The sequence below is a fragment of the Adiantum capillus-veneris genome, chromosome 18 (assembly GCF_014529385.1).
Source record: "Adiantum capillus-veneris isolate H3 chromosome 18, ASM1452938v2, whole genome shotgun sequence".
NCBI classification, from domain to species: Eukaryota; Viridiplantae; Streptophyta; class Polypodiopsida; order Polypodiales; family Pteridaceae; genus Adiantum; species Adiantum capillus-veneris.
In genome coordinates this window covers 109,257,302-109,329,390 of record NC_140948.1, presented here as the reverse complement: position 1 = coordinate 109,329,390, position 72,089 = coordinate 109,257,302, and the positions used below count along the sequence as shown (strand labels likewise).

Sequence of the window (72,089 nt, the reverse complement as noted above, 5' to 3'; positions counted from 1 at the left end):
ATTCTCCTTGGTGTCTCTTAGAATCATAATCCGATGTTGTTTCCTTGCAGTCCACTTTGGAGATGAATTTGTTTGCCCAACAAAAAGGTGGATCTAGCAATGAGGTGACTCAAAGGACACCACCCAGTGGCATTATTTCCCAAGCTTCAATGAAGAGATGATCCGGGTCATCCACAACAACGAGTATACAAACTATGCATCAGTGGAGATGTACAAGTGTAGAGCACTAAGCTCTATTTTGGCCGAGTTTCCTATAGCCCTAAATTCCCACAAATGTAATCTTGTCAATAGAGAGGCAGCAATCCATAGTTTTGGTGCGAAAGGGACTGGAAGCCTTTTATGATATTGCAGCCTTTGCCTCGGGCAAGGAACATATTGTATCACACATTGAGGAAAAACCAGCTTTAAGGAGCCTATGTCAAGATGCTTTCAATGAGCTTGTAAAAAGGTTATCTTAGCCACGTGCATTGCACGTCTCGATGTATCTTTACAACTAATAAAATTATTAGCTTGAGTAATATTTGTCTTGATCCATGTGCGTCACATGCAATTTATGTACTAGCATAATGTTTTTGTTCTTGATCCCCACGAGCCGTATGAACCCCGTCATTGTCAACTTGGCGGAATATTGAGTCACGTCGTGGCCCACTGCTCCATGGAACCGCTTGATATTCTGCCAAGTGCACGACGACGGGGTTTTGGTGCCCCTCTTGATCCCCATGGGCCGTATGAACCTCTTCGCCGTGCACTTGGATGAATATCGGGATGTTTCATGGCCCTGTGTGTCACAGAGTGACTTTTAGCAGCTAGTCCAGGTCAAACTGCTAAAAGTCTCTCTATGGTACAAGGGGCCACGAAATAGCTCGATTTTTTGCCATATGCACGGTGACAGGGTTCATACGGCTCGTGGGGCTTGGGATGGGCACCACATGAGTTATATTTTGCTACCTACTAGATAACACGGATCCCCAAACGTAGAAACATTTTTCTTTATCACCTTGCAAATTTAATGTGCGTCACGAGAAATTTGAGTACTAACATGATTTTTTCTTGTCCATCCCGATCCCCATGGGCCTATGAACCCCATCGCCATGCACATGGAGGAATATCAAGCCGTTATGTGGCCCATTGTGCCCCGAGGCCACAGAATGGCTTGATATTCCGCCATGTGCATGGCAACAAGGTTCATACGGTTTGTGGGCCTTGGTATGGGCATGTTAGCCCATATTTCTACTTTCTAGCTCACAAGGACCCCGTGAGCGGATTGATTAGAGAAATTGACCTAAGTAACCACATCAAATCCATAACCAACACAAGCTTAAAACTGCAAGCAATAGATTGCAATTGCCAACAAACATGGATATGATCATTTCATTTTCAAAATAGCTACATGATAAAGCTGGCAAAGCTCGGGGGGCTCACTATGTGTAAAACTACCATATCACATGCGTTCAAGACATGTTTGTAAAACCCCTTATCTGTGAATTTTGTTAGGAATATATTGTACCCTTTCCTTTTAAAATCTGTAAGTTTTTTCCAAATTTGAAAAAATAATACCCTTCTGTATATATATTTATGTAAGTTTCAAGAACTTTAAATACACTTTTGTTGAACTCACGTGATAGGTTACATTTTTATTAGGTGACCTCCCCGGGTGGCAAAGATGCCGCTTGAGAAGTTACAATGGCTTTCCTATCTAGCTTTTACAAAAGCAATCATAACCATGTAGGCAAAGTGCTAAGCTCATATCTGAGGGATTAATTGTCACATGCTTAGCATGGGCCATTGCCAAAACGGTGTCTTGAAAGTGGGATACAGTGATAGCCTCCATTGCTTGCTGCAATGTACGTAGTGTCGCTGCTTCCATCCTTTAATACACTGTCTGAGTACTCATCCATAATCTCTTTCACGAGCTGGGAAAATGGGGCCCTAGGGATGATAAGTTGTGTACTCTTCTACTATTTGTAAATATCACGCAATGCACATGTGCCAGGTCTCCAATGATGCTTCTTCTTCAGAGGTGGTGGTGGTGGTGGTGGTGGTGGAGGCTAGGCAGTGCAAGAACAAGGGGCATTATCGTTGTGGTACTTATTGCGCCTCTCATCACATTGGTTGGCCTCCTCTATACTCTATGGAGGATTCTTTCTCTTCTTCTTTGTCTTCCCTCTTGGTGCATGAGTACTTTCACCCGCTGCTTTAGCTGGGGGTTGTTTTTCCTTCTTTGGACCCTTCTGGGGTTGGCTTCTTGGGGCTCTTTTGCGTGGCCTTCTTGGCCCTCCCCTCCTCCGCTCTTTTGTTTTATTATTCTCTCTCCCTTGCAAGGCAGCTTGCCTCTTCCATCCTTGCCCTCCGTTGTTCTTCTCACTATACTCCTCACATTACCCAAGGACTTCTCATTGATTTCTTGAATCGTGCTATTACAAACCTTCTCTATTGTGAATTTGTGTTAGGTCTCTTGTCCCAACGTCTCTCATACTTTGTACTGACCTTGTGCTCAAGACCTCATCAATCTTGTCGTGTGGTATCATCGCTCTTGGAGTATCTTGTAGGTCCTCTTTTCTTCTGCAATTAGATACTTCACTTTCTCTTAGTAAAACTCTTGCATTCTTGCCCTCTGCATATTTTGTTGATCGCAATCAAAGTTTGCTTGCTCTTCGCGCTCGCTCTTAGCCCGCAAGGGCTCTGTCTCTTTGTTCAGATGTTGTATCTGCTTGATGTTTGGTATGGTTGACCTATGGGCATGTGGGAGTGGACCAAGAGTATCAAAGAACTACTGAAGTCTAATGTTTTCCAAGTTTTCCAGGGCATTGTTGGTTTTTTATTGTTGTTTTCCTAATTGTTTGTTTCCTACTTGTTGGTTTCTTGATTGTTGTTTTCCTTATTGTTGGTTTCCTAGTTGTTGGTTTACATCGATGGGAGGTGAGACTAGGGAGGAGGATGTGTGTGTGTGTGTGTGTGTGTGTGTGTGTGTGTGTGTGTGTGTGTGTGTGTGTGTGTGTGTGTGTGTGTGTGTGTGTGTGTGTGTGTGTGTGTGTGTGTGTGTGTGTGTGTGTGAGAGAGAGAGAGAGAGAACTCATAAACTTATAAAAGACTTAATGTCACTTTGATATTTATAGGGCCCAATTTTTTATGAAATTACAATTTATCATTAAAATGCTCAAAAAAGTGGGAATTACAATTGTTACTACGAAGCCACGCGCACCCTACTCTTTGCGAATTTCTCCTCCATGTCAATGTTCTCATGCATGCATTCAACCCATGCTATACTTGCATTTGTCAAACACTCACCACTTTCACAATATGGCTCTTAAAAGAGAGTTGCCCCATGCCCTTTGCTTCTTCCTATCGATTAGTGCACGATAGAACCAATTAAACATCTTGTGAAACACGTTACCGTGGATCTTGCCACCACCATGTTGAGAGCTCTTAAAATAGGCAACCTTTGCATGATAGTGTGACCTTTCCATCCCTTGATTGCTCTAGAGCGCAAGGGATCCATACTCATCAAGAAAGTATGGACCGTGGGTGAACAAGTAATGTTTTTTGCCAATGGCGGTCTCCTGTCATCTCATCAAAATAAAATTAAACACCCCCCCCCCCCCTTCTTAACACTAGAATGGTAACAGGACACTTTTATGTCCTTGGACACTTTTATGTCCTTGGACACTTTTGTGTCCTGTTAAGTGACCATTTTGCTTGAATTATTTGAAGAGTATGAAAATGAATTTCTAGGTGCTATATATCCACAAAGTTGCCTTATGAGCTGAAAAAAACTTAGCTTTTTTTTTTTAGTATCGATCTCACCATTAACCTTACTCTTGCACAACATTTTTGAACCTAAACTGTGTGAAAAAACGGGTCCTGTTTTTGGCTTTTTTTCAATTTTTGGCAACTATACCACTCTAAACTTCATGTTTGTGAGGTTTAGATGGCTAGAGGTTAGGCCTTCATAGTTCTCAACATGTTTTGATGCTTGTAGGGAGAGCTAAGTGTTAAAATTGAAAGTTATGACCAATTTACAAGAATTGCATAATCCTTTTTTTGGCCAAAATTAGCACTTTTATGATTTTTTTGGTGGCTTTCTTGATATCCAAATTCAATTTTGATTGTGTAAGTGTAATGTATAGCATAAAGATAATCTTCCTTGAGTTTTGGGGGACCTAATATGCTATATAGCATAGTATATGATGATGGTTGAGTTTTTTGATTGCTAAAGAATACGATACATTTTAGAGTAGCAAGTATAACTTTCTCAATATTGCTAGTTTCTTAGGCCAATTGTGTGTATTTTGTAGGTAGTGGCCATATCTAATCATAGACTACAAACTTGGCTAGATATTGAGTAGTTTCTATGGGTTTCTAGAGGTCATAATGTTAAACCCAGTTTTTTCATGTTTACTGTATTTAGCACTTTATCATTGCCCCCAAGGTTCCAATTGTAAGAGATCCATTATCCTTTTGACATGCTCCATGGCTCCTTTTGAATCCAGAGGCCCAAAGGGAACTAAGAAAACATGTATATAGTATATGTATTGAGCGTGACTATAGAAACTTTGATGATAGGTCCGCAGAATGGCAAAAATGCAACTTTTTGTACCTATTTTTTTTGCCCAAAAAAAATTAGTGAGGTAAAAGCAACCATATTTTTTGGTCACCAACCCATTGAAGTTAACGGGGCATTTTATCTCATGTCCTACAAAAATATCCACTCTTATTTATATGCAATCAACCGTAAGAAATTGCTGTTTTGGGCAAAATGCACTGGTCAGTCAACTTTGGAGGCTTGTAGTGACCAAGGGATGAGAAAAATTACAAGTTTCTCATTTTTTTCATATGTAGTAGTTATTGAACTATAAGCTCATGAAAGGATTTTTCAAAATGAGTGGATCTACTATGGTTTTGGAATTTTTTCCCAAAACCCTGAAAGGACACTTTTATGTCCTGTTAGGTTACCATTCTAGTGTTAAGCTCCCATTCACACTCTCTCAACTCTAGCTTGGCTTGCTCTAGAAGGCTCGTCTCGCGAGACTCCTCATGGGAGCACACACACACACAGTCACACAATACGTGCATGCTTAGTCTAATAAATCGCACATGACATGCAATGGCAATAAGCAACTTATAGTGGCAACTATATTTGAAAATCATGTTTAAAAGGTGACCATCCTCGTCAAAATCTTGTCCAATTGCCATGGTACACCTCTAGCAGTGGTCGATCTCCATCTCTAGCCGAGGACTTTATCGTAGCATCTCCAAACACATTATACCCTGTCAAAACAACTCCTCAAGGCCGATCAAGTGCAAATATCATCATCAAATAGCAGATAAAGTCATAACAGCATTTATTTCTAGTGCAACACGCTCATGTAAACATGCTCCCCAAGGCTCAAAAAAAACTCCACCAGTGGCATCATGTGGGAAAAACTAGCATGCTAGTGTGAACCCAAAATTTCCGGTTAGACCGGTGCCTTATCCATTGGGCTTTTCTTTCTCCTTCCACTTAAATTGTACCCTTTTTCTATTAGTTTCTCTCTTCCCTTTATCTTGCCATAACCCCCTTGGATAAGAAACAATGTCACTCTCTGGCATAGGTGGTACCCAATGTGGTATAGGCAAAGTGGTAACTCCAGAAGAAGGTGACTCATTAGCTTGGAAAGGTGTTGGGGTGAGGGATGGTGAAATAGGAACCATAGGAGCACATGCCATAGAATGTAAACAAGCCTCTCTTTGGTATCGCTCAGCTTCTAAGGGTATCCTCAATGAGATGGCTAGGGTAGTAGCTTCAAAAGCCTCCCCCACAAGCTTAGCTCGTGCAAATGCATCCTCAAGTGTCTTTGGATCTGACAACCTCACATGGAATTGAATATCCCTCAAAATTCTCTTAATAAAACATTGTGGTAAACCCTTTCATCAAAACAATAGGGATCAAATTCTTCTTCTTGCAAGCTTGAAACGATCAACATAATTAGCGCTGATTCACCCTCCCCTTGGAAGAAGTTTAACAGGTTCCCAAAGGCTAAATTAGAAGGCAAAATAGGAAAAAAATAGCAACAAAATCTCGACACATTCCATCCCATGTTTGCATCAAATGTGGAGAATGTTGCAGCATACTATGGTACCACTGCTTAGCTACATCAGTCAAAAAGGCAAGAAAGAACCGCATGAGGTCTTCAGGCTTGTCATCATAACCCTCAATCCAGCAAGCTTGCACAAATTGCAATAAATGATAATCATATGCATTGCCTCCAACTCCATCATAGGGTGTCAACTCGACAATCCATTGATCTATAGGTCTCTCCCTAGCTTGGGGAACAATAGGAGGGTGATCAAGCTGTTCTTTCTTAAGAAAATTTTCAATGGTAACAATATCATCATCAAAAACATCAAGAGAACTAAAACTAGAAACATCGAGAACATTCTCAATAAGAACATCATCTTAATAGACATGAGCGTCAACCAATGGCTTGACTTCTGGCATAAATGCCACCCTTTCTGAAGGCTTCATCACATCAGCAACATGGACAAAAGAAGTTGTAAACCCTCGATACGGCACCTCGTGAGAACAAGGGTGGGAGGGTGGGAAAGAACAAGAGGTTGATCAACATTCTCCTCCTCAAGATGATATTGGTTACAAGTGGCATCATCCACTAAATTGGCTAAAAGCCATCCCAAATGTACTTGGCAAGAGTCGCACTCTCCCTATACACTTTGCTTAAAACAATATCCTCAAGGGAAATTCCCTCATCTTCATCCAGTTCATCGCTCAAATGGGCTAAAAACTCATGATTCTATAAAAACCTATAGGCTCACCAATATCATCATCAATGCTCAAGGTTTGGGAAGCAATAGATGTGAAAATAACTGGAATCCTCCCGCCTGGATATGCAAGCATCCAAATGAATGCGAGGAAAGAAACCAACCTAAAAGTCAGGTACACCCAAAAAGGAAAAACTAGCTCCATCTCTGAGAATCGCAGGTACTTTGCTCAAGCAAAAACGCTAGAAGCTGGGTCCCATCGGGTGTGCCACTAATGGATATTTTTCTAAGCCCAGTCCATGGAACACACCGAGACAAGAAAAACCAAGCAAGGATAATACTCAAACCCCCAACCCAATCCCACCAACAAGGAACTATGGGCTGCTAAATTCTACTACCCAGGAATGTGCAAAGCAGTCTCAATGTGAGATCGTATCAATGGTTATCCACAAAGATGATTACTTCACCATGCATTAAAAGAGAGAGAAAAATTTAACATCATCGTTATTTCAAAAGAGAGAGAGAAAGATGAGACAAGCACGATATTTTGTGTGAATTATCATGCAATTTGAATATTGAAAATATTGTTTTTACAGCAAGCTTAACAAAACTTATCTTTTGTCTTCAAACTATATGTTGCACCTTTGCAGGCTCCAAGATTCAAATGTCATTCTCTCTCTCACAATAATGTCTTCTCTCTCTCTCTCTCTCTCTCTCTCTCTCTCTCTCTCTCTCTCTCTCTCTCTCTCTCTCTCTCTCTCTCTCTCTCTCTCTCTCTCTCTCTCTCTCTCTCTCTCTATCAAATGTGGTCTATCACAAGACCTCTCTCTCTATTGCCTTACTCATGTACACGAACATTCCATCCTTCTATCTCTTCTTAGAACAGGACGCTCCATTTATCTCTCTCTCTCTCCCTCTCTCTCTCTCTCTCTCTCTCTCTCTCTCTCTCTCTCTCTCTCTCTCTCTCTCTCTCTCTCTCTCTCTCTCTCTCTCTCTCGTAATATAGAGAGAAAACCCATCTCCCTTGTTTTCTATGGTAAGAGAGGAATACTCTCTCTCCCCTTTTTTATTCCCTTCAGTGAAACCAGGGCACCCTCATTTCTCTCCCTATTCGACTCACATCTGGAGAGATTCTATCTCTCTCTCTTAATTTCTCGTCCCGGCTATGGGATCTTCGCCTTGTGGGTTTTAATAAATCCAATGGCTTTTTAAAAAAATATCTCTTTCTCTGGCACCCTGGTTTTGTGCAAAGGCTTTCCCTCTCTCTCTTGCTTCAATTAGCCACAAAGAGCTATGCTCTCTTTCTCACGCAGCCCTGCTCGTTCATAGCAGGGCTGCTCAATCTTTCTTTCTCTTGCCATATTGGAAGCCCGCCCTCACCATCTCACCCCATCTCTTTGGTGACGCCCTCCTAGCCTGGCAGCCCCGCCGACTCTCAACCCTCGATCTCTACTCGGCTTGGTCTGCACTAGCTGTGCACCCTCCTGCAACCATCTCCAATCTCCTCCATCTCCCTCAGGGGCTACCAACAAATGCTGGTTTTCCCCCTTGGCTCTCTTCGTTTCTTCCAGTGGCGGTCCCCAATCGACATGATTCCGTCATCCCTCATCACAAATAAAATTAAACACCCCCTTTATTTAACTTCTTAATCTCCCATTCACACTCTCTCAACTGCGGCTTGGCTTGCTCTAGAAGGCTCGGCTCGCGAGACTCCTCACGGGAGTGCACACACACACACACACACACACACACACACACACACACACACACACACACACACACACACACTCACCCCGGGGGGTTCACAATGTGTAAAACTACCATATCATGTGCGTTCAAGACATGTTTGTAAAACTCCTTATCTGTGAATTTTGTTAAGAGTATGATGTACCCTTTTCTTTTAAAATCTGTAAGGTTTTTTAAGGTTTGAAAAAATAATTCCCTTCTGTATATATAATTATGTAAGTTTCAAGAACTTTAAATACCCTTCTGTTGAACTCACGTGATAGGTTACATTTTTATTAGGTGACCTCCCTGGGACACTCACACAGTACGCGCATGCGTAGTATGATAAGTTGCACATGACATGCAATGGCAATAAGTGACTTATAGTGGCAACTATCTTTTGAAAATCATGTTTAAAAGGTGACATTATACCATCCTCTTCAAAATCTTGTCCCGACGCCATGGTACACCTCTAGCAGTGGTCGATCTCCATCTCTAGCCGAGGACTTTATCGTAGCATCTTTAAACACATTATATCCTGCCAAAACAACTCCTCAAGGCCAATCAAGTGCAAATATAATCATCAAATAGCAGATAAAGTCATAAAAGCATTCATTTTTAGTGTAGAATTCTCATGTAAAACATGCTCCCCGAGGCTCAAAATAAACTCCAGCAGCACCACATGAGTTCTATTTGCTACTTGCCAAATTACACGGATCCCATGAGCGTAGAAACTTTTGTTCTAAGCTACTTGCAAATTCAATGTGCATCACAAGCAATTTGCGTACAAACATGATGTTTTCTTGCCCATCCCAAGCCCAATGGGCTGTATGAACCCCGTCGTCCTGCACATGGCAGAAATCGAGCCATTTCGTGGCCCAGTGTGTCATGGAGCGACGTTTAGCAGCTTGACCAGGTCGAACTGCTAAAAGTCACTCCGTGGCACACGAGGCCACGAAATGGCTCGATTTTTTTCCATGTGCATGGTGACGAGGTTCATACAACTTGTGGGGCTCCGGATGGGCACCACGTGACTTGTATTTGCTACCTGACAGATAACAGGAATCCCGCAAACGTAGAAACATTTTTTTTAGCACCTTGCGGATTCGATGTGTATCACAAGAAATTTGCGTACTAACATGATGTTTTATTGCCCATCCAGAACCCCATGAGATGTATGAACCCCATCGCCATGCACATGGCAGATCATCAAGCCATTTCGTGGCCCAATGTGCCTTGAGGCAACGGAACAGTTTGATATTCCACCATGTCCATGGCGATGGGGTTCATATGGTCCATGGGCCTTGGGATGGGCCATGTTAGGCCATATTCTACTTTCTAGCTCACAGGGACCCTGTGAGAGGATTGATTAGAGAAATTGACCTAAATAACCACATTGAAATCTATAACCAACACGAGCTTAAAATTTCAATCTTATAGATCAGAGGGCGCGGTTTGTAGATGAGGTTGAGGCGATGAATCTAAAAGAGATTCCAGAGCTTGAGACGGAAAAAGAGATTAAGTTGAGTGATAGCTGTTTTCATATACATGTGGTAGTGATGTGTGTAAACACATTAGGATCGTCGGGGCATTTTTCCCTCTATAGGAGGTTTTTTCCCTCGTGCATTGTATATACATACGCCCATCACTCTAGGGCTATCTATCTTTCCATTGCACACTAAGTAATATACTCTCAATTGTGTGCCTTGAGCTTCCTTCATCTTCTCCAAGGTGTGTGCGTATCTCTGCAACCCTAATTCCAACAATTGGTATTAGAGCAAGTTGCGTCCTCTCGGGCTTAGTCGCCAGCAGCTCCAACACACACCTGCTCACTTTCTCCAATTTTTGTGAGCTTTGGAGAGCGTTTGCAACTCAACCAAAATTTTGGGATTTCTGATTCGGGCTCATTTCGGCCTCCGTTTCCACTACAACCTGGTCTGTGCATGCAATTTTATCATTTTTTGCAGAATTTCTGTCAGTGCTAAATACTCCATAAGAGGTCCCATATAGTCTATTGTGGGTTGTGCTATATAGCACGTGCTGGTCTCACTCAGTTTCTCCTCATTTCAGGTAGTTTTCGCATCAGGTGCAGGTATTTTCCATGGTTGACGACAACACAGATGTGTTGAATATGTTTGCTGCTAAGGACAGATTGGATGGGGACAATTACCCTATGTGGTCTTATATGATGCAACACGTTCTTGTGCCAAAGGGCGTCTGGAATATTGTGCAGGGCATTGATGTACGTCCTGGTTCTGAGGATGTAGGCGATGTTGAGGATGTTGCAGGTCTTGCTGCAAGGATTGCTGTTATTAGAGTTGTTTTGCATGTGGTAGAACAAGCTCTTTGGGATGTAAAGGATTCGCAGGCTCATGCATTGATTGTGTTGTCTGTGAAGCGCACCATTGTTCCTCACATCCGTTCAGCAAAATCTGCAAAAAGGCTTGGGATATTTTGGCTGGCCTTTATGCAAGTCGCAATAAGGCTGAAATTGCTTTGCTGCGTAAAGAGTTGGGTCGAAGATTATGCATGAGGAAGATGATATGGAAACTTTCTTTGCTGGTGTCAAGGATATCAATGAGAAACTTACTTCTACAGGTGAAGTCATTTCAGACAATTCCCTTGTGCATACTGTCCTTGATGCCTTACCAGATTCTTACCAGACTTTTGTTAGCACTCGGAGACTTATGACCCAAGGAAATCCTGAAGTTATCAAGTTTGATGCATTATGCACATTGTTGTTGCAAGAGTCACTTTCCAGAAAAAACAGGACTAAGTAGCGTGCAGTTGAACAGGCTTTTAATGCTTCTCAAAGAAAGGGTGGTAACACCAATGCAGCCACTTCTTATGGTTCTGCTGTGAGTGACAAAAATTGTGTTCCTAATGCTTCTACTAGCATTAGGAACACATGATTTTATGCCTTGATTTTATGGCACATGAGTTTATGCATCAAGCCGCTCTCACCAAGCAAGGTTGAGTTGTTCCAAGCCTTGAGGGGTGTAAGAGCATCCACACTACCATAGAACTCAGAACTTGGCTAGTATCACCAAGGTTGGGTTGTTCCAAGCCTTCGGGGGTGTAAGAGCATTCGCACTACCATAGAACTCAGCACTTGGCTAGTATCTCTTTTGAGAAGGACATTTACTCGGTGCATATAATATTGTTTTGGTATGCATTTAGTTCAACTGAATATGTTTTTTTCGTCATGTGTGACATGCCATCGCATCTATACGTACTATGAAATCACTACATGTTTTGAAAGGACTACTTTTTAACTGTCTCTTTGATTGATAGATGAATGGGTACAAAAACTTTATCTCCACTTTTTTATATAACCAAAGTCTATTCTCCTGCAGCATTTGGTATGCGTTTAATTAGATTGACTATGGTTTTGTCATGTGCACATGCCATGCCATCACATCTATAGAATCCCCGAGAAGTATTTAAAGCTTGTGTAAGTGCCTCTTATTTTGATATTGACACTATGCGATCACTACATGTTTTGAGACAACTATTTTTTATTTATCTCTTTGGTTGATAGATAAATGGATTCAAGAAACTAATCCCTATTTTTATATCCAAGTAAATTCTCTTATCTTGCAAGCTTTATTTGTAAAAACTTGCTCAATTTTGTGTTCACTCGAGAATCTTTGCTTGGAGGGCATGATTTCTCCTCTACAATCAACCCTAGAGAGACACTCTCCAATGTACCCGAGTGACTCTGAAACCCACCGACCCTTAGCCACGCTTCCGTTTGGGTGCACTCTTTGATGCGCATATCTCTTTAGCATCTTCATGAAACGCTCTAAGAAGAACATCCATTTGTAATGCACGGTCCTTGATATTTCCACCTCTTTAACTACGTGCACAAGGAGATACACATGAATGGTAACCATGGTGATGGGGAAGTGTGTTTTGAACATAGGGTTCTAGTTCATGGAGGGTATGGAGGCAATGTCGATCTCCTTTTGGGAAATCCAATGAACCAATATTGAAAACTTGTAAATTGTGGCATACATGCTTGAGGACAAAGAACTCTCAACATCTATAAGCAAGCAAACTATAAAGCAAGTTCAATGTCTTACATTCAATGCACATGCAACCTACTATGGTATTCACGGATTAATTTAGGAAAAACATGATACATCTTATGCCAATCATGTGACTCAATGAGCTTCCTTTCTTTGTGAACGCCATCTTGAGTGAGTGAATTATACATGTGGATGTTTGCATGGATCATATAATCGCTTTTACCTTGTGTCCTTGAATGGTAGTCAAAATCCAAGGGACTTTTGGCAACTTTGTTGACCCGTTGGCGGTTGTTTGCAGGAAGTAACGCTCCACAGTCATGAATATGAGCCTCAGATCTAACAAGTGGTTGACTTTTAATTTTTTTCAATAGGAAACTCATTGAGAACATGTTCATCTTTGGGGTTAGGTATTGTCATACCTCTCCTTTTACTCCAACCACTCTCTAGCAGACATCCTTATCGGTGGATCCTTTCCCAAGATACCCTCCCATAGCTCATGGTTCTCTCAAAGATGTGTTCAATGACTTTCTTAAACTTAGTTCCTCAATGCCAACAATAAGCATGTGCAAAGCTTTTGGCCACATGCAACACATGCTTTCTAGCCACTAGTTTTAAGTCTTGCACACAAACTAAACTAGCATGAAAAGATTTCATTCTTTGAATAGTGTTGATGGTGTGTTGGATGCTTGCGTGAGCATTCTCTATAGCAAGGATAGTCGTGCATCATCCACATTAGAATACCTCTCATAAAGGCATTGCATCGACATGCATGTTGGCTCATATCCATTACTTCTATGCATGTCCACAGGTGTTGTAGCCCTTCAACAAAAAGACGAAGATGCATCCATATTCTTCACTTTATACCAACCTGATAAAATCAAGATTAATAACAAATATTCCTTCTTAATTTATAGCCATGATGGAATATTGTAGCTGACAATGACACATGGCCAACACTATAGGGTGCGGAACAATGTCCAAATAGGCTAACACCGTCCATAGCCAAATGGATCCGCAAATTCTTTGGATTTTGTGCAACATCCAACCACATGTTATCAATGTGCTTCCACCGTATCCGCAATCACTGTTTGAAGGTTGATTCTCCTTGTAACATGATGTTAAAGTGGCCATTGACTTGCATCGAAAGAAGTGCTTGATGTGAGGCACAAGAGAAAAATATTTGAGCACCTTTTGCAACACCTTATTTCCTTGGAGATCTTTTTGATATCTATCTGCTTCACACTTTAGACAAATCTCTATGTCTCCATACTCCCCTTTAACAGAATGCAATCATTAGAAGAAGCATGAATGGAACTATAATTCATTCTCAACTATTGTAGGACCTTTCTTGCATCATCATCTCTCGAGGCTTAGCATTGTCCTATTTACTAGCAATATGTTCTCCTTAAGAAATCTATATGCAAAAAAACAACACCGCAGAGTTTCAAAAAAAATTTTGCATAATGAATTTAACACAACTTAGAGAGTTGCCTAAAAAGTTTTGTGACTCTAATGTCACTCTATCCAAACTTTGTTTGCATATTGACAAGGATAAACAGCGTCTTCAATTTAAACACTCTAGCTCCCTCATACAATGGTGCGTCAGACTCACATTTTATATCATCCTAGGCAAGCCTATTTGAGTCCATGATTGTGTCAATCATATCAATAATCTCTAGCTCAAAGATCACTTGGTCAGGGTACTGATAGTTGTTGTCACCTCCGATTGAGACATAGCTGTTGTAATCTCTCATTGGACGAATTGCCTATGAATGTGTTTTGTGGGTTGCAAAATTGCTATCAACAAATATCCACCATCAAAGTATTAAGAAATTGAAAGTAAGCAATTTTCAATATGCAAACAAACAATATTTGAATAAGGCATATTTTATTGATGTTGTCCACACATACCAATGTATTGTAATTGGTAATAGCTCGATCTATGATTAATGGATTCAATTCACCATATTTGCAGACATGTTGCATTTCAACAGATCGAGTTTGATGCACAATCCGTTTGCATTGGTTTCAAGGACATGACACCCTGGCCAAGAGATAAACATCTCAAACAGACAACCCACGTTGTCATCGCTACTCAGAATTTGTGCACATAAATTTAGATTTACTATTTGAAATTGCATTCAACCCAAAACACAAATTCCAAGCCCTAAACATAATTTTAAATTCAAACATAAAACTAAAATAGAAACGCAAATGCAAAACACAAACTCTAAAGCTACAACACAAATTCTAAATTTACAATGCAAATTTAAACTCAAATCCTAGTCCTAAAACGGCACAATCAACCTACAATGCAAACTTAAGCTCAAATCGTAGACATAAAATGCAAACGCGAGTCTACAACACAAACCTAAACTCAAAAGGCAAACATGAAATGGACAGTCAAAGCGCACTTTAAACCTACAATGCAAATTTAAACTCAAAACATTAACCTACATCACAAATTTAAACTCAAAACTTAAATCTACATCGTAAATCATAAACATGAAATGCAATGCAAACCTAAATTGTAAATCTAAAATATAAAGTGGACACTTAAAGGAACAAACTTGAAATGCAAAATGCAAACCAAAGCCCAAACATAAACCTAAAACCTAAACCTCAAACCTTAATCGCAAGCACAAACCTAAACTACAAGCAAAAATCTAAAACATAAGCATACACCGCAATATTTGCAACAAAACACATCGGAGTAGATGCTTTGAAGGAGAAAGAGAAGTTCTCTTTGGGTTGTGATTGGCATGTAAGTTTCATTGATTTACCTTGTTCTTAACATTTTTTGATCAGTTTGACCTAGTGTTTCTTTGACCATTCCTTGTCCTATTTTTGGCATGTAGATTATAAATATGGAATGCTTTGGTCACAATGAATGGCATTTTCAAGTACAGAGGATTGACGAACAAAATTCTACATTCGATAGCAACACATTTGTCAGGTTCAAACAAGAGCACTTCAAGCTCATAGAACAAGATCCCTTGTATTGACCAGCTTGATTGTTTTGGTGTGATCTCTTTTTTGTCCAAATCCACTACGTTTTTGGTGCCATGTTCACAAGTCATATATACTAAGTATCCTTTATTTACTTGGTGAGCCAAAAGTCATTTTTTTTGGCTCTTTGAGCCCACAAGTGGCCACATGGCGTAAAGAAAAAAGCAACATTCTTTTGGGTGTGCTTGACGAGGACAATTGAGACGCCGGAATAAGCGGTAGAGGAGAACCACCAGGACTGAAGGAGGAGCAAGGCGTGAGCACGCTGGACCACAGGCAGAACAAATGTGTGCAAAACAAGGAAAGCAGTGAAGGCAAGAGAGGAGAGCCTCCAACTGGGTTGAAGCAGGAGAAGGGCACTAGATTTAGGGGGAGAGTGTCGCTACTCCAAGAGGAAGAAAGAGAGGTCGCCAAGCCTCGTCACTATATGGCACGACTTTGGGTCAGAGGGGATCTAGGGCCCAAATTTGGGGGCACGAGGCGGCTTTAATCTCCGCCGTCGGATCACACAGTGAACTAGGGGTTAACTAGGGGTGAACTAGGGGTCGGTGAACTGGGGGTGAACTAAGGGTGAACTAACGGTGAACTAGGGACGCATAAACTAGAGTATGATCATGTGCCATGCCAACATGGACAGCGATGCGTGCTAGCGTGGTGGTAGGGCATTCGTGTGGCAACCGAGACGTCCCAGGTTCGATCCACATCTCGCGAGGCGGGTGAACTAGGGGGGTGAACTAGGAGTGAACTCGGGGCGCCATTTTTGCCCCGAGTTCACCCCCTAGTTCACCCCCAGTTCGCCGCGTGATCCGACAGCCGAGATCAAAGCCGCCTCGCCCCTCCCAAATTTGGGTCCTAGATCCCCCCTGGCCAGAGCTGTGCCATACAGTGACGAGGTCGTCAAGGGTTAGGGAGGAGAAGATGTTGGTAGTGCGGAAAAAATAAGTCAAGGATTGGTTATTTGTAAAAAAGTTCTAGTATTGTCACATACCCACAATCGTTATAATAGCTCTATCTTACACTATGTAAGCCAATTGAGGACCGTGTGTAAATCACCTATGTGCATAAAAGCTTGTCCATGAGTAAGGAAATCCGGGCTAAGATCGTGCACGCCATCTCACATGGAGCAATAACATTTTTCTAGATGAGGTAACGAGCATAGATGAACCGGGCATCGAGCATGGATAGAGCCCCCTTCACATTTGACTTTCCCGCCGAGGCTTTCACAATCCTTTTAGCTTAACTTTCAAGCAAGTCAACCTCAAGTCGGTTGCAAAATCTATAGAGCAAGGAGTGTTGGATTCAAGAGACTTGATTACCACTAAGAAGAAGCGTCCACTTAGAAGAGGCATTGGGTTTTCTAAGAAGCATGGCAATAATGAACACAAAGATTGAAGCAAGAGCGATAAAGGTGCAACCGCAACTCCAACTCGACAACACTGCAAGGTTCGTTACCTACATCCAATTGCCCATGCCTGTGTTTGCTTGGTGCAACACATAAATGCTACGGGGTAGGGCACGGCTTTCATTTCTTATAATTTTTGGAGACAACACAATGCCAACTCTCCACCATACTTCTATATGGGATTTCTACATGGCATGCATTGTATATTTAGCATTTTCACTTTATGTCTAACTACAAGATGAAATGTTTTAACTATTCACACTACTTTTGTGTAGCTCGACACAAATTTTGTGCTCCGGTCTAGACAATTGGACGACACCCATACACGATTATTAGGTCAACAATACAATTTCATTTTTTTTAGTCTACTGATGCTTTTTGTAGTTTTTGAGTTTGTCAATGCTTCCTTAAGTTTAGTTTAGCTACCTATTTTTCTCACTAGTACATGTTCAATCTCAATTAAATATCAAATAGAGAGACAACTCTTTTCTATAGCTGAGCAATAGAGAGAACCAATCATCATATGTACGATTCCTTTTTAAAAGTTAGCCAATGCACTTTGTACTTGTCAATCTACGTATGTCATGTTATGTGCTATAGATGTTCTATAGCAACGCCCACCAAGCAAAGACTAGTTTGATTTCTACTATATATAGTGTCATCTAATCAGATTTTATATTTAAGGGTGTAGAGTAGTTGTTCTCGAGCGTAGGAGACGAAGCGGCCATCCCTGAACAGTGAGTAATTATCACGCTGAAATCAATTTCGCACAGCACTTCATGGTCACTAGACTCAGCATCCAACATTCGGCAACCATCATCCACCTTTCAACCAGTATAAACTAGGTGAAGGTGAAGGCTGGCATGCTACAACATTTAAAATGAAAGGGAAATCAAGTAAAGTGCGTATGTAAGGCTGTGAAACATCAACAAGATTTCAATTGTTTACATGGAAAGAAAGGTCCAATCAAAGAAGGAAAAATTAGAATTTTGGAATGTCCACCCTTGAATCAGAATCGCCTTCATATTGTACATTCTTGGCACAGCATACAACTGTTTCCAGCAAACTCCTCAAATTTTGTACCTCATCAGTACTACCGCAATAGCTGATTTCTGAAACATCATCATTTAATGGCCTTTCGAAAAATAGCCAGTTTTATACAGACTTATTGATGGCTTTCCGCAGGAAAAATGCAATGTAATGGCTTGCCAAAACTTGGAAGAAATTAATGCCAAGAGCACCCGAATGGGAACTCGAGTTAAATTTTGACACTCAAGAGGTCTACTAACAGAAAACCTCTTCGCAGCTGCTGCTTCCTGAACCTCTGAAATTGCTACATGTTTTACCCAAAATATCTGACGACCGATGAGACGTACTATAATCTCTCTATATTAGCTCCTAACATTCTAAGCTTCTCATCAAATCTTTCATAGCCTCGGTCCACATGGCTTGCCCCCTCTATAATGGAAACACCCTCTGCTGCCATGCCTGCCAAAATCAAGGCTGAACCAGCTCTAAGATCGTTTGCCTTTACTCGCGTACCTGACAGATCACTGCAATAAACAAGAGCTTTAACAATTCTTATGTTGAGCAACAGTTGGGTAACTGAGAACAATTTTTTTGAAAGCACAGCGAATGTAAAACTTTTGACCAGGGCAGACAAGTAAAGCAATACTCACCTTTGCTGTCAAATGCCAGTGTCACAAAAACACGATATATAGAGGAACACACTACTTGGTTATTTGCCTTCCTCTCTTGATAGATAAAACAGAGCATCTCTATGAGCACTGACATGAACCTAAAACCCTCCCCTTCAAATATACTGTTTATCTTCATTTGAAAAAATACGACATAAGAACAATGTGTTGAAAGGCGCATGAAAGCCTGTGTGTCCCAGCCACTGACTTGATACTAACACATACGCTTGGATCTTAAAATTTGATCAGAACAAAGATCCGCAGAAGTTACCTGGTCCCTTGGATAACTGCTGTATTCCTTGATATGTTTATTTGAGCCCCAAGCTTTTTCAACTCTTCCACTAGTTCACAATCAAACACAAAGAAGATCACTTATTGCAAATGAATAAGCCCATGATAATTTTACGTTTAAAGAACAGGACAAAAGGGGAATGAAGAGGAAGGACAGGGGGGAGGGCCATCGGGGAAATGAAGAGAAAGGAGAGGGGGGAGGGCACTTACCATGGCCCATTCGCTCTTCGAACATGGTCTCCTTTATTACACTCTGTCCAGTGCAGGTTGCCAATAGGGACATAATTTGGGGTTGCAAATCTGTGGGAAAGGAAGGATAGGGACCTGTTGCCATCTCCAGATTGATTAAAGCTGGAAAGGCTGGGGAGGATCTAATCTACAAGGCAGGAGGATTTCCGAAATTCAGTTGACATGAAGAAGGTTGGAACAATACAATTTTAACAAATTAAAGTGTACTATGGAAGTTAACCTGCACAGTGTTTGCATTTAACTGATTAAATTTGCAGCCCACACTAGCCAGTTTCATCATAACTGCTGTCAGATGGCTTGATATGATAGGAGAAAGTGTTAATGATGAGCGTGTTATAGCTGCTGCAATTAGGAAAGTCCCTGCTTCTATGCGGTCAGGTATAATTGTATAATTTGCACCATGAAGTTTATCAACACCTTCAATAACAAGTGTGCTCGTGCCAGCACCCTCGATTTTAGCTCCACAGGCTATAAGAAAGTTTGCAAGATCCTTAACCTCTGGCTCCTACACACAACAGTACCAGTTAGTCTCTTCAGCCTTCAGCTTCTCTGAGCATGCACGACATTTTCAAATCTAATTACAAAAAATACACAACTGCAGTCAATTCCTGGCTGAAAGGCGAACGAGCACAAGAGGTTAAAAATAGCACAAAAATAAGGCAGTTGATAGGGCATGCACACCGCTGAAGATGGAAGACTCCGACAAGGTTTGGCACTCCATTCAAAGTCTTGTTCAAGATGAAGACCACAGTATGGTTGCTTTTCACAAAGGAATTCAAAGAGCTGTGGGGAAGATGGTGTGTTGCCTTGGGAAACCTAAACCTTCCATCAGGTTGAAGAACGGGTTTCTTGGAAGTTTGAAAACTAGCATACATTTGAGGTAGAGCTGAAACAACCAAAGCCCTTTGATGAGGCACCTGATATGGCAAGAATAAAGAGTGGAAGATGCAACTGTCAAAATAGGCAGCAGAAGATGCAATTACTCTTCGAGTTTCAGATTCCTCTCCAATGGTGGCTCGGGTATCTCCCAGGAGCAGAGTAGGGTAAGGGCTGTTTTGTGGCTGAATAACAACACGGACAAGACTCCAATCCAGTGGACACCTCTACTGCAATCTGGCCCAACTCTGATACACTAGAGAACACTTTCAATGCCACATACATATACAAGGCGACTATGGAGGAGAGATTACTGAGGTAGAAAGAGACCGGACATGATGACATCTGAGAATCAGAGAGAGAGAGATGAAATAATATATTAACGTCTTCAAAAGGCCAAAATAACCTATGAGACCAATGTGTTACAAAGTGGTCAATCTGATACCATGTCTGTGTTTTGGCATCTCAAGTGAACTGCTCAAAGTGATCCCATTATTTATTTTGGCTTTTAAGTACCAGATCACCCCTCTGAAATTTTCTCACCTTGATTCTATTGTCACGCCAATGTTTCCTCCGTTGTTGGACAACTTCTTGTTCCAACAATTGTTGATAATACAATGGGGGCAAGGTGTATGGTCACCTTAGCAAATTGCCCTACCTAGACTTTGACAAATAAGTAAAATAAATACCCTTATATCAGTCTAAACTGGGACCAAAGAAGCCGGATATAAAGATAGCTTGGTCGTGACCCGATGAAGTGGACTCGGTGTTTTCCAATGGGACGGTAAGACTCAAAGACTTGTCAAGTTTACTGTTGCCTGGAGTCTACAATGGGGCCAAAATCAAAATCAAGCTGTACTATTCCAGAACAGAGGAGCTTCCAGTTGACCCAGTATCAGATGATGAAGAAGAACCACTCGACTTGTTCTTTGTCAAGCTAGTACCAGAACCAGTGGCAACACCAACACCAGATCAGCAACTCAAGAGATACTTAACTTGGATTCCAAAAGTTCAACCAGTCCAGATCCAGATACATGCACCGCCCATGTGGGAAAAATGAATGAGGAAATCGTAAAAAGGATCTTGTCAGTAACTATGAATCGGACCAACGAATGCATGTACGCCACGTCACAGTCTGTGCACAGAAATCCAAGGCGAAAGGAGAGTGGAGCATTCATGGCGCGAATACGTATAACTATGCGAAAGGTTCACCCATCCACACTTTACGCGCATACTTCTACAAAAAACCCTTTGAGCTCACAACCGACTGCTCCATCTCTGCATACACCAACACCTTCGACAGCCACCATTCCTAAGACGCCTCAATACTATGTAACGATTATGACTATGTTACAGTATTACATCTACTCCTAGTTGCAGATACGCAAAGTGCCATGCCAAGGAGAACCCCTATGCTTGGATGGTCACGACCCTTCGCTCAAGAGACATGCCTCTTTGCCAAAAGCCACACTCCTTTGAGAACTGGTCACCCCCCTTCCCTCTATGGTTGTGACTCTTCGTCCAATGGTTGCAGCTCTTCGCCGAAAGGATGTCTTTAAGTCTAAAGTCGGGTCTCTTCACCATGAGACGTGTCTTTTCATTTGTGTCTCTTCGTCTCCTATATAAGGAGCCTATTGTACTCGGTTTTCAAGCATTCATTCAATCAATCAAACACACATTCAATCTCTTGAGTCTCAAATTGATCTTAAATAAGAAGTTTTAAGTCTTAATTATAGAATTAGCACCACTAATCCTCATAGTGGTATCAAAGCAAAAAAAAATTCCAAGACCCGAAGGTTGTTGTGCTCGCACCCTTTCCATGCATCGCTAGACTTGCCAGAAGGGCTGAAATGCTGAAATTCTGCGCTGCTGAATGCTGGGCTGATGCGTTCAAGTCCCTTGCTGCTGGCTGACACCCAATCGTTGCACCTCTTCGTTGCCACACAATCGCTAGCACCCTTTCCCACAAGGGTCACGTGCATCTGGCCTTCAGATGCATCGCTTTTTTCCCCAAGCAACAACTCGTCAAAGTCTTCACGCTGGCTGAAATTTTTGCACTGGAAACTGTAACTAAGTCAGACTTTGTAAATAATTAATTTATTTACGAGAAAAGAATTATCTAATTAGTTGTGTGCACACCAGAATAGACCTAGCAGTTCCAAGGCCTCAGGTGAGCCTAAATGCGGGCTAGAACACCTCAGAGGGACCTTAGCAGAAATTACCCTGAAGCCCTAGTGATTGGGAAATCGGGTCTTCAGAAAGGGGTAAGCAGTAGCCTCAGATTTTAGGCTCAGGAAAAATACGCGCGTCAGTACAAGCACATGAATGAGATGGGGTCCTTAGAACAGTGACCCTAAGGCTAATAAAGCTAATAAAGCCTTAGGGTAAGTTTCGTTAAATTAAATTTAACGGTCCGTGCCCGGGCGGGCGGCCGGACAAGTGTGAACAGGTAAAGGCGGTGCAGTGCCGGTGCGGCATTGCGCCGACAGACCTTTGGTGTTCTCATAAAAGAATCATTGGTAGCAGTTGTTAGTTAGTTGCACATTTTTAATTAATGAGCTAGAAGTTTTTAAAGTCAAAAGTTGAATGGTTTTTAAGTTTTTAAAGTAAGTGTGCCACTTGGCACACTTATCAATGCAAACTAACTCTCTCTCACTCTCACTCTCACCCTCTCTCTCTTCCTAGCGCCCCCTCTCCCTGATGGCTATTTAGGAGCCCCCCCTCCCCCATTTTCAGGGCTGGCAGTGCACCTACCCCCCCTAATGTGAGCGTGCTCTACGCGGTGGAGCCCTCCATTGAAGCTTGAGAGCAGCCCCTTGCGACATATGTGGTAGCCTTGTGCTCCCATTGTCAAGAACAAGGGATCTCACAGTCATAGACACCTTCTGGTGAAGTTTCATCGCGAGAAGCTGCCGTAAACGCTCTCTTAGCAGAGTGCGGCTGCTGTAATTCTCTGTTTTCAACCCCTAATCACCTCGATTAGGGCTGTTTTCAGCAAATCAGCCATAGAAATTCTCTTCTCTTTCCTTATCCTAAGTCTACACCAAGTTTGGCGCGATTCCATCGCGAAGAAGACCTCTGTTTCGGCGTAGGGGTATGCACAGGTAAGAATTTCAGGTTATGTACAGAAAATTACAGCAAGCATGTGCGTGTGCATTTTGCTTGTTTTCTCTTTTGTGTTCGATGCATGAATGAATGAGCATGAAGGCAATACATAACGGAAGATGGACTCTCCTCTGTGAGAGCTTCCGAAGAGCTGTTTTGGAAGATAGACTCTCTTTTCGAGAGCTTCCAACCAGTCTCGCAGAAGATGGGAAATCCCCTAAGCAGAAAGAAAGTGGAAACACTTTCTCAGTCAGTAGTCAGAACACAACCGAAGAAAGAATAGAGGACGGGCGTATGCCCCGTTCCTGTGCTTGTAAAGATTCTCCCTTAGTAATAAAGATATTCTCTTTATGGGGGGGGGACCAGCCAATCTTCTGGTCCCCAATGAAGTGTCAAGTTTTCTCGCTCCCTCTAATTCTCTTGAGTATTTGAAGTGCAATTAAACGTCAGTTTACGCTTCCGTATTTTTGTGACAGTGGTATCAGAGCAAGGTCCTCTCTCTCTTCCTGAAGGGATTGACGACTCTTGGCAGACTGCAGAAATGGGAGGACGCGAGATAGAGTTATCTCTCCTTCAACAGCAGGTGGAAGAGTTGCAGAAAGCTCTCTCCCATCCAGAAGTCCAAAAGATTCTCCATACTCTTGAAAAAGGGAAGGAGAAAATGCCGATGGGGTCGGGAGAAATCCCGCAGAACCCAAAGGCGCCACAACCAAGAAAAGATCCTTTGATTGGAACTTCCCGCATGCACGAGAGGCAGAAGAAATCTCCAGAACGTCATGTGCGGTTTAATCCAAAAGTTCAAGAGCAAGATCCCCCTGATTCCCCTCAGTTCTCTTTCATGAAGGATCTGGAAGACATAGTTTCTCCGAAAGACATGCTTCTCGACGATCCGTCGCAGCAAGAAGTACATTCAAGGGAAAGGACTCCTGTCCCCAAGGAGTCTAAGCATCGAAAGAAGGAGCACCATAAGAAGAAGCACCACAGGCAAAAAACATTCAAGTCGGGAGATAAAGATGTGAAATTCGACACCTACAATGGACGGCGTGATAATGACAAAGCTTTGGCTTTCATCCGCCAATTTGAAGTTACATTTGCTGAAGGGAATTTTAAAGAAAGATCCAAGCTTCGCCATGTTAGTTTGTACCTGAAAGGCACCGCCAGCAATTGGTGGTTAACCCTTATCCTGGAAGATCGCAAACCCCAAGATTGGACCGCTTTCAAGAAGGAGTTCTACGCACAGTTCCTTCCTCGAGACTATGAGGAAGAGGTAAAGAAAGAATGGGATCGACTTTCACAGTCAGAGAACGAAACTGTTCCACGCTATGTGGATAGGTTTTGGGACGTTCTCTTGAAAGTCACTCCTTTCAAGAAGATTGATGATTCGGAGAAGATGCGCAAGTTTGAAGCAGGTTTGCATGAAGCCTTGCAAAAGGCTATGAAGCTTTACCCTCGAGGTAACTTGCAGATACTTATGGAATCAGCCCGCATAGCTGATGGAATACATGACAAGGGTACTCCAAGGAAGATGGAGCAAAGCACTTACCATGCCAAGCAGAAGGCTCTCCATGAGCAACCTACCTCTTCTACTTCTTCTCAAAAGAAGAAAAGAACCGCCTCCGAAGCAGAAGCAAAGCCAAATCAGCCCAAGAAAGGGAGATATCTCTCTCCTGCTGAGTTGCGAACCTACATTAGTGAAGGAAGATGCTTCAAGTGCGGACAAGTTGGTCATATGAAGGGTGACTGTCCAACCAAACCTCCACAACCACCCTCCTCAAATGCAGTCCCAGATGTACAGGGAAATACAACCAAGGATGGAAAAGAAAGAGCTCTTCTCAAAGCATGGGGTAGTATCAACAACTAGCGGGCTCTTATTTTGTTTGACCCTGGTAGTACAGACAACTTCATCTCTACCCAGCTAGCTGACGACCTGAACTTGCAGCCCAATCGTTTTGGAGTCTCTATTCAAGCGCAATCAGCTTTCAAAGGGCAGAACTCAAACTCTACTCCAATCATAGGGAAGTTGAATCTAAAGGTCGACGACTACAAGGATCAAGAGTCTTTCTTACTAGCTTCACTTGAAGGATGCGATGTTATCTTGGGAATGCCTTGGCACTACAAGATGCATCCCATTCCTGACTATGTTCAGAAAACCTTATCTTTTGCTCATAAAGGAAAGGAGTATCTTGTACTTGCAGATGCAGGTGATTGGCGTATTCCTATCGCCAACCACATTGCCATCAAGAAAGAAATGAAAAAGTGTGTTTCAGCGTACTTAATTTTTGCAAGAGAGAGAGATGTGTCTGTTTCACAACTTTCTTCCTCTTTAGAGCAAAAAAGACTTAAGTTAATAGAAAGATATAAAGATTGTTTTGCAGATGAACTTCCAAATGAACTCCCACCTTTGCGACCTGAGGATCATACCATTGATTTGATTCCAGGAAGTTCTCCTCCAAATCAGCCCCCTTATCGAGTTAGTCTAATGCAGCAAGAGGAAATTCTCAAGCAGGTTAACGAACTTTTGGAGAAGGGCTTAATAAGGCCTAGTACTTCTCCATATTGTTCACCTGTCTTGCTAGTACAGAAAAAGGATGGCACATTCCGCATGTGCATAGACTATAGATCTCTAAACAAGATCACAATCAAGAATCGATTTCCAATCCCTCGGATTGACGACATTCTTGACAAGTTACAAGGAGCAAGTGTCTTTAGTCGTATCGACTTGAAGAGCCGTTATCGTCAAATCCGCATAGCTCCTCAGGATGTGCATAAGACTTCATTTAGAACAACCTTCGGGTTGTATGAATTCTTAGTGATGCCTTTTGGACTCACTAATGCACCAGCTACATTCAACAGAATGATGGATAGAATCTTCCACTCATATAGAAGTTTTACAGGCGTTTTCTTTGATGACGTCTTAATCTTCTCAGAGACGGAAGACGAACACTATAAGCATCTCGCCTTAGTGTTTGAAGAATTACGCAAACACAAATTATTTGTGAATGCTAAGAAGAGTGAGTTCTTTTTAAAAGAAATCCACTATTTGGGCCATATAGTATCTCACAACCAGGTGAGAATGGACCCTGAAAAGATTCAAGCAATTGTAGAATGGTCTACGCCAACTACAGTACATGATGTACGAAGTTTCCTTGGCCTCTGTTCTTATTATCGGCGTTTCATTCGAGCTTTTGCCGCGATAGCAGGTCCCCTCCATGACCTGACAAAGAAGCGGATTCCATTCCATTGGGGGTCTGGACAAAAACAAGCTTTCGAAAAGCTTAAGTATCTACTCAGTCACGGACCTGTTCTTACCGTCCCTGATCTTCGCAAACCTTTCGAGGTATACTGCGATGCATCTGGAGATTGTGTAGGAGCAGTTTTGAACCAAGAGGGTCACGCGATAGCCTATGAAAGTCGGCGCCTTAAAGATGCAGAGTTGCATGCCTCCATATACGAAAAAGAGCTAATGGTAGTAATTCATGCTCTTTCCATTTGGAAACACTATCTATTAGGAGCTGATTTTATTATCAAGACAGATCATCAAAGTCTTCCCTACTTTCTCACACAGAGAAAGTTATCAGAAAAGCAGATGAGATGGGCCAACTTTCTTTCAATGTTTCATTTTCAGATTTTACACACTTCTGGAACAAAGAATGCAGTTGCAGATGCTCTCTCCAGGCGTCCAAAGATCAATGCACTAACAACAATTTATCATGAGGAACTAGAATCTCTCAGCGAGATGTATCCTCAAGATCCAGACTTCGCCACAATTTGGGCAGATCTTCAAGCTGGTCACTCAAAGCCACCTTATTCTATCAGGGATAATACACTCTATCGTCAACAAGCAATATGCATAGCTCAGCCTTTACGACAAAAGGTGATGGATGAAGCACATAATTCTCCTTATGCCGGGCATCGGGGAATTGCTTCCACCACTAGTGCCCTCGAAAGGTATTTCTTTTGGCCAACACTCCGTGCGGACATTGAAAAACATGTACGTGAGTGTTTAGTATGCCAAAAAGTGAAATATGACAGACATAAAGTTTATGGCAAACTTCAGCCGCTCCCTGTGCCTAACACGCCATGGGAAAGTATTGCCATGGATTTTATTACGGATCTTCCTAGATCAAAGAATGGAAATGATGCAATCTGGACTATAGTAGACAGGTTCAGTAAGCAAGCACATTTTCTTCCAGTAAAAAAGACGATCCTGATCACATGGCTAGAATATTTCTAGCTCAGATTTTTAAACACCATGGATTGCCAAAGACTATTGTCAGCGATAGAGATCCCCGCATGACTAGTCTATTTTGGCAGGCATTGTTTGAAAACTTGGGAACTAAGCTTGATTTTTCATCAGCTTATCATCCTCAAACAGATGGTCAAAGCGAAATCGCTAATGCCACTGTTTTAGATCTCCTCAAGTGCTATGTTTCGGAACGACAATCCGAATGGGAACAGTACTTACCAATAGTTGAGTTTGCGTATAATAATACCATACATTCCTCAACTGGTAAAGCCCCCTTCGAAATTATTTACGGGAAGCCACTCTTACTTCCTATTATGATGACCAAAGAAAACATCTTCGCCGCAGATGAATTTGTGCGCAATATTGATATCGCCCATCAACAAGTAAAGCAAGCAATTCTTCGTACTCAAGAGCAACAGAAGAGAAAAGCAGACAAGCACAGAAGGAATCTCAATCTTGAAAAAGGACAATATGTCCTGCTTCGGTTTGAGAAAGCTAGATTGAAAAAGCGGATCGGCAAAGGGAAAGTTGTCAAACTTTCCCATAGATTCTACGGCCCTTTCAAAATTACAGATAAAGTCAATGATGTGACTTTCAGATTGGATTTGCCTTCTCACTGGCGCATCCACAATGCTTTTCATGTCAGTCTCCTCCAACCATATGTTGGACCTCCTCCAGTGGCGCCAGTACAAGAAGATCCTCCAGAAGTCGAAGAGACTGAGGAAATCCTTCAACCTGAACAGATAATACACCACTCGGAGAGACAACTAAAGTCGGGGAGTCTACATCGAAAGTATTTAGTCAAGTTCAAGAATTACACTCCTTTAGATGCAAAGTGGATGACTGAGTCCGATCTCAAGGACTACCCTGACATCTTGCACAGTTATGTTGACGCTCTACAGTTGAGGTCAACTGTTTAGAACCAAGAGGGATGTAACTAAGTCAGACTTTGTAAATAATTAATTTATTTACAAGAAAAGAATTATCTAATTAGTTGTGTGCACACCAGAATAGACCTACCAGTTCCAAGGCCTCAGGTGAGCCTAAATGCGGGCTAGAACACCTCAGAGGGACCTTAGCAGAAATTACCCTGAAGCCCTAGTGATTGGGAAATCGGGTCTTCAGAAAGGGGTAAGCAGTAGCCTCAGATTTTAGGCTCAAGAAAAATACGCGCGTCAGTACAAGCACATGAATGAGATGGGGTCCTTAGAACAGTGACCCTAAGGCTAATAAAGCTAATAAAGCCTTAAGGTAAGTTTCGTTAAATTAAATTTAACGGTCCGTGCCCGGGCGGGCAGCCAGACAAGTGTAAACAGGTAAAGGCGGTGCAGTGCCGGTGCGGCATTGGGCCGACAGACCTTTGGTGTTCTCATAAAAGAATCATTGGTAGCAGTTGTTAGTTAGTTGCACATTTTTAATTAATGAGCTAGAAGTTTTTAAAGTCAAAAGTTGAATGGTTTTTAAGTTTTTAAAGTAAGTGTGCCAAGTGGCACACTTACCAATGCAAACTAACTCTCTCTCACTCTCACTCTCACCCTCTCTCTCTTCCTAGCGCCCCCTCTCCCTGATGGCTATTTAGGAGCCCCCCCTCCCCCATTTTCAGGGCTGGCAGTGCACCTACCCCCCCTAATGTGAGCGTGCTCTACGCGGTGGAGCCCTCCATTGAAGCTTGAGAGCAGCCCCTTGCGACATATGTGGTAGCCTTGTGCTCCCATTGTCAAGAACAAGGGATCTCACAGTCATAGACACCTTCTGGTGAAGTTTCATCGCGAGAAGCTGCCGTAGACGCTCTCTTAGCAGAGTGCGGCTGCTGTAATTCTCTGTTTTCAGCCCCTAATCACCTCGATTAGGGCTGTTTTCAGCAAATCAGCCATAGAAATTCTCTTCTCTTTCCTTATCCTAAGTCTACACCAAGTTTGGCGCGATTCCATCGCGAAGAAGACCTCTGTTTCGGCGTAGGGGTGTGCACAGGTAAGAATTTCAGGTTATGTACAGAAAATTACAGCAAGCATGTGCGTGTGCATTTTGCTTGTTTTCTCTTTTGTGTTCGATGCATGAATGAATGAGCATGAAGGCAATACATAACGGAAGATGGACTCTCCTCTGTGAGAGCTTCCGAAGAGCTGTTTTGGAAGATAGACTCTCTTTTCGAGAGCTTCCAACCAGTCTCGCAGAAGATGGGAAATCCCCTAAGCAAAAAGAAAGTGGAAACACTTTCTCAGTCAGTAGTCAGAACAGAACCGAAGAAAGAATAGAGGACGGGCGTATGCCCCGTTCCTGTGCTTGTAAAGATTCTCCCTTAGTAATAAAGATATTCTCTTTATGGGGGGGGACCAGCCCATCTTCTGGTCCCCAATGAAGTGTCAAGTTTTCTCGCTCCCTCTAATTCTCTTGAGTATTTGAAGTGCAATTAAACGTCAGTTTACGCTTCCGTATTTTTGTGACAGAAACTTTGTATGCCGGAGTGGTTTTTTTTTTACGCTGATGGAAGCTCACTTGCATTTAAATTATTAAAGTGGCTACAAACCTTAGCCGGCCTTCCCACAAATTAACCCCAAATTTAAAGCCAATGTGAATAATTTTTAACCCCCATGTGACAGTAACCCTTCAAGTAAACTTATAAAAAAAGTGCCAAAAACGCCAACGATACACCATTTTATTCGAAGGTTCTCCTACGGCTTCTCCTCCCAATGCTGACCTGGCGTGCACACTCTGCGCGCATTTATAACTCGCCGACGAGAGCAGTTGAATAACCTGTCAGAAAAATAAAGTGAAAAATTTCCCGGAAAAAATCTTGCCCCCGACAATTTCACTCCACATGCATTGATTGTGATTCCGGATTCTCCTGCTCAAAGCCGGACATAATAATTACTCCTGATTCCCCCAACTCCAAAGCACAAACTTATTCCGAAAGGACTTTCCGTTCTCAGAGCACCCATCCCAGAATCTGTTCTCGAACCAGAAACCTGCACCTATTCGAGTTCCCTTTGAGGTGTAACCATGCCGAATTCTCAGGACGGAGGTGGTCAATCTGACGATGCCCTTACTCTTATCAAGGAGCAAATGGCCACACTTTCCACAAGCCTCGCCTCACTTCACAATCGTTTGGATCATACGCAGACACAAAACAATTCTCGGAGTCGCCCTACGACTTCTCGAACAACTAATGCTGCTTCTCCACCACCTTCTTCCAAAGCTTCAATGGATGAACAAAACGAACCAGATCCAACAGATGAGGTAGACGAACTTCAATTGCTTTATAAAAATTTTAATGTTGCACAGAAGACTGGATGTTAAACTGCCTGAGCCGTATAATGGCCACCGCGACAAGCGCGTGCTAAACCAATGGCTGTTCAAAATGGAGGTTCACTTATCAAACACAAATTTGGTCAAGAGTAAAAATGTTGCACTTGCTAGTTCTCTATTCAAAGACACAGCATTTCTTTAGTAGCAACGACGGGTTGCCGATGTTAAACACACACCTTCTTGGGATAAATTCTGGCATGCTATTCGCAAAGCATTCGAACCTGCCAATGCGGATTTTCATGTCCGGTCCTGTCTTCGCCACCTGAGCCAGATAGGTTCCTTGGCCGCGTACATCACAGAGTTCCAAAGGGAACTCTCGAGATAGAGACACTTAGTCCCTCTGATAAACTTCACAGTTTTATCGACGGACTCGAACCCAACCTGAAGGACGATGTGCACGAATACAACCCTACCATCTTGGATGTTGCAGTTGCCTATGTGAAGCGTCTTGGCGATAATCGGCGCCCTACTCGGAATTTTCTCCGTAGTGACAGATCTTCAAACAGCGCTCGCTTTTCACAACGCGATCGCACAGAAATCTTTAGCCAAAGTCAACAGCATCAATCTCAGTTCAAAAAGCAAGCCACAGCACCTTATTCAACTTCAAGGTTCTATTCTCAAGATCGAGAATCTCCTAGCAGATCTCCTTCAAATGCTCCACTTGATCGTGGTAAAGGACATGATCTTTCTCAAGATCGGCGTTCTAATACTCAGCAAGGCTCTTCGTCAAATGCATCTTCGACTTCAAAGAAGGATGACTTATGTCCAATTTGCGGTGGTGACCATAGATGGTATCAATGTCCAAAGAGGCCAACACTGTAGAGTACAGCGGAAGTGAATGTTGAACTTTGCTCAAGGGTTCTTTTAACTTACGGAAGGGAGAGCCTTCCGTTCCTTTAGTGAGAGAGTACAAATGATCACAAACAAAGTGGAAAGACACTGTGAATGAAGGTGTTGAGACTGAGAGAAGAGAAAGAAGAATGACACCAAAATGTTGTCAAACCCTCCTCCAAGGGCCCCTCTCTCGATGGCGAGAGAAGTCTTTGCTATTGATTGCACAAATCTCTACAATGGCCTAAATGCAATGGTCTTGCCAACGATGTCGACAACGATGATGACGACGACGAGACGGGCTGAAAACTGAAAACGCTAGGGCTGAATTCTGCGAATCTGTTATCTGCTGAATTCTGACTCTTATGTCGGTGACGACGACGATGCGACGATGACGCGCTAAAAACGCAAATGCTGAAATCTGCGAATAGCAGGCTGAATCTGCAAACGCTGGCTGATCTGACCGTGCGGCGAGGATCTGCTGCGGGAAGGTGAGGTCTGCGAGGTTTGGGAGATGCGGTGCGGGGTCGGACTGCTGAAAACTGAAAACGCTGATGCAAAAATGGCCTGTCGCCAAGGAACTGCAAACGCTAGGGCTGATCTGCCGTTCCAAAAACGCTAGGGCTGATGAGGCATCTGCTCCGAAAACGCTATGGAATATACTGTCGCCAGGCTGACCTGCAACTTGCAAAACGCTGGGCTTGTTCTGCAGTTGATGCAAAACGCTGGCTGGTCTTTGGTGGCTGAAAACGCTAGGTTCCCTTGTTGTTCTTGCTGAGAAGGTGCACTGCCAGATGCTATCTGTTGTCTCTTCTGCCAGAAAGTGTAAGCGCTAGTTTTTTTATATATATCAGTAGCCAAATTGCCCTACCCAGTTTCCCAACAAAGTCACTTAATAATAATAAGTGAAAAATGGCTAAAATAGGGAAAATGGGTTCTATGCACTGTAAAATGCTTCTGATGGGTATTGACTATGATCTGATGATCATGCTATGTGCAACCAGAGGAAATGCAACTACTCCAAGTGTCTGGACATGCACGGTCTACGAACAGACTCACAAAGGTGCCAGAACACTTCCTAAGCTGAACTGAACCCTTGTCATGAAGTAGCTTGTCCATATGCACATAGGGTGTTAGGTGCAGCGGAATGAATGTTTGCACTTTGCTCAAGATGAGTGCTCTGAACTGTGCTCAAGGTTCCTTTTAGTTCTTATGGAAGGGAGAGCCTTCCGTTCTTAATGGAAAGTGCTATGATCACAAACAAAGTGAATGGACACTGTGCGTGCAAGTGTATGAGACTGACAGATAGAGAGAGAAGAGAGATACGACACCAGAGACGTTGTAAAACCCTCCTCCAAAGACCCCACTCTCGTCGACGAGAGTGGTCTACTTATGATTGCACAAAGTCGTACAATGCAGATGCAATGGACTGATGCAACTTGGACTATGCCGATGACGACGACGGTGATGACGACGACGACTTGGGGCTGAAATCTGAGATCTTCTAACTGCTGAATTTCGGGACTGTTTCGGTGGCTGAAAATGACTGTTTTGGCTGCGTTTTCTTGGGCTAAAGATGGGGGAACTTCTGCAACCAATCTGGGATGTATCTGCTACCTTGCTAAAGGCTGAAACCTGCGTTTTTAACTGCTGAAAATTCTGTGTTTTTAGGGTTGATATCGCTGGCTGAAAACGCTGAAAGCTTGCAGATGTTTGCTAGCGTTTTTGGCTGAAATCGCTACTACTCTGCTGACGTTGAAAAACGCTAATGATCTGCAAGAGCTTGCTGGCGTTTTTGGCTGAAAACGCTGAGAATAGCAGAGGCTGCTAGCGTTAGTAAAACGCTGCAATGGCTGAGGTAATGCTGGCGATAATCTGCAACAATGCTACACAACTGCGGTGATGGCGATGGTCTGCAAATGAGGAAACGCCGAGCATCTGGGAAATTGCCCGGCGAGGATGGGGATCCAAAAACGCTGGAGGTGCTGGGGGGTACTGCTGAGAAGTTGCCTGTTGAGCGGGAAGCTCCTGCTGCCTCTTCTGCCATTTAGTGCTAACTTGGGTTTGCTTATATATTAACTTAGCAAAATTGTCGTACCTACTTTTGTTGGGGAGTCACTTAAAAATAATAAGTGAAAATACCAAAAATAGGGAAAATAGGCTAAATGAACTGGAAAATTCCCCTAACTGAATCTGACGGATTCTGAAGGGAATACTGATGATCATGCTGTGTGCAACCGGAGGATATGCATCTACACCGAAGTGACTAGGCATACACGGTCTACGAATAGACTCACAAAAGTGCCAAATCACTTCTAATCTAGACTGACTGAACTGACTGAACCCTGATCATGCTGTAGCTTGTCCACGAACACATAGGGTTGGATGTGTCACGTGATATCCCGTCCTTTTCAAAGTGAGGTACTGGTACCGAACTGTATGGCGTCGAGGGAGATCGCCAATAGCATCCGGAATCCTGGAAGGGACTCTTCGCCGGCCCACTCTGATGTGTGGGTCGTGCGGTACTTGAACTTCATAAAGGTTTGCAATGCCTTCTTCTTTGGGCCGCGCCGAAAGCGACACAAAGTCTTCTGTGGCTCCTTCGATGCTTCAACTTCGTCGAGTATCCTACTTCTTTCGTCTTCAAGAATCTCCATGGCTGAAAATTCCTGGCATGCGATCGAATCTTTTCTGTTTGATCGAAATCAATCAACGGTGGCAAATCACAATGGAAATGTCCATGTTTGGTGCTCATACTATCATGTGTTCGTTCGGAAACTGTGTCATGCCAAGGAAGAGACATGGAATGTGACTTCCTTACATACATACTTTTCAGCTTTTCATGAAAAATTCGCATACCTTCGTGCTCATCCATGAGAGAAACGTGCTCAACATACAATATGTCATGCCTAGGGAAAGGGATCACATAACGATGTTGACTAAAATATGGGAAACGATCACGAATGAAACACTCGAACAATGCGTGCGTATCAATCATGCGAACACATAATACTTCCTGTGAGGGTTCTTTGGACCTAGGTTCGAGAGCCAAGATCGATTCTTCCTGAATGATCGAATCGTCCTGTGGGGGTTCTTTGGACCTCGACTCGAAAGCCAAGATCGGTTCTTCGTGATTGATCGAATCTACAACGAGGTTAGCTTCTCTAGAAAAAGCATCCACTAACACATCATCCTTGTGAACAATCACATCATCTTCATGCAACTCATCATGCTTGTGAGAAATCACATCTTGATCATGCAAATCATCATGCTTGTCATTGGCATCTAAATCATCATGCTTAGCAATATCATTCAAATCATCATGCTTATCTTTGTCATCCAAATGCTTGTCATTCAAATTATCATCATGCTTCACACAATCATGCAAATCCTGTGTGTCATGCTTGGGAGAAGAAGAGACTGAGAGAGTCTCCTTTCCCCAAATCTCTTGCATCTGTGCCTGAACTTGAGAAAAGAGTCGCCAGAACTCTTTGTTGTGTCAATCGCTCTGTTCTTTGAGGGCTTTGTTCTTAAGATCAAATTCTGCTTGTCTTGCTTTGTTCTCTCGATTAAATTCTGCTTCTCTTTCTTGGTCCAACTCTTCCATAGGAGTTAGCGCAATCCTTGTCATAGATGGAAAAGGGGAAGGATCGAAAAAACATCTTGGTGGGGAAAATTCTTCTTCGCCTCTCTCATGCTCATCACCTCCAAGCGAAGTATCCATTCCGCTTCGAGTGATGACCATTCTGCAATCATGGGTTCTTGTGGGTTCTTGTGGTCTTTGGTTCTTAAGTTCACGAGGAACTTGGGCTCTTGCGGGTCTTGGTTCTTGGGATTCTTGAGTTCTTGAGGGCTTCTTTCGCTTGCAAACCGCGTTTGAGAAGGATCTTCTCTTCACCCGAGTTCTACTCCTTTCTGCGGGCGCACCCCTTGGCGGCCTTGCGCTCACACCAAGGTTGCTTTTTCCCACCTCACGTGATTGGCCAGCCGCTAAGTGCACGGTCCGCTCTCAATGAGTGAAAAGAGACACAAGGGGAGGCTGGACAAGCCCTTCTTTCTTGGGATTCCTGTCACTCTTCAACAAAACACGATTAGGAATCGACACGCCCAAGCAAACTTGGGTTCGTGCGACCTCAACAAGCAAAAAAAATTCTTGTGGTTCTTGTGGTTCTTTCCTTGAGTGATACAGAACACTGCCAAAGCTCTGGTACCAATGTTATGTGCAGTGGAATGATTGTTTGCGCTTCGCTCAAGATGAGTGCTCCGAACTGTGCTCAAGGTTTCTTTTAGTTCTTATGGAAGGAAGAGCCTTCCGTTCTTAATGAAAAGTGCTATGATCACAAACAAAGTGAATGGACACTGTGCGTGCAAGTGTGTGAGACTGAGAGATAGAGAGAGAGGAGAGATACGACACCAGAGACGTTGTAAAACCCTCCTCCGAAGGCCCCACTCTCGTCGGCGAGAGTGGTCTCCTTATGATTGCACAAAGTCGTACAATGTGGATGCAATGGACTGATGCAACTTGGACTATGCCGATGACGACGACGGTGATGACGACGACAACTTAGGGCTGAAATCTGAGATCTTCTAACTGCTGAATTTCGGGACTGTTTCGGTGGCTGAAAATGACTGTTTTGGCTGCGTTTTCTTGGGCTAAACATGGGGGAGCTTCTGCAACCAATCTGGGATGTATCTGCTACCTTGCTAAAGGCTGAAACCTGCGTTTTTAACTGCTGAAAATTCTGTGTTTTTAGGGTTGATATCGCTGGCTGAAAACGCTGAAAGCTTGCAGATGTTTGCTGGCGCTTTTGGCTGAAATCGCTACTGCTCTGCTGAGGTTGAAAAACGCTAATGATCTGCAAGAGCTTGCTGGCGTTTTTGGCTGAAAACGCTGAGAATAGCAGAGGCTGCTAGCGTTAGTAAAATGCTGCAATGGCTGAGGTAATGCTGGCGATAATCTGCAACAATGCTACACAACTGCGGTGATGGCGATGGTCTACAAATGAGGAAACGCCAAGGATCTGGGAAATTGCCCGGCGAGGATAGGGATCCAAAAACGTTGGGGGTGTTTGGGGATACTGCTGAGAAGTTGCCTGTTGAGCGGGAAGCTCCTGCTGCCTCTTCTGCCATTTAGTGCTAACTTGGGTTTGCTTATATATTAACTTAGCAAAATTGCCCTACCTACTTTTGTTGGGGAGTCACTTAAAAATAATAAGTGAAAATACCAAAAATAGGGAAAATAGGCTAAATGCATTGGAAAATTCCCCTGACTGAATCTGATGGATTCTGAAGGGAATACTGATGATCATGCTGTGTGCAACCGGAGGATATGCATCTACACCAAGTGATTGGGCACGCACGGTCTACGAATAGACTCACAAAAGTGCCAGATCACTTCTAATCTAGACTGATTGGACTGACTGAACCCTGATCATGTTGTAGCTTGTCCACAGACACAGGGTTGGATGTCACGTGACATAGGGTTAAATGTGCACATGACATCCCTCCTTTTTAAAGTGAGGTACTGGTACCGAACTGGATGGCATCGAGGGAAATCGCCAACAGTCTCTGGAATCCTGTGAAGGACTCGTCGCCGGCCCACTCTGATGTGTGGGTCGTGCGATACTTGAACTTCATAAAGGTCTGCAACGCTTGCTTCTTTGGGCCGCGTCAAAAGCGACACAAAGTCATCTGAGGCTACTTTAATGGTCCAATTGCGTCTATAGTCGTGGATCTACCTTCTTCAAGAATCTCTGAGGATAAAAATTCATAAAACCACTTCCAACACAAAAACATGAACATACCCATTTCATCTAAAGTGACTAGAAAATTTCTAGTCTTCTTTAAAGACTGTGCATGCAATGTAGATGAACAAAGAGACGGAGTGTCAAACCTTTCATCAAACACACGCAAACAATGGAATCGGAACTTGTCTTTTTAATCTAAATCTATCAACTGTGGCAAATCACAATGGACATGCCGATGCTTGATGCTCAATCCTTCTTGTGCTCCTTCTGATACTGTGTCATGCCAAGGAAGAGACATGGAATGTGAATTCCTTGAATGCAAACATTTCATCTTTTCATGATACATCCGTGCTCGTTCATGAGTGAATCGTGTTCATCGTACCATATGTCATGCCTATGAAAAGGGATCACATAAGGATGGTGACTAAAATACAGGAAACCATCACAAATGAAACACTGATACAATACGTGCTGACTAATCATGCGCACACATAATACTTCCAATAGGGGTTCTTGGGACCTCGACTCGAGAGCCAAGGTCGGTTCTTCGTGATTGATCGAATCTTTCAATGAGGTTAGCTTCACTAGACAAAGTATCAACTAAACCATCATCCTTGTTGAATAATCACATCTTGATCATGCAAATCATCATGCTTATCATTATCATGCAAATCATGTGTGTCGCGCTTTGGAGAAGAAAAGTCTAAGAGAGTCCCCTTCTCCTGATTCTTTTTAATCTGCGCCTGCACATTAGAAAATAGTAGGACCAACTCTTGCATGCGTTGGTCTCTCTGGTCTCTCTTCGCGCTCGTGATCTAATTCGGCTTTTCTTCCTTTGTGCTCGCGATTCAAATCTGCTTTTCTTTCTTCGGCCGCCAAGCGTGCTTGCTCGCGCTCACGCTCTATGGCTGCCATTCTTTCTTTGTGTTCACGATCAAATTCTGTCTTTCTTTCTTCGGCCGCCAAGCGTGCTTGCTCGCGCTCACACTCTATGGCTGTCATTCTTTCTTTGTGTTCGCGCTCCAAGGCAACACGTTGCGCTTCTTGTTGTAACTACATATCCATCATCGTCTTGACCAAAGCCTCCATAGGATTTGGTGCAATCCTTGGCATAGATAGGGAGGAGGGTCGGAAAAACCTCCAGGTGGGGAAAATTCTTCTTCGCCACTTCCATGCTCATCGCCTTCATGCTAAGTATCCATTCCGCTTCGGGTGATGACCATACACTGAAGTCTTGGGTTCTTAAGTTCACGAGAAACTTGGGTTCTTGTGGTTCTTGGGTTCTTTGGTTCTTGAGTATCTTGAGTTCTTGAGGGTCTTGAGTTCTTGAGGTTCTTGAGGTTCTTCTTTAGCTTGCAAGAAGGATCTTCTCTTACCCGAGCTCTACTTTTCCCGCGGGCGCACCCCTTTGCGGCCTTGCACTCACACCAAGGTTGCTTTTTCCCACATCACGTCGATTGGCCGGCCGCTAAGAGCACGGTCCGCTCTCAATGAGTGAAATGAGAAACAAGGGGAGGCTGGACAAGCCCTTCTTTCTTGGGTTTCCTGTCACTCTTCAAAAACACGATCAGGAATCAACACGTCCCAGTGGACTTGGGTTACGTGCGACTGCAACAAGCAAAAGAAATTCTTGTGGTTCTTTCCTTGAGTGATACAGAACATTGTCAAAGCTCTAATACCAATGTAGAGTGCAGCGGAAGTGAATGTTGAACTTTGCTCAAGATGAGTGCTCCGAACTGTGCTCAAGGGTTCCTTTTACTTACGGAAGGGAGAGCCTTTCGTTCCTTTAGTGAGAGAGTGCAAATGATCACAAGCAAAGTGGAAAGACACTGTGAATGAAGGTGTTGAGACTGAGAGATAAGAGAGAAGAATACGACACCAAAATGTTGTCAAACCCTCCTCCAAGGGCCCCTCTCTCGATGGCGAGAGAAGTCTTTGCTATTGATTGCACAAATCTCTACAATGGCCTAAATGCAATGGTCTTGCCGACGATGTCGACAACGATGATGACGACGAGACGGGCTGAAAACTGAAAACGCTAGGGCTGAATTCTGCGAATCTGTTATCTGCTGAATTCTGACTCTGTGTCGGTGACGACAACGATGCGACGATGACTCGCTGAAAACGCAGATGCTAAAATCTGCGAATAGCGGGCTGAATCTGCAAACGCTGGCTGATCTGACCGTGCGGCGAGGATCTCCTGCAGGAAGGTGAGGTCTGCGAGGTTTGGGGATGCGGTGTGGAATCCGACTGCTGAAAACTGAAAACGCTGATGCCAAAATGGGTCTTGTCGCCAAGGAACTGCAAACGCTAGGGCTGATCTGCCGTTCCAAAAACGCTAGGGCTGATGAGGCATCTGCTGCAAAAACGTTATGGAATCTACTGTCGCCAGGCTGACCTGCAACTTGCAAAACGCTGGGCTTGTTCTACAATTGATGAAAAACGTTGGCTGGTCTTTGGTGGCTGAAAACGTTAGGTTCCCTTGCCGGTCTTGCTGAGAAGGTGCACTGCCAAATGCAATCTGCTGCCTCTTTTTCCAGAAAGTGTAAGCGCTAGTTTTTTTATATATATCAGTAGCCAAATTGCCCTACCCAGTTTCCCAACAAAGTCACTTAATAATAATAAGTGAAAAACGGCTAAAATAGGGAAAATGGGTTCTATGCATTGTAAAATGCTTATGATGGGTACTGACTATAATCTGATGATCATGCTGTGTGCAACCAAAGGAAATGCAACTACTCTAAGTGTCTAGACATACACGATCTGCGAACAGACTCACAAAGGTGCCAGAACACTTCCTAAGCTGAATTGAACCCTTGTCATGAAGTAGCTTGTCCACATGCACACAGGGTTAGATCTGCACGTGACAAAATCCATCTAATTTGAAAAGAAATTCCAACGTGAAACATTATCGAATGCTGAACAACCAGCTTCTGCTCAAGATAAAGGAAAATTTGTGGTCAATACAATTCATGTCTCAAAAGATACGACTATTCTTATAAAGCATCCTCAGTGTAATTCTTCAATTTCGGAGGCTCTCTCAAAGCAAGTTCTTAGCCTTCTTGGAACTCTTAGAATCCGAGCAATAAAAGGGTGGGGGTGTCTAGGCTCGATTCAAAGTCATTTAGGCCCCTCACTACACTTTATAAGTCAATGGGTACTAGGAATTAACTCAGAAGAGGCAAATTGGACACATAACAGCTCCGGATGCATTTTCCCAGTCCAGCATAAAGAGGGGGTGCCCAAAATGAGAGAGGAGGTTGATTTTTACTCCATAAGTGAACATGAGTGTGTATGAGTAGTGGGTGCAGGTGATCACAGCTTTATGGAAAGCTTGCCTTCTCCCTTGTCTTATGTGGCGCAATGATTCCACTCTCGCGCACCTCTCTCCCCCTTTGAATACAGAATCGTAATGCCCCGCTCAAGGGCTTTCCATCTGTATGTACAATTGTGTGGGTTCATGCACGTATGCCGAGGCAAGAGCCTCTTGTCCAGGTACTGGATTAGTTGATTGCTAATCCCTCGCAGATACAGGTGAATTCGGAGAGATTTCTATCGTCCAATTCATAGGGCAAGTAGCCCTACACGTGCGGGAGTACGAGGGCTTTCTACGGATGTGACCGGCACACGAAACGGAGCCCAAAACAGTAAAATACAGCCTGCTGTGTATTTTTGCAGGTTTAGGGTTTTGACCCTAATTGATCCCTAATACCCCCAAGAGCTTCAGGGAAGTGATGGGATCACTGTACATGTGATCTGGTGCATTTTTGGGGCAGAAAACAGAGGATTCAGCATGCTGCACTTTCTCGCCAGGTTTGGGAAAGTGCACGAATGTGTCAGGAAAGTCACCTTTTGCATGGGAATTTTGTATGTGAAGCCTCCTATTGCGGTTATGTTGCCGAAGTCGGGCTAGAGTAGGCATTTTCAGCCCGGTAAAGGCCGGCAGGCTCGAAATACAGGTTTTCTCCCAAGTTTTATAAGAATAAAGAAATACCAAAAGGGGCGCCAATATTTGGGGCCAACAGGGTGTTGTCTGCTTGGTAGCACTCTAGTTGCCAGGCCACGGTGTGTAGAAATAGGTACCAATAAATGCTCCCACACAACCCCACCAGACACACGCACACACACACACACACACAAACAAGCATACAGCGATACAAAGATTTGTGTTGAGTTTCTGTCATAACTCTAGAGATGCAGGACAAACTGGGCCATAATGAAGGCGAGCACAAAAAGAAGCATTAAATAGAAAAATTAGCAATAATAAGGTAGATGATAGAGCATACAGAACAAAAAAGATAGAAAGAATTAACGAAGTATCGATTGATTGTTACTTGGATGAAAACTTTACAATGTGGAGTCTGCATATCCCCTATACGACTAAAGAATTTGCCTACATGAATCTAGATAAGCCTCGATTGAGCTTCTAGCTCTTCTATACAAAAAAAATGAAAAAGGAGCACTATTGAAGAGGAAGATAGGAGGTACAAATTCAATCAGTTGGATTCTAACAATGATAATGATCTAGAGACCTCCACCTCCTACTTGAAGAAGAAGAGCATTGTGAGCAAGATAATGAGGAAGAGCACTATTGAAGAGAAAGACAAGAGGTATGAAGACAATGAGTTGGATTCTAGCAATGATAATGATCTAGAGATAAGACCTTTCTGAGAAAAAAATCTCTTCTTTACAACGAACGAAATAACTTCTCGCTTTTCTCAGTAAATTGAAGAGCTGATGCAACCAAAGTTCAACCCAATGTCAGGCATGACTCATAGCATATTGTGGATGGAAGTAACTAGTTATGAGAGAGCTGAGTAGCTACATACGTGAAAAGTATCATAGAGAGGCTATTTCAAAGCATTCTACCTAACAAGCTTTTGCATTTTGGAGCTGATTTATACAGACTTATGTGGAGCTTCATCCCTAAGCAAAGCTCTCTACATTATGCTATTGGTGGATAATTTAGTCGACTCCCTTAAGTGTATATTCTCTAGCATAAGGGCTAGACTTTCAAGGTCTTCAAAAAATGGCATGTATTAGTAGAAAAGGAATGTAACAAAAAGTTAAAGTCTATTCGGAAAGTAACAAAAAGTTGAAGTCTGTTCGTTCGGACAAGGGTGCCTCACTTCCAATGCTCTTGTGAAGCATTGTACTGACAATGGCATCAAGCACAAGCTTTTAAGTACCAAATTATCTTCACAGAATAAAGTCATGAAGTGAAAGAATAGGATTGTTGTTAATATTGCCCAAACTCTCAAATGCAATAGAATTCAAAGATTGGACAAGGTCGAGCAATCATTCAATCATAATGCTTTTTGTAACCTTGCGTTTGAATGAGACTTTTTGTAATCACAAATCGAGACAGATATGGAGAGAGAGAGAGAGAGAGAGAGAGAGAGAGAGAGAGAGAGAGAGAGAGAGAGAGAGAAAGGTTGATCTTTGCTTCTCCTATATCTATATGGAGAAGCAGAGATATGCTATAGAGGATGACAGTATATGTATATAGACAGTATATATGATAGAAAGAATCAAAGAGGGGGTAATAAGATGGAGAGAAGGACTCAGGAGAAGACACATCAATGGGGTCCAACAAACCCTCTCAAGGGCCCCGCACCACTTCACCAAAGTAATATACTTCCATTGCATAAATAAAATGTACAAAAGATAATATACGCCCGAATATCCCCCGCCCCCCCGTGCATATACGTCGATGCATGAACTATCTTGCTTGCAAGGAAATGAACTGTCACAAGACGGACACCACGTGCCAACGGAAAAGAACAGAGTGAACAGACTTTAGCACTTCAATAACAACTGAAACTAAAAGAGAGAGAGAGAGCACACGCGACACGGAGTGGCGGAATCCCACCCCAGAGAATATTGGCCCCAAACCCTGGTGCCCCTTTCGGTTTTTCTTTATATTACTTGAACTCAATACAATGCCAGTACTCGTGCTCTGCACCTTCTCACTAAAGTGTGCTAGAGACTAAGCCCTTTGCACTTATTTAAAGGCCCTTGGCCTTGAAAAGCAATCAAACACAAAAGCAGTTGGTCTCAAAAGCTGGCACCAAAAGCTGTCCAAGTGAATCACGGAAATCCGTACAGGCTGCCACGTCTGCAAGTCGGCGTAAAATCCAAAAATCCGTACATTCTGCCACGTCATCAGTCAGCTCAAAATTCGGAAATCCGTATTGTTGCCACATCATCAGCTTCTATGTTGTCTTTTGTGTGTGTGTGAGGGTCCAGCTTTATTTTAATTCCTTTATGTCACTTGGGCGCCATCGGACGGGGTCTCATAAGTTGGTAGGACTTGTTTTTCTGCTGGTGCTTGTTCTCCTCAGGGTTTAGGCCCCTCGGCCGTGATCTGAAGGTTGGCTTTGTTCTTCAGTGACTTGACACGTCAACAGTTTGCGACATCCCCCCCTTCTTGAAAGAAAGTAATCATCCACGATTACAGCATATCTACAAAACAACTCAAGTTCACTCAAAAATTTCCGAGGGACAATCAGTTTGCTCTTTTTTTGTTAAGGAGTTGGTTTCTCCTTTCAGCTCTTTTGATCAAGGAGTTGGCTTCTCCTTTTGACTCGTTTGATCAAGGAGTTGGATTCTCCTTTCATCCAGATCGGAACTCTTGATATTCCGGCGTAGTAAAATTAGCCATCACACCCAGACTACACAGATCTTCCACGGGTGTCTTGATGCACTAAAATTACATACCCAGGCAATCTCATCCAGTTAGGAATGTTCAGTGGTTGGCACATCACAATGCAACACAAATGCTCCCATATGCGTGTTACAGACACAACAAACAGCGCCGCTGAGCACTCCCCCGAGACAAACGGTCTGTTGTATGAGGCTACTCAACGACTACCTGGTCACTCCCCCCCCCAAATAACCTAAAAAGGTCCAGGCCATGAGCTCAAAGAACTGTACAACCAAACGATTCCCAGAACGCAGTCTGTGTCGCTTGGAGGTTCAAGCATACAAACAAACGCTCCCCAAACATCCGCCTACGTCGCATCATTTTTGTCGTGCCAAGGCATGCCCAAGAGAACGTCACAGTTGCCCAACTTCATAATGTGCAAACCAGCTTTTCCATGATAACCTTGGATAGTCACTAGAAGAGCACCAATGAGCGGTACCACTTTCTGAGTTTGCCCCGTGGCTAGCTCAGCTTCAATTTCTCCACCCTCTGCATCATAATCAAAACGCATCTCCTTCAAGAATTCTAGATGGATGATGTCACAAGACGGGCACCACGTGCCAATAGAAAAGAACAGACTTTTAGCACTTCAATAACAACTAAACTGAAAGAGAGAGAGCATACGCGACACGGAGTGACGAAATTCCACCCCAGAGAGTATTGGCCCCAAACCTTGGCGCCCCTTTCGGTATTTCTTTATATTGCATCAAGACAGTACAAGCCGGTACTCTAGACTCTGCACCTTCTCCAGGAAGCGTGCCAAAGAATGAGCCCTAACCTCATATTTAAAGGCCCTTGGCCTAAAAAGCAATTACAGTGAAAAGCCTTCAAAACTCAAAAGCTTCTGGTCCAAAAGCAAAGCCAAAAAGCTGCCAGCGTAAATCACGGAAATCCGTACAGCCTGCCACGTCATCGGCCAGCGCAAAACGCGGAAATCTCCCTGTTGCCCTTAGGGTTAGGGTCAAGGTTTCTACAGTTTTAGGGTTTTTGGCAACAGAAGTAGGGTTTGCAGGTTTTAGGGTTAGGGTTTACAAAATTAGAGTTTACAAGTTTTAGGGTTAAGGTTTCCAAAATTAGGGTTTCAGTAGTTAGGGTTTTTGGCAAAAATTAGGGTTAGGGTTTTTGCTCTCGAGCAGCCACGTCATCACTTTGTGACAATTTAGGCCCCTCGGCCACATCTGTAAGTTGGCTCCATTCTTTAGGCTTTGACACGTCAGCAGTTTGTTACATCTCTCCTTCTTGAAAGAGAGTAATCATCCGCGATTACAGCATATCTACAAAACAACTGAAGTTAGCTCAAAAATTTCCGAGCGTCATTCCGAGGGACATTCCAAGGGACAATCAGTTTGCTCTTTTTATTAAGGAGTTAGCTTCTTCTTTCTGCTTTTTTTGATCAAGGAGTTAGCTTCTCCTTTCGGCTCTTTTGATCAAGGAGTTAGCTTCTCCTTTCGTCCAGATCGGAACTCTTGATATTCCGGCGTAGTAAAATTAGCCATCACACCCAGACCGTACTAATCTTCCACGGGTGTCTTGATGCACTAAAAAATTACATACCCAGGCAATCTCATCCAATTAGGAATATTCAATGGTTGGCACATCACAATGCAACACAAATGCTCACATATGCATGTTACAAGACATAGAAACATAAAGTCGCAACACTCCCCCCGCAAATAACCATCCAGGTCCGGGCCATGAGTTGTTCAACGGCTCCCTCATCACTCCTCCCGCAAATAACCTAAAAAGGTCCGGGCCATGAGATATAGAGGCCTTTTACAACCAAACGTCCCCCAGAACGCAACCTGCGTCGTTTGGAGGTGCTGAGAGTAACCAATGCTCAGACTTCTTAATACTCCTCTCACATAACCATCCACGTCTGGGCCATGAGTAACAACAACAATACTCCCCCCGTAAATAACCACAAGGGTCCGGGCCATGAGTAAAAACAACACTTTTCAATCATTCAATACTCCCCCCGCAAATAACCACAAGGGTCCGGGCCATGAGTATGAACAAGCATTCTCAAACATCATTTTTCACTACTCCACCCGGAGTAAAATCACCAATCAATGAAACCAATATTAAACCAAAGTCAAACAATTCAAATCAGCACCAAAACAGGTCCAAAACAGATACCATCCATTTCAAACAAATTTAAAACAAGTTCTCAAACAGAAGTCAAACTCAAAAAGCAATCTCGACATCAGTCGAGCTCGAAAAGTCGACTGACTTTCCATCTCGAAAGCTGCACCAAAAATTAGGGTTAGTTTCCTTCCATAAGGTCGTAGCCGAGCACAGCATGGTCGGTCGACTCTTCGACAGACAATGTTTCTTTGGTGGCGATGATAGTCCCAAGATAGCAATCGCATTGGACCTCCAAGGTCATTTGATCGTGAAGAGACATCTACTGGGAGATGTCGAGAAACTTTAAGTTATAATCTACTAGGGCTTCCATGGCAAGCATTTCAGGATATCCCACTTTGCCAGAAGTTTTACTCCGAAGGAAGATGTCAGAAACCATATAGTTTCGGGCAAAAATTTTCTTGAAAGCTTGCTAAGTCCTTGGAAGTGTGCGGCTTGGTAGCTATAGACATCAACATCTGCATGGCACTGCTTCTGAGAAATATAGTGACTCGAAACAAATCTCGGATCCTTCTTTGCAAGTGATCTTAATGGCTTATGCCCTATAAGACATGAGCGGTGAAGATGGGAGCGCGCCCGATGCGCGATGAAGTAAGGGTGGGGGTGGCTAATAAGTCCGGGTTGGAGGGCGAAGATACCTCGAATAAAATTCCAATAGCTCTGTCTGTTCTTTTGTAGGACCGGTATGCTTTCAGAAAAGCACACCCCTGATGCTCTGACATCACTGTCACAAGACGGGCACCACGTGCCAATAGAAAAGAACAGACTTTTAGCACTTCAATAACAACTAAACTGAAAGAGAGAGAGCACACGCGACACGGAGTGGCGGAATTCCACCCCAGAGAGTATTGGCCCCAAACCTTGGCGCCCCTTTCGGTATTTCTTTATACTGAATCAAGACAGTACAAGCCGGTACTCCAAACTCTGCACCTTCTCCAGGAAGCATGCCAGAGAATGAGCCCTAACCTCATATTTAAAGGCCCTTGGCCTAAGAAGCAATTACAGTGAAAAGCCTTCAAAACTCAAAAGCTTCTGGTCCAAAACCAAAGCCAAAAAGCTACCAACGTAAATCACGGAAATCCGTACAGCCTGCCACGTCATCAGCCAGCGCAAAACGCAAAAATCTCCCTATTGCCCTTAGGGTTAGGGTTAGGGTTAGGGTTAGGGTTTCTGCAGTTTTAGGATTTCTGGCAGTAGAATTAGGGTTTGCAAGTTTTAGGGTTAGGGTTTCCAAAATTAGGGTTTCAGCAGTTAGGGTTTTTGGCAAAAATTAGGGTTAGAGTTTCTGCTCTCGGACAGCCACGCCATCACTTTGTGACAGTTTAGGCCCCTCCGCCACATCTGTAAGTTGGCTCCATTCTTTAGGCTGACACGTCAACAGTTTGTTACAGATGAAGTTCTCCATAGGTCTGGGGTCAAAAAAGATCAAGGCTTTCAAGCCGTTGACTTTTCCTAAGCTTTGCATAATTCATTAAACCCCCGAGGTGTATACCATAAATATCGGGTACTAGTCCAATAGCAAGTCTAGCCCTCTTAGCCGGAGGTGGTCTCGGGAGCAAAAGGTTGCTCTGAGGACATCAACTTGATCTGGACATGTATTGAACGTATGCCCTGTTCGTTGTTGTCGGGAGTTCTGGTTAGTGGTCGGAGTTGCTTCCGTGGTAAACTCCAACTTTCCTTTCATCATTTTGTAGCCGACCACGGCATGGTCCATAAGCTCTTGCATGGTTGAAACTTGCTTGGACAAACAATATTCCTGCAATGGTGATGGTAATCCAATGGTATAGCGCTAGCACTGGTCCTCCAAGGGAATGAACTTAAAGGACATCTGAAGGTAGACGTCGAGAAACCTTTGGTTATAGTCCTCCATGGTCTCTGTGGCAAGCATTTTCAAGTTGCCCCATTCTGACCTAATCTGGACTTCGAACATAGAAACCATGTAACTACGTGCAAAAATTGTCTTGAAAGCTTGCCAGGTCATTCGAGCATGCGGTTGTCACGATTGAGCTCCACCATTGCATAGCATTATCTTTAAGAGATCTCGCTGCTCGAGAAATCTTGGATTCTTTTGTATAGTTCCCCAAAGCATAGATGTTGTCAAATTGTTGTAGGAACTGCAATGTTTTCTTCCGATCTTTCACCCCGGAAAAAGTGAAAAATTTAACTATCATGCCACCATCCTTGAAATCTTTGGGTTGGTTAGGCGCATATCCCGGGTACAGATAATAAGGGTATCCATATGGGCTCCAACCATTGTAGCCTGGTGGCGGTGGAGGTGGGGGAGGTGGGGGCAACGGCGGTGGCAAAGGCGGTTGCACTGGATCAGGGTCAGATAGCTGCACCATATTCCTGGAGACTCCCCTAATTGGCACAGACGGCTGGGAAGGTTGCCGGTTGGAAGCCCTCGTACTTTTTGGTGCGGAAGGGGGAGGTACCACCTGAGGCATCAAAGGGGTAACATGTAATTCAAAAATTGTTGAAAACTTTGCAGCATCGAAAGGTTTTGCTGAGGATGCCGTGAAAGAATGTCGTGAAGCTCGTCAAGAAGAAAGTGCAAATATTATGTTGAATCCATGAGCGCCATGTCTTGGGTTTTTTATGGCTCTATGCCCTGTAAGACAGAACGATGAAGACAGGAGCGCGCCCGATGCACGATGAAGTAAGGGTGGGAGTGACTCATAGTAAGGGTGGGAGTGACTAATAAGTCCAAGGTAGGGCCCGAAGACACTTCAAATAAAATTCCAGTAGTCTTTGATTTGCTATGTCTGCTCTCTTGTAGGACCGGTATGCTTTCAGAAAAGCACACGCCAGATGCTCTCATACCACTATCAGATGCTATGATACGGGCACCAAGTTCCAACGAGAAAAGAGCAGACTGAGCAGACTTTAGGACTTCAATAACAACTGAAACTAAAAGAGACAGAGCACACGTGACACAGAGTGGCGGAATTCCACCCCAAAGAATATCAGCCCCAAACCATGGCGCCCCTTTCGGTATTCTTTATATTACTTGAACTCAATACAATGCCGGTAGTCGCACTTTGCACCTTCTCGTTGAAGCGTGCCAGAGACTGAGCCCTCTACACTTATTTAAAGGCCCTTGGCCTTGAAAAGCAGTCAATTTCAAAAGCAATTGGTCCCAAAAGCTGGCGCTAAAAACTGCCTAGCGTAAATCACAAAAATCCGTACAGGCTGCAATGTCAACAGTCAACGCAAAATTCAAAAATTCGTACAGCTACCACATCTTCAGCTTCTACGTTGTCTTTTGTGTGTGTGTGAGGGTCCAGCTTTATTTTAATTCCTTTGTCACTTGGGCCCCATCAGACGGGGTCCCATAAGTTGGTAGGACTTCTTCTGTTGTTGCTTGTTCTTCTTAAAGTTTAGGCCCCTCGGCCGTGATATGAAGGTTGGCTCTATTCTTCAGTGACTTGACACGTCAGCAGTTTGTGACATTAACCACCATGGCGACTCTTGAAGAAGAAGCACCTTTGAGGCTGATTTGATGTAGCAATGTGAATCAACTCGATTGGGCTGCCTACGGCCACCACAATGGAAATATGGGGCTGATTTGCACACACAATGTGCAACAATTGACAAACTGAACGTTCGTTGCAAAAAACGCAGACCTGGCTGATTGTTTTCTCGTCCATGCATCCCTGCACCCCTCCCAAGTTGCAAATCCTTGCATGCCAAGCATCATGTCCTACATGTCTCCCAAATAACCAGGCATCTAACTCCAAAAGCCTCATGCCCTCCAAGGTGCATGCATGAAACATTCTGTACATGCCTCCCATATAGCCAGCATGTTAGCTCCAAAACCCTCATGTCCTCCAAGATGACTGCATGAAACATTTTGTCCTTAACATCTCAGAGAAAGTAGGGGCTCTCAAGATCGTATTCATAGCCAATTGAGTGTCCACTTCATATCTGCAGCAATTATCCATGGAAGCAGCACCTCCCAATCATCAAGATTCACAAGAAGAAATACAAGTATGTTGAAGAGGAAGGGGAAGAGCAAGCAGACGAACAGGTTGAGGATGAGGGAAACAACAAACAGCAACAGGAACAGGAAGAGGCTGGTGATGACGACGGCTAAGCAAGGCAGTCCAAGGCACAACATGGCCCCCTTGAGGTGGAAAAATCTCAAGATAACTAAGTAAACATCCACATGGAGCATCTTCTTGCTTATTCCAGAGATCCACTTGCACAAACAACAAGAAGTCAATCCCATGCACACAGCGCTCCGACATAGAAGGGGACGATCAACCCTAAGCTAGAAGCAAGGCTGGTGATGACAACGGCTAAGCAAGGCAGTCCAAGGCACAACATGACCCCCTTGAGATGGAAAAAGCTCAAGATAACGAAGTAAACATCCTCATGGAGCATCTTCTTGCTTATTCCAAAGATCCACTTGCACAAACTACATGAAGTCAATCCCATGCACACAGCGCTCCAACGTAGAAGGGGTGTGTCACAAGACGGGCACCACGTGCCAATAGAAAAGAACAGACTGAACAAACTTTTAGCACTTCAATACAACTGAACTGAAAGAGAGAGAGACGACACACGACACAGAGTGGCGGAATTCCACCCCAGAGAGTATTGGCCCCAAACCTTGGCGCCCCTTTCGGTATTTCTTTATATTACTGCCGATTCACAAAGTACAACAGCCGAGGAGCACCTGCTCTGCAATCTGCGCACTAAAAAGTGCCAGAGAGGGCCCTCAAGGCTCATATTTAAAGGCCCAAAGCCTAAAAGCATCAAATATGAAAAGCTGACCCCAAAAAATCACTTTCCTAAAATTTCGGGAATTCCCTAAAAATCCGCCGCGAATTCCGGGACGTCCGTACACGTGCCACATCATCATATTTTGATGTGCAAAGTCTTTAGAGTGTGTTCTGCTTTATTTTTAATGCCTTTATGTCACTTGGGGCCCCATCGGACGGGGTTCCCATAAGTTGGTAGGACTTCTTCTGTTGCTTGTTCTTCTTAGGGTTTCTAGAATTAGGGTTTGCAGGTTTTAGGGTTAGGGTTTTTAGAATTAGAGTTTACGGGTTTTAGGGTTAGGGTTTCAGCAGTTAGGGTTTCTGGCAGCCACATCATCTGTAAGTTGGCTCCATTCTTTAGGCTTTGACACGTCAGCAGTTTGTTACATCTCCCCTTCTTGAAAGAGAGTAATCGTCCGCGATTACAGCATATCTGCAAAACAACTCAAGTTAGCTCAAAAATTTCCGAGGGTCATTCCGAGGGACAATCAGTTTGCTCTTTTTATTAAGGAGTTAGCTTCTCCTTTCTGCTCTTTTAATCAAGGAGTTAGCTGCTCCTATCGGCTGTGTTGATCAAGGAGTTAGCTTCTCCTTTCGTCCAGATCGGAACTCTTGATATTCCGACGTAGTAAAATTAGCCATCACACCCAGACCGTACTGATCTTCTACGGTTGTCTTGATGCACTAAAATTACATACCCAGGCTCATCCAATTAGGAATATTCAGTGGTTGGCACATCACAATGCAACACAAATGCTCACATATGCATGTTACAAGACATAGAAACATAAGGCCGCCGATGAACACTCCTCCCACATCACCTAACAAGGTCTGGGCCGGGAGATATTCAACGACTCCCTCATCACTCCTCCCGCATAACCTAAAAAGGTCCGGGCCAGGAGATATAGAAGCCTTTTACAACCAAACGGCCCCCAGACCGCAGCCTGCGTCGTTTGGAGGTGCTGAGAGTAACCACTGCTCAGACTTCTTAATACTCCTCCCGCATAACCATCTAGGTCCGGGCCGGGAGTCACAACAACAATTATTTTACAAGCATACAACCAAACGCTCCCCAAGCATCGGCCTGCGTCGTTCGGAGGTTTTCAAACATACAACAAAACGCTCCCCACGCATCGGCCTGCATCGTTCCAAGGTTCAAACAATACCAAAACAGTATTTCTCACTTCTCCACCCGGGAGTAAAATCACCAATCATTGAAACCAGTATCAGACCAAAGTCAAACAATTCAAATCGGCACCAAAACAGATTCAAAACAGATACCATCCATTTCAAACAAATTCCAAACAGGATCACCAAACAAGATCAAACAAAACTCAAACTTAAAAAGCAATCTTGACATTAGTCGAGCTCGAAAAGTCGACTGACTTTCCATCTTGAAACCTGCACCAAAAATTAGGGTTATGTTCCTTCCATGAGGTCGTAGCCGAGCACGGCATGGTCCATCAGCTCTTGGACAGACAGTGTTTCTTTGGCGGCGATGGTAGTCCGAAGAGATAGCAATCACACTAAACCTCCAAGGTCATCTGCTCGTGAAGAGACATCTACTGGGAGATGTCGAGAAACTTCAAGTTATAATCTGCTAGGGTTTCCATGGCAAGCATTTCAGGATACCCCACTCTGCCAGAAGTTGCACTCCGAAGGAAGATGTCAGAAACCATATAACTTCGGGCAAAAATTTTCTTGAAAGCTTGCCAAGTACTTGGAGTATGCTGCTTGGTAGCTGTAGACATCAATAGCTACATGGCACTGCTTCTGAGAAAAACAGACTTGAAACAAATCTGGATCCTTCTCTTGCAAGGGATCTTAATTGGCTTATGCCATGTAAGACATGAGCGGTGAAGACGGGAGCGCGCCCGAAGCGCGATGAAGTAAGGGTGGGAGTGGCTGATACCTGAAATATAATTCAATTCCAATAGCTCTGTCTGCTCTTTTGTAGGACCGGTATGCTTTCAAAAAAGCACACGCCTGATGCTCTGATACCACTGTCACAAGACTGGCACCGCGTGCCAATAGAAAAGAACAAATTGAACAAACTTTTAGCACTTCAATAACAACTGAACTGAAAGAGAGAGAGACGACACGAGACACGGAGTGGCGGAATTCCACCCCAAAGAGTATTGGCCCCAAACCTTGGCGCCCCTTTCGGTATTTCTTTATATTACTGCCGATTCACAAAGTACAACAGCCGAGGAGCTGCTCTGCAATCTGCGCACTAAAAAGTGCCAGAGAGGGCCCTCAAGGCTCATATTTAAAGGCCCAAAGCCTAAAAGCATCAAATATGAAAAGCTGACCCCAAAAAATCACTTTCCTAAAATTTCAGGAATTCCCTAAAAATCCGCCGCGAATTCCGGGACGTCCGTACAGGTGCCACATCATCATATTTTGATGTGCAAAGTCTTTAGAGTGTGTTCTTCTTTATTTTTAATGCCTTTATGTCACTTGGGGCCCCATCGGACGGGGTCCCCATAAGTTGGTAGGACTTCTTCTTCTGTTGCTTGTTCTTCTTAGGGTTTCTAGAATTAGGGTTTGCAGGTTTTAGGGTTAGGGTTTCTAGAATTAGGGTTTACAGGTTTTAGGGTTAGGGTTTCCAAAATTAGGGTTTCAGCAGTTAGGGTTTCTGGCAGAAATTAGGGTTAGGGTTTCTGCTCTCGAGCAGCCACATCATCTGTAAGTTGGCTCCATTCTTTAGGCTTTGACACGTCAGCAGTTTGTTACAGGGTGATCAACCCTAAGCTAGAAGCAAAAGCTACAAGAGAGTCAAGTAATATGAAGTGAATCCCATGCACACAACGCTCCAACATAGAAGGGGATGATCAACCCTAAGCTAGAAGCAAAAGCGAAGTTAAAAGCAACAAGAGAGTAAGTAATAAGAAGGGATCCAGCTGAAGGTTCTATCGCAAAGGAGTGCCCCTAAGGATCGTATCCATCGCAACTTGCGCCCAAAGACATCGTAGACGAGATGGAATTCAGCCTAGGATTCCAAGAACACAGCCTTTCTACTTTGCACTCTCTCCAAATGACTATAAAAGGTGATGTTTTTCTTGTTTTGGATTGATCATGCCTGATTTTTTGAATGTAATCATTTTTTTAAAACATGAGGAAGTAGGAGCGAGAAGGCTCCTGCCTCTGTTGGAGAAAGATCTACGTGATCAAGCCAGATCACTCAAAAGGGGTTTGACCTCAGATCAGGGATCAGAGACTTTGCGACATCGTCAAGATAAGATATTCAAATGAAGTGTGGTAATCCTGCCCCAACTTCCAGTTCATGTGCTTGTATAGAATTTCTCGTCCTTAATAGAAGAGAGGAATTGGCCCATCTCTTGGTCCCAATACTATGAAATTTTTCTCTCTTTCTGTCCTCTTCCCTCTCAAGTTTAGTTTCTGAGTACTATTTATTTTTCAGTTTTTTTTACTTATACTAAGAAACACTCCCGCCTTGTGACAAATCGTCTCAAAGCACAGCTTGCAATCTCTGCATCCTAGAGCTCCTTTGCTCCCTTAGTCTCCAATGAACCAGGCCCTGATAAACCCCTTTCTATAATTGGAGACTTTGTCCACTTCTTTCAAGAGCTAACCACCGTTCTCCAAGAAAACTTACTTCACAGATGATTTAAAAAGTTATTCAAAGTCTCTCATACACACCAAAAACTTAATTCATCTTTCATCAAAAAGTATTCCATACCAAATTTATGTAATAGTCTACTTTCCCAATAACAATTATTTTTGAATTCCAGCATATTAAACGCTCAAAAGAACCAAACTCACACTCCACCTTCTCTTGAGCGCATGTAAATCTTCCACAACCATCAAATCATGAGAAGAAAACAATTAGGGTGTGCAGCTCTCATGGAACACCTAACATAACTTTAAACATGAGCATGCGTATAAGCCCCCAGCAATCCTATGAATGACAAAAAGAGATCCACAGCATCTAGAAAAAATTCCAGGCCTATTGTATGAAATGCCTTTAAGTTCAATGCACTCTCAAGGAGGATGCCATCTCTCCACATACATTGATCAAGATTGGACAACAAGGTGAAAAAAACAATGTACTAATGAAAAGCCCTCACATGTTTTGTCAAGATAGTCTCATAAGTCTGCAGCCATTGACATGAGCTAAAGAAACGAAGAAACTAACAGTTTTCACCCAAAAAAGACAGTTCCATACCCGAGCAACATTAGTGAGAACAGACTTTCCCTCTGCTAGACATGCTGCCATCATCAATGTTTCAGTGGCACCAACACTTGGGAAATCCATGCAGAAACAACCTCCCTTAAGCTTTCTGCCACCATTGCCTACCCAAGCATGTACCTTCCCTTGCCTACAAGTCATCATGCACAGTCTACTACATCAGAACTTTTAATCAGTGCAGTGTTGTCATTAAGGAACAGAAAAACAAAGAAAAAACACTTGAACCCAATGGTAGCGTGTACATAGACCTACCTTACCTGACCTCCACTTCAGCACCCAGAGCTTCTAATCCTCGTAGATGAAGGTCAACAGGTCGTGAACCAATGGCGCAGCCTCCTGGTAGAGCCAAAATTGCTTCTCCATGCCTGGCAACGAGTGGTCCAATCACGAAGAAGCCCGCCCTTATTTTTTGGATGGACTCTTCGCAAGGCTCTGGAAAGCTTACATTTCTAGAATTGATGTAGATATCATTACCACAATGACGCACATGAGCACCCAATGACTTCAACACTTGCAGCATTCTGCTAACATCAAGCAAACTCGGGACATTTCTTATGCAGACGTCGTCACAAGAGCAAAGGGAACCTGCTAAGACAGCTAAAGCCGAATTCTTGGCCCCGCTTATGGATACATGCCCAGAAAGCTTGCTTCTGCCCGACACCTTGAAGCCATCCAAATGAAGCGGTGTCAATGGCAATAGGGGAATGGGACTCTCCAGTTCAGGAACTTTATTCGGAATAGCTAATGTGCTTTCTATGTGCAGTCGGTAGGGAATGGGAGAATGTTTATACAAACCAGTTGATACCACATGGGCTATGGCTCCAATCCGTGCGGCATGTGTCCTTCTATGTAATGCTGCTGAGCTTACCGAGAAACTGGCCCAACTGTGTCTGAATGTCAAGGAATCCATTTTGGCAGTTTCTTAGGGCAGAAAAGCTAACAATGTGGCATCAATAGCACCATGTGACGTCAGGCACCTTCTCATTTAAAATGCAGTCCCAAAGAGCAAGGGTATCATTACACAGCTGTCAAAGGGCAAACTGATGTCAGAGTAAGTCCAACCAGAAGCCAACCCAACTAGGCAAAGAAACTGTTAGATCAACAGGAAAGTACTACATGTATACTGACAAAGAGTGCAACCAAAATGGGCCATGGACTTCTTTATCAATAGGTGAGGTCTGACAGCATATGAGATGGCCCTCACCAACATCAGGGCAATGCAGCATGGCAGACCTCTGCCTCTCATCGTCCGAACAGGACATGATACGAGAAAAGTAGCAATTAACAAAATGGAGGCGATCACAAATCCTTTTTCAGCCCTGCCAAATCAATGGCTTGTATTTGGAGACGAAGCCGCAACCTTCATCCTCGTCCTATCCAGAAACCATCGCCGATTCACCACTTCTTCTCTACTTCAGCTTCAGCTTAGGTAGCACAGAGCGCACGCACCCACTAATTGGAGGACAAAACGTGGCGTCCTCAACAGAATGTATAGGTGTGCATTGCCCGAAGCAATTCTGGATGACTAGAACGCCGAGAGTGCCCCAACCGACTCCTAAAGCCAAACTAGAACGCCCCTCTCCTCAGCACTACATCACGCCGGGTGTTGAATAAAAACCAAGCACCAAGATCAACGATGCTGAACTCCGGCACGCTTTTCGTGACCGCGGTCGTCCATTGGATGGCGTCCTAGTTTACTTTTTAGAGTCGAGTTTGCTTTTGCATGCACTTGTTCAGGATTTGAGACCCGGGCAGGGGAACAGGGAACATTGATGACCTTTTTTGGGCCATCCATCCTCCTGAAGATCCGTGCAAAGCTATGCCCACCATCGCCGATCCCACCTCGACCTTCATGAAAGACCCTGTGTGACATATTCTTTGCCATATGATGTACACTATAGGTAACAAGGTAATGGTTATTTTCTACGAATGTGTACACTATAACTAGTGTGCCATGTTTACTTTGCATGAACAATTGATTCAACTCAAAGACATTCATGAAGTAGAAGGAATAGTATAATGGCGTTTGAGATGCTACGTTGCATTGGATGTGAATGGATTATGGAAAGATAGTAAAGTACATGTGTGTCATGTCGAAGGTTGAATACAAGAGTTGGTATCAAGTTTATCGAATATACAAACCTAACAAGACTAGAAAATTATGGGCATTAGCAGATATCCATATAGATGATGCGATTGCAAAGTGGTAAGAGGTGCAGATAATCCATTTTTGGTAGCAAGGTGGTTGCATGCAAGCCTTCATAACATTGAAGATGGAAGTAATAGAAAATCTTTCAACAAGTTCCAAGTGGTACAACATGGCAACAAGAAGCGAATAGGAGTTTGTATCCCTTCCATCTTTATTAGTTGTTGGTAGTAAACTTTGAGCACATATTATTTTCAAAATCAAGTTTCTTTTATAGCTATTTTTCAATAGGCATGCAAAACATGATACCCCCTGAACCTTCCATTCATTGTTCTACTCTACTTTAGATTAAACCATCTAGATGCAATTAGTTTATGGTCATGTGTCATAAAATCTAATATCTAACCAACCCAAATGATTTTCTCATGTTAAACTAACGTGGGAGAATAAACAGGACCAAGGGTTAAGTGTCGCTTATAGATCTATCTCAACACAGGGCCAATGTAAAGGGGCCCAAATCAGAGATGGTCTATCAAAGAGCAAGGTTAACCAATGGAGCATAAAGACCTTAGGGTTAGCTTCATTGAAGACCTCCAATAGTTAAAGTAAAAATCCTTTGACCTTAGTTAAGCTAAGGTTGTGCTTGAGGTGGGAACCCGGCCCAAGCTTAACATGCCTGATGACTAAGATGCTTGAGATGATTGAGATGCTTGAGGTGTTTGTCATGCTTGAGATGCTAGGGATGTACTTGAGGTGAGAACCCAGCCCAAGCTTGAGGGGCTTAAGAGCCAAGCTTGTGGTGAGAACAGGCCCAAGGTTGAGGGGCTTGAGGTGGCACAAAAGTCAAAGTGAATCCCTACAAGGAGGGGGCGGGCCATGCAAGAAGGGGGGGTCGTTGCTTGACCACTCTCTCTCTCTCTCCCTTGCCCCAAGGGGCAAGTAGGACACATGTCAAGCCCCTAGCTAGGTTGCCCTTATGGTGTCCCTGAAGCCTATTGGTTGGCCACCCAAGGGATCCAATGATAATTTAGAAGATTCAATTAATTGTCTTTACATTTATCAAGCCCTCTCTCTCAAAGGGGAAAGGGGGACACTTGTCCCAAGGCTGCACTTGTTGCTTGGTATGACTCTTGCTTGTGATTGGCTAGGCCTGGAGGGGTCCAATGAGCTTCAAGCATGAGCTACAAGGGGGGGGGGGAACGACCAAAGCAAGTAGGGGGCCTGCTTAGGGATATACTCTCCCACACACACTCTCATTGTGTGAAGTGCAAAGTGCAAGAGCTCCCTCTCCTTCTCCAAGCAAGTAGAGAGGTTGAGAGCCTACACCAACACTCTTGGCTATGGAGTGCAAATCCAACCAAGAGCCATGCTTCAATGCTTAAGCTTGCCAACTTCTCCATATTTATTACTATGCTATTATGTATGCTAGCAAGAAGAATGATGATAAGTGAGGAACTAGTTCTTTCTCCTATGAAATGTTTCTTCTTCCTCTTCCCTACCCTCATTCCCTGCTAGCTCTCTCCACCTTCGAAGGTGTTTGAGGTCTTGGGACTAAGGCTTGGGATAGTTAATGCTTTCCACAAAGTTTATGTTATGCTCATGATGCATGAAGCTTTCCATCTTCATTGCATCACCTAGGTCACAAGGAACACAAAGATTGTATTGTAACAAGTCTCTCTTGATGGGAGAAATCATAATACAAATGTCTATTGGAGGGGGGACCGGCTCCACATAAATCCGGTCCTCAATTGTTGTCATGTTCTCTAAATTATCTCTCTTGCAAAAGTATTGTTCATGCCTAGTTCACTGAATGCTATGTTTATGTTGCTACCATCAATTATATTCACCCGCTATGCTCACAAATTAATTTCACAAAAGTACTCTCTCTAATTTCTGCTACTCTCAAGTTATTAGGCCAATTCTGTTACATCATGTCTGGGGAAATTTCTTTGGCGAGCATTTTTTACGAGCGCTTTTTTGGTATCCGACGAGCAGATTCCAAAAAGATTCTCTCTCTCTCTCTCTCTCTCTCTCTCTCTCTCTCTCTCTCTCTCTCTCTCAATTCTTCCCTTGGTGAATACACCTTGATCAAACATTAAGTTATTTACTAATCTCCCTCTTTTTCACCTCTCTCATGTACACTCATACACATGCACACTCATACATAAGCACAAAAATACCCCCGAATCATTACACACACACACACTTTCAAATATCATAATGTATATCGAGAAACAAGTTTACCCACCAACCGAACAATGGTACACCTGAATCATTCACAACAAGCAAATATTAAGGAATTTCAAACCAAAATAATCCAACCCAACTTTGCCTTGATAAATCAATGGATGAACAACATTGAAAGATTAGTGAAACATACCTGTATAAACTAATATTGAAAGGCTTGAAAGTGAACATCTTAAAACAACAATTGCAATGATAAATCAATGGATGAACAACATTGAAAGATTAGTGAAACATACCTGTATAAACTAATATTGAAAGGCTTGAAAGTGAACATCTTAAAACAACAATTGCAATAAAATAGATATAAAGTGAAACACGACAGTACAATATTCTCACATGGGTTCACGGGCTTATTGTTCTAACACTAGCTTACAATGGGAAAATCTAATTGTCGTCGTCGCTAATGTCATCGTCATTATCATTGTCATTGTCATTGTCCTCATCATTGGCTCCATTGGCTTGTCCTTGCGAAGCAATATATGTCATCCACACTTCTACCCAAACCTCCACATGTCTTTCGAAGACTGCACTCATGTAGGGTGCAATATCCATGTTCCCCCAAAGCATTATTGCATTGTGGGAAAAAACCGCAACTTGCTCAACATCCTCTTCGATTGGCTGTGCATTTTCATCAAGTTCATACATGGCATTGAATAGGGACTTTGTGGAGTCATCAACTGCACGGAAAGCCTCTGTGTTGTTGTGTGCACTTTGTGTTGCGTATAAATTATTCATTGCATACACATTATTAAAAATATGATTAGCATGCACATTGTTGATGGGGTTAACATGGGGGAGTGGTGGATGGCAATGAGAGTCATGCCCATGTTGAGTGGCTTGCCTTCACTGATTGCATTGTTCATGGTTTTCCCTCAGCATGGTGAATTTGTGAACATGAGAAGACTGAAAGAGAAGCTCGTGAAAAAGAAAAAAAAACCTTGTGAATATAAGCACCTTTTATAGATGGTCTACATCAACAAAGGACTGCAAGATGTATAGGAACCACTCCAACAATCCTAACTTATACCATGTCTATGATCGAGTATGCCAAATCTGCCTCACATCCATAATGTGATCAATTGTTGGGAGCCAATTTCATTTAAACATCATGCACTTACTAAAGTTATGTTTTTTACCTGGTGGAAAGGAAGCAAGTGGTTCGGAATGTCTGGGTGGTTACCCTCGCTTTGCCCATTAGTGATGGATGTGATTGAACCCCTGGATCTCAAACCACAAGATGGACTCGACCTATGCAATTCCAAGCATCTCTCGGAGTCACCCTGCTCAAAATCTAAACCACCACCTTTCTGTTTGCTCCTTTCAATCTATTGTTCTTCTAAAACTCCTCGAATTCTTCAATGACTACTCATCCTCTCTTCTTTCCACATTATGGTATGGCAGTTGTTGTTTTTGGGCTTGGATGTCCCTTAGCAGTGCTACTATACAAAACCAAATACCACGTTGATTGCATAAGGAGAAGATAACTTAATGTTGTATGCTTCGGCTTCGTTTTTGAGGAACTCGCCATTCACATAGTCCAAGAACCGTGGGCAGTCTCTTTGTGTATCCTTACCGTGGAGTTTGCCTATCTACTCGTCAGGATAGATTCCACTCTCCTCTCTCTGAGACTCCACCCACGCATCGCTAGGATGCTCAGGGTATGGACTATGCAAACCTTTCTTGAGGGCACCCAACCACCATCTACAAATTACAATTGTGACTCCATTAATCAAAACATACAATATGAATCATATACCCCGGTCCGCAATAAAACTCTATAGTTGAATACATATATAGTAGGCGTCGCATAGTGCATGCAAAGTGCGGTTGCTCCTCTCTAAAATGCTATAGGGAACTGCCTTGCATAATCCTCCTCCCTACATCCCTATTTATAGGCCCTTGGCCTTGTAGTATTCCCTACCCATTTAGCAGTCGGCCCTTGGCCCAGGTCCTTGACCCCCCAGGGTTGCCCTTGGTACGATATTACTCCTCTCTTGGAGAAGTGTTTTCGTCCTCAAAAACAATAGTGGGAAACTTCTTCTTAAGAACACTAATGTTTTCCCAAGTGGCACCTTCTTCATGTATCATTCCACTTGACTAAATCTTGTCGGCGTACATGATGACGCATACGTAAAGCATGATAGTCTAAGAATTGCTCAGGTTCATGCGGTTGGGTAGGAGGCTCAACAAAATCAACCAGAAGCTGAGGGTCAATGACGTTGTCGTCCCCATGCAATCATTTATGTAAACAACTTACATGAAATACCGGATGAATACAAGAGTGTGCAAGTAATGAGAGTTTGTAGGCTCGATCACCCACCCTATTGAGTATCTTGAAAGGCCCACATTATCTCAGAGATGCCCAATCTTCAGACTTTCTGAATGCTCGAGAACACGCAGAAATACCTCTTTTCCTTCTGTGAAGGTAACGCGCCGACGTTTCTCATCAGCGTACTTCTTACATTGATCGTGTACTTGTCGAACACCTTGAGGAGCCAATTTCAACATATCCATAGGGTCGTGGATAAAGTCCTTGATCTGTTGGAGCTTTTCAGTTGCCAACCCACTGTAACTGATGACCTAGGTTGAAAACCGTACATTAGCATGAAAGGAATAAAGCCAGTCGTTACATGCTTAGCATTGTTGTAAGCAAACTCAAGAAGAGGTAGATAATCTTTCGAATCTGATTGCTTCTTGCTAGCGTATGCTCATAGCATATCCTATAGCACTTGATTGACTCTTTCAATCTGACCATTTGTTTCAGGATTACCTGATGTACTTAGGTTGATTTGTGTACCCAATCGTTTAAACACAACCCTTTAAAAATGAATGTTGAAGTTGGGATCACGATCACTCATAATGTTATTTGGAAACCATACAACCTATACATAGTCAACAAATAACGTAGCTAATTCTAGAGTCTTAATTGTGGACTTGGTTGAAATAAACTTGCATAGTTTAGTCAACCGGTCTACGACCACCCATATCGAGTCATGACCTCGTACAGTGGTTGGTAAACCCACAATGAAATCCATAGAGATACTTTCCCATTTACCATTAGGAATCTCTAACGAATGCAAGAGAAGAGACCTCCTGCCTTTAGGCGCTCTGCTTTATTAACTTGACATTTTTGGCAATGCAAGAAATAGTCCTGGACATAGCCGCCAATAAAACTATCGTCTTATGAGAGCATAAGTCTTCTTAATGCATGGGTTCCCTGCACTTAGAGTATCGTGACATTCATAAAGAATTCGGTTTTGAATGTCTGTGTTTGTTGGTACACAAACTCTCCCCTTGTGTACTTTAGAGTATGCATCGTCATGCTCATATGTGCCTTAAGAGAGTCCAAAAACCCACTTCTAATTTTTTGTGAAGAGAAGAGAGTTGATCTCAGGCATACGACTAAGAGCGTCAGCTACCACGTTGTATCGTCCTTTACGATACCAAAGCTTTGAGTCATACTCTTGAAGAATCTCAGCCCCACTTGGCCTTTCGACCCTTCAAATCAGTTTGTTGTGTAAACCATTTTATGCTTTCATGGTTGAACACAATCTCAAACTGAGCTCCATACAAATAATGCCGCCATGTCTTCAAAACAGACACTATTGCATAGAGTTATCATTCATAAGAAGAGTAGTTCTGATGTGTTGAATCAAACTTCTTGCTTTCAAATGCAATTGGCCTTCCCTCCTGCAGAAGCACTACTCCAATAGCACAATTATTGGCATCCGTTCTCTAAAATAAATGGCTTTAAAGGATCCACAATAGCTAGAATAGAAGTTGTAGCTAATGCGTCCTTGAGAGCATCAAAACTTTACTCTTTAGCGGCACCCCACTGAAAGGTTTTTCTCTTGGCTTTCAGTTGGCCAGTCATTGGCACATTAATATGAGCATAGTTTTTAACGAACCTTTGATAAAAACTGGCAAATCCCAAGAAAATCTATAACTCTTCTAGATTTTTGGTAGAAGGCCACATCCAAATGACATCCACTTTGGATTGATCCATACACAGCCCATCAGCTAAAATGACATGCCCTAGGTAGTGAATTTCCTCCTTGATAAAATCACACTTTCAACTCTTTGGCATATAAATTTATTTGCTCTTAGCAATTCAAACACCTGCTTTAGATGTTGAAAGTGCTCATTTCAAAGGCACTATACACGAGTGTCATCAAGAAATACGATAACAAACTTGCCCAAATATGGTCTCAAGACACTATCCATGAGCGTCATGAAAGTTGCGGACGCAGTGGTTAACCCAAAGGGCATAACCAGAAACTCATAATGTCCACACCTTGTTTGGAATGCAGTTTTGGGTATATCAACAAATCGAATGCGTACTTGGTGATATCCCGACCACAAGTCAATCTTAGTAAAAATACGATCATGAGTGTTCTTGTCAACCAACTCATCCACTCATGGTAATGGGTACTTATTCTTAACAGTTATCGAAGTCAAACCACGCTAGTCAACGCACATACGCATGCTACCGTCCTTTTTCTTCACCAATAAGATGGGAGAAGCCCATGGTGAAGAACTAGGTTGAATAAACCCTGTACTGAGATAGTCAGCAAGCTAATATTCCACCTCGACAATCTCATAATGACTCATTCTATAGGGTGGTTTACTAATCGGTTTGCTGCCTGCAGCCACGTCTATGCCATATTGCACAGATTGTGTCGGCGGTAATCCTGGCGGTAAATCATTGGGAAATACATGTTGATATTCCATTAAATTTTTTTAATTAATTAGCAACATTTTCTTGTTGAGAAGATAGAGTAGTAGCCATTGCAAGGAGAAAAGATAGAGAAGCATGCAGTGTTGAGGAATTTTCACAGAATCAACAAAGAGTAACACAAGAAAACTTCTTCTATTTCATTATCAGAAGTGAGCTTCATAAGCTTTGTTGTACATATGAGTGGTGAGGAAGGCACATCCTTCTCTCCTAATAGCAACACGTGTGCCATGAGATTCAAACATTAGACTGTTGTGCTCGTAGCTATGTTTAAGTGATGGTCCTAGGCTATGCAACAATTCTCAACCAAGTACCACATCCTCCCGCTCCATATTCATAACCAAGAAATCCAAGGACGTATTATACCCTTGAATTTTCCACACTACAGCTCTCACTTGAGTGTCCCACACCTTAGCGTCATGGCCGTTCATCATCTCTACCTCGTAACGGTGGGAACTCAGAGTCAGGGGAAACTTGAGCCGTTTCACTAACCCGTAGTTAATGAAATTGTGTTATGTGCCATCATCTACCAAGATACGCAGCATGTGTCCTTGAATAGACCTATGCATATGCACTAGCTCATGTGGACCGAAGGTCTGTTACCACATGGAAGCCATTATACATCATTCATGCACCTCCTTGGTGTGTGTTACTTCCACATTGGAGAAACGGGAGGAAGACTCAAGAGGCAAGTTGCACCATGTGCACTGCTGTTTCCTTGCCCTTGGGTAGCAGATTTCCCTTGGGACAATCCTTTTTTCCATGGTTGCTTCCTAAACATTGAGAACATAATTTTTCTTTTTTGGCCTTTTCAAACTCTTTTGTAGAGAAAGTCCCTCTAGACCCCTTGTGTCTCTTGGACTCTTGTGAATTGGCTACTATAAACTTTATTTTATGGTGTCCATGTTGTGTAAGTGTATTACCATGTGTAGTGTCAGACACATGAGTACTATGTTGTGTTTTATCATCATGATCCTCGTGGATATGAGATTGCACTATGGCCCCCTCAAGCGTCTTAGGATCCTAAGTCTTAACATGCTTCTTAAGCTCTGGAGTCAGACCGCAGATAAATCCATGTATCTAACCCCTCCAGGTTGTGTGACATCCCGATAGTGCGAGATATATTCCAACAATGTTTTATGTTGTCGCATAGAACACTTATCCCAACTCAACCAATTTCTATCCGCTTTATTTGTGGGTAGAAATTCCTTTCTAATTGTAGCCTCAAAGGATACCCAAGTCTGTGGTACAATGCTCTTCTCCTTGAGAGACATCCACCATTTATAGGCCTTGCCTTCTAATGTCCGACTTGTCTGCATTGCTTTGAATGCATTTGGAGTATGTGATGATCTTGCTCTTCTCCTTGAGAGACATCCACCATTTATAGGTGTTGCCTTCTAATGTCATACTTGTCTGCATTTCCCCAACTGCATCCGGAGTACGTTGTAGATTGTGAATCCCTTACCATCATTGAGAAAGATATTCACCACATCTTTATTGCACTCTCTTTCCTCTCCCTTAAAAGTAAGCGGCTTTGTATTTTTCAACAAATAGTCCACCTCCTTTTGGGTGAGAGAGTGCAAAGAATCCGGAGGAGGACCATGTCCCTGATTGGAGCCTTGCTCTTGCAAATGTATAAAAGCAGAGCCCTTGGCATGTTGTTGCATATATTGCACTACTAAGTTGGATAATTTAGTAACATTATCATTAAAGATGATTTTTTTTTTCCCATCATGGACATGCGTACTTGAAGTGCTTGAAACTCCTAAATATGAAGCAATTCATAACTATCATCCCCTCCCGTAGACGTGTAGGTACCCCCCATGAGAGTATCCGACCACGGGCCATCATTGGGAAGATTGGGTGCATATGCTCAAAATCAAACGTCATGTTGATGTCAAAATCCACAGTGACTATGTACAGTGCTAGCAAGAAAAGAAAAAGTACCTTGACTCAACGATGCTTGTAGACGTAGTAATCATCACAATCTCTAGTAATTAGCCTTGCTAATTACTTTGTCAATCTTAAATGTTTGCCAAAAAAACCCATATCGATTTGGAACAAAAACCAAGAAATTTGGTAAATTTTGTTGCCGACAAGCTTCCCTTCAAGATTGTTGCCGATGAAGCAGGTGCTATTGCTTGTATTTTTGTTGGAAGGCTGCCCGCCGTACAAAGCTGCTCAAAATTGTTAATTGTGGCGAGGGTTTCAAACTGAAAGCCTCTTTAATACTCGCTTACTTGAGAATTGATGTGAATTTCTGAAATGTACAGAAATTCATTACTTTGAAGAACTTTTGCTGCTTCTTTGTCTGCTGATCACCCCGGTACAACTGCTTGCCTTAATGCAGAGGAGAGAGGTTGAAGGGGTGAGGGGGGCATGGGCACCCTCCCTAAATTTAAGTAATTTGCCCTAAGGCCTTTGGCCTTGGGCACTGAAATATGAAAAGGAGATCTTAATTTGTTGGCTATGGCGACAATCAATGCAACTGTAGAGAGAGAGAGAGAGAGAGAGAGAGAGAGAGAGAGAGAGAGAGAGAGAGAGAGAGAGAGAGAGAGAGAGAGAGAGAGAGAGAGATGTTGGAATTAGGGTGCAAAAAAACACACACACTTTGGAGAAGACAAAGGAAGCTCAAGGCACACAACAAAGAGTGTATTACTTAGTGTGAAATGGAAAGATAAAATAGCCCTAGAGTGATAGGTGTATATACAATGCACGTGGAAAAAACCTCCTAGCGAGGGAAAAAATGCCTCGACGGTTCTAAGTGTGTTCACACACATCATTACCACATGTATATGGTAACAAATCCGCCCTGGGAGTGATGCGGTAAATGAGAGTTGGCACATAGAGTATAGGGAAGTGCCATGCCCTGAGGACACGATCAATCCACAAACAGGAGTAAGCCCAAAGCTTTGCGGAAAGCTTTGAACTTCTCATGAGACAATCCCTTTGTGAAAAGAACTGCAAGGCTGTCCTGTGTTGGCACATAAGCGAAGTTGATCTTGCTTGCTGAGAGCCTCTCCCTGCCATAGTGGTAGTGCACCTCAATGTGCTTTGTGCGAACATGAGAAACTGGGTCGCAACTGCCAATGCGCTCTAACTGTCAATGTAGATAGTGTTGGCAGTGTCCTGTCCAACACCCAAATCATCCATAAGGTGTTTGAGCCATACACACTCAACCATAGCTATGAACACTACCCTGTACTCAGCCTCATAACTGGAAGTGGCCACAATAGGTTGCTTCTTGCTCAACCATGATATGCATGAGCTACCAAGCATGAAACAAAAACCACTTGTGGACACTTGTGTGTCAAAACAACCAGCCCAATCTGAGTCCGAAAAAACATGTAAATTTGGCAGCAATGATCCATCCTTGGGATAAAACAAGCCAAGATGTAAAGTGCCACTCAAGTAGCAAAAAATACTCTTGGCAGCCTGCCAATGCTTAGACCCTGGGCTATACATGAATTTGTTAATTTGTGAGACTGCAAACTGAATATTCAGCCTCATGTTGCATACAATAGTTTGGTAAAGAGTGACATCGGCAAGATCACCAGCATCATGAAGACTCAATTTCAAACCTGTTTCCATGGGAGTGGCAATAGGTTTGCAATCCTCAAGTCCAAACTTACATAGCAATGTCTCTATGTAACTATTCTGACACAAGGCAATACCACCATCACATTGCTTAGATTGTATACCCAAGTAATGATGCAACAACCCCAAATTTTTCATCTTAAAAGGAGCATTCAAATCAACCTTAAAATAAAAAATATGTCTCTCATTTGGTCCAATGATCAGCAAATCATCCACATAGAGAACGACAATGAGAAGTACATCACCCTCACGCTCTACATACAATGTGCTTTCTGTTGCACTATTACGAAAGACTCCTTTGAGCAAATGAGTGTCAACCTTCTCATACCAAGCACAAGGAGATTGATTCTACCCATACAAAGCTTTCTTACATTTGCACACTTTATCCTCTTGTCCTTTCTTGACAAAACCGCGAAGCTATGTTACATAAACTTCCTCATATATTTAACCATTCAAGAAAGCAGTAATAATGTCTAATTGATGTACATCCCAACCAAAATAATCTGCCAATACACATAGAAAATGCACATTATCCATAAGATAAGTGGGAGCAAAAGTCTCTTCATAATCTATGCCTTTTTGTTGTGGATAACCTTTTGCAACAGTCGAGCTTGATAGCGATCAATCTCACCATCCGGCTTGCGTTTCAACTTGTTAACCCACTTCATACCAATGACCTTTTTTCTAGGAGGCAAATCATATAAATTCCATGTGTCATTTTCTATAAGTGCATCATATTTGATTGCATGGCAACCATCCAATTTTTTGAATTCTGTGCTTCATCAAAAGACAAAGGTTCCTCAACATCATGTAAGCTAGACACAACCAAAGCATAACAATCTGATGCATAAGATGCATGGTGGAGAAGGCGAGGATAGTCCCAACAGGCAGGATTAAATGCCCCTTAGAAGGTCGACCAGTGGGAAGCTGGAGCAGTCACACTAGCAGTAATTACCGCAGGTAGTTACTGCAGTAACTCCTGAGAGCTATAAATAGGACCCGCTACACTGTAACTTGGCTTCTTGGCTTCTTGTCCTTTTGGCTTTTGGCTTTAAAAATACTTTCGGGTTTATGAGCTCTTAGATTCTAGATTCGCCCTGTAATCATTGCTTCTGTAATCATCTAAGCTTAAACCCATTGTACACTGTACTGGGTATTCTTGAGCTATTAATCTGAGCCTACAAATACCATTTCCAGTCTTCAATTGTGTCTTTTCAGTTCTCTATTTTAGTTCTCACTAACTGAATTGACGACATAACAGTAGCTCTAAATTCTAACACTGGAATAAGCTGTTTGAAGAGACCAGCTCCCATTCCATTTCGGCGATCACGGTGGTTAGAGCTGATTGCTCTTCAACCAGAAAACTCTATCTCCCAGTTAGAATTTCCAACTATACACATGGCACCCAAAGTCAGTCGTGGTTGGAAACCGTCAACCCGGTTGGGCATTGATTCTAACCGTGTCGACCCTATCCACTGAAGTATCAGAAAGAGAGTCTGATACTAAGAAGGACCCTGAGAGTGAGACTGAGGCTCATGAGGAGCACAATAATGTTGAAGAGGCCAGAGACTCTTAGCATTCCAGTCACTCAAGAAGGAGAAGGGCTGAGCGGGAGGAACACAAAACCAGGAGTTCTCAGTCTACACACAAGGCATCTACGGCCAAGGGTAGTCGTCACAATTCTAGCAGGAAATCCAAAGAAGAGATATAGACTGAAACTGAAAAGGAAGATGAATGGGATGATGACACAAATCACTACCGAAAATCCTCAAGACGCAGTCAGGTCTCCAAGGTCAGAAGAAGCAGAGACAATGCCTACCGGCATGATATTATACTTCTTCATTGAAGATCTCTTTCCCAGTGTTCAAAGGTGGAAAGAAAGATGATCAAGATGTTTATATTCAAGCTTTTGAACAATATACCGAGTTGAAGAATATTGATGAAGATGACTGGGGAAAATATTTTCCTCAGACATTGAAAGATGCGGCAAGAAAATGGTATTACCATTACCCAGCTTGCTAGCTCGGGTCGTACAACAAACTGCTCAAGGGTTTCAGACTTGAGTATTTAGACAACAGAGGTGATGAAGACATCCTCTGCGAGCTAGACAAGATCAGACAAGGGAAATTGTCTGTGAAAAGTTATGTTGAGAAGATCAAGGAGTTAAACAGGCAATTGCAAGAGCCACCATCAGAAAAGAGGCTATGCGCATGGTTTTTAAATGGGTTCCATAGTAAGAAGCTCAAAGAACAAGAGGTACCTGCACCAACAAGAAGTTCAATGATTTGGTGCAGAGAGCTCTGAAGCTTGAACAACAAGCTAAGAAGAAGAGAAGTCACAAGAAGCGGAGGTTCGACAGTAGCAGTTCTTCCACTGAGAATTTCGATTCTAGTGAGACCTCCAACATCTCTGACAGCAGCTCAGATGAAAAGAGCAAGGACAAGGCTAAGAAAGGGTCTTGGTCCAAAAAGATTGATGAAATGGCCAGGCAGATTGCTGAAATCAGCCAGACCAGACAACCAATTAGAAGAATGGAAACCTGGTGCTTGAAGTGCAAATCTAAAAATCATGTTTCCAATGAATGTCCACAGTGTACCTACTGCAAAGCATATGGTCATTTAACAATTGTGGCATTCGAATTCATCACTTCAAGAAGGGAAAGGATTTGCCTCTAGTGGAATTTACCAATGCTGAACCAGCTAAGGTAGAGACAACCCGTGTACCTCAAGAGGAGAAATCAAGTACCAATGGCATTGGTAATGGGAGCGACACATACCAAGGTGGTACTGGTCGGGGCCGAGGTCGTGGTAATTTTCAAAACGGAAGCCTTAACTGCTATACTTGTGGGAAGTATGACACTTTGCGGCTCAGTGTCCAAAAGCACCCAGTACTACGACTACTGAGGCAAAAGCCCCAGAACCAGTTACACACAGTAAAGGGGTCATCATTGAAGAAATCTCAGATGAGACGGTGAAACCAGTCAGTCCTGAAACTAGCAAATGGACTCAATAGAGAGAGGTATGGAAGGCAAAGGGCAAAGAGAAGGCAGTCGATGACTAGCAAGAGCAGAGAGAATTGGCGGCTAAGATCATAGAAGATCTAGCTAAGAAGCTACCAGAGCAGCCATAAAGTTTTGATGCTCGAGTCATTCAGAAGATACTAGCCCAGACTTTTGAGAAAAGATAGCCAGATTAGTTAGGATTTGGAATCTTTGAGACTGTGCTTGCTGCAGTCCAAGGACTGGTGGAAGATCTAGGAAACGTCAAATCATATCTAACTATAATGGGAAACAAAGAAGTGGGCAAAGTAGACACTAGAACAGAGGACTGGCACTGTGAAGACAATCCTGATTCCTCGGGTTTTGATAATAACTATGATCAAGAGAGAAGAAATTCATGTCAAAATCTGTGAAAGAATTCAAGAATTGATAGTTGAATTAGAAGACATCACGAAAACTTTGCCTGAAGTAGCAAAATTCATTAGACAACGAAGAAAAGCTGAGGCCGATGCCAAAACAATTGACTTGGCAGTTGTCAAAGATGATGAAGTGCCGATAATCCAAGTAGATTACAAAGCTAGGAAACAATGGGAGCCACTATCCGGTTTTATACTGGATGGAGGGGCAGGTGTAAATATCATGGGGGCACATCTTCAACAAAGGCTGGGCATCACAGATTTGAAACCAGCACCCTTTAAGTTCGAATGGCGGATCATAGGGTTGTTCAGGCTATCGGTATGATTGAAAATATGCAGATAAGGGTGGGGAAAGAAAAGCTCTAAACCAGCTTTCTGGTACTGGATGTGTAAGGAGCATAGGGGATGCTACTAGGATGCCCATGGCTGAACGGCACAGGCTATTCATGATTATGCCAATCAGACTTTGACATTGCAAGGCACGAGTAGGAGAATTTAGATCGAGACAAATAACACCAGAATCTAGAAGAAGGCACTGCCACCAGAAGAGCTCTGCCAGAAGTATGGGGTAAAGAAAATTGAGAGGATGCTGGCAGCAATGAATATTTTTCCATTGGCCGAGATAGACTTAAATGTAGTATTATTTGACAAAGATCAAGTTGAAAAGTAGCGGAAGCAATTTCCAGATCAGTTCACTGAATTGAATCCTGGAGAACGACCAGTTCAGTTAACTGGATGGCCAGAGAAACTAGCTGACTCCAAAGAAGAATACTCAGATTCCAATACACCAGCGACCACTAAAGAGGTACACTTTTTGAAGTGCAGAATGACAATCCAAAACTAGCAGGTCCG

General features: G+C 43.0%; 1 protein-coding gene across 2 annotated transcripts; it reads right to left on the bottom strand.

Moving 5' to 3' along the window:
- Positions 1-17,884: 17,884 nt before the first annotated feature.
- On the bottom strand, positions 17,885-56,683 carry LOC147436188 (uncharacterized). Of its 2 annotated transcripts, none has more exons than XM_086489082.1 (7): positions 56,215-56,683; positions 55,356-56,123; positions 55,075-55,228; positions 19,381-19,665; positions 19,122-19,287; positions 18,892-18,961; positions 17,885-18,476 (listed from the first exon to the last, which is right to left on the bottom strand). In XM_086489082.1, the coding sequence occupies exons 2-7, from the start codon at positions 56,006-56,008 to the stop codon at positions 18,299-18,301; spliced, it is 1,506 nt and encodes a 501-aa protein (XP_086345208.1). In that variant the 5' UTR covers positions 56,009-56,123; positions 56,215-56,683; the 3' UTR covers positions 17,885-18,298. The 2 variants fall into 2 exon arrangements, with proteins under 2 accessions (XP_086345208.1, XP_086345209.1); XM_086489083.1 differs by having other exon boundaries at positions 56,303-56,683.
- Positions 56,684-72,089: the final 15,406 nt, after the last annotated feature.

Bases quoted from the DNA above. Each gene is read 5' to 3' on its own strand.
- LOC147436188 (XM_086489082.1), bottom strand. From the start codon at position 56,008: ATGGATTCCTTGACATTCAGACACAGTTGGGCCAGTTTCTCGGTAAGC. The intron at 55,229-55,355 runs GTAAGGTAGGTC...GATGACTTGTAG, and splicing joins GGTGCTGAAGTGGAGGTCAG to GCAAGGGAAGGTACATGCTT. The intron at 19,288-19,380 runs GTTAACTTCCAT...CCTGCCTTGTAG, and splicing joins TAAATGCAAACACTGTGCAG to ATTAGATCCTCCCCAGCCTT.